Genomic DNA, 51,267 nt, shown 5'->3' on the forward strand with positions numbered 1-51,267 from the left:
AATCCTGAAAAAACAGTAAAAATAAAGATCCAACTTGTCCACCTAATTTCCAACAGTGAAACAGACTACTAGAATTTCTGAAAATAAAGATCCAACTGCTAAAACCAAATCCAATCAAATAAGGATCCAACTGCCAAAACCAAACCAAATCAAATCAAATCAAACTTAATCAAATAAGGCAGCTTCATTTCCAAATCAAACTTAATCAAATAAGGCAGCTTCATTTCCAAATCAAACTTAATCAAATAAGGCAGCTTCATTTCCAAAACCAAACCAAATCAATTCAAAACCAAACCAAATCAAATTAGAAGCTTAATTTCCAAATCAAAACCAAACTAACAGACCAACTGCCAAAACCAAATCATTACTTAATTTCCAAAACCAAAACCAAACCAAAAATCAGAGACTTAATTTCCAAAACAGACCAAAACCAAAACCAAACCAAAAATCAGAGACTTAATTTCCAACTTACATAACCAATTCTTCTGGTTCTGTTTTACTAAAATAGACTTAATTTCCAACTGGTGCTATTTTACTTAATTAACTAGCTTAATTGTTTAATGGACTAGCTTAGACTACATAAGTAGCTTAATTAACTAGCTTAAACTATATTTCAGTCGAAAGATGAACTTGTATAATGAAAGCTTTGTAAATTACCTGTTGGGGTGGCTGGGGATGCACGAAGTTTTGTTGCGGTTGTTGTTGCTGCGGATGCACTATAAGTTGTTGCTCGTCAACCTTCTTGCTCTTCTGTGGCTTCCTGGGTGCTGCTGGCTTCCTGGGTGCTGCTGCAGGCTTCCTGGGTGCCGCAGGCTTCCTTGGCGCCGCTGTCTTCCTCGGTGCCGCTGCCTTCCTCGGTGCAGCCTTTGGTTGAGCTGGAGGAGGACATGGAGGACAAGGAGGGGGACATGGAGGAGGAGGACATGGAGGAGGACATGGAGGACATGGAGGACAAGGAGAAGAAGGACCAACATCATTGGTTGAGCCAGGAGTTGGAGTCTCTCTGTTCATTAGTTGTTCTTGGGTAATTGGCCGCTTCAGACGCTCGGTACATGACCTATACCGGTAACTAGTAGTCCTATGGGCCGGTCTTGGAGGTATTGGAGGATCTAACAAAGGAAAAACCTCATTGCCATTTTCTTGGACCCCATCTAGGCCCACATCTATGCTTTCAAGGCTAGGACTGCCACCAAAGCCACCTGTTAAACCAGCTGCAATTGCATCCATTGCATCTATTCTATCATTGAAGCTTCCTGATAAACCCCGAGCAAAGCTTCCAGATAAACCTCCAACGCTTCCCGATACACCACCACCACCAGCACAACTTCCTTCATGTTCATTCGTTTGTGGGGAATCAAACACCATCGTACGTCGTACCCCAATAGGTTGTAACTGGCCTACGGATGAGGGGGTCAATTCCGTACCACCTTTCTCCAAACACACAGATGACGGGGTACCAACTACAACATCCTCATTTTTCCTTTGCCTGTCAAGCATTGCAATCTTCTCATCCAAACGCATTGCCAACAAGTGAGATATTTCAACAACAACATCCATCGACTCTTTGTAGGTAGCTGCCCTTGAAAGTAAAGGCTCAAACAACACCATTAGCTTATCGTACCTGTCAATATTAAACATTATATGTGAACAACAGATACACAGTGAGAACATGTACACATTATGAGGTATGTCAGCTTTAATAAAATAATAATTGTTTTAATAAAATAATAATTCTTACCTACACACAACTTCTGTCTTCAATGGGTCGTGGTACATCACCCTGACCTTCGTATGCTTCCTTTCAACATCTTTCCGCCAACGACGAAGTATATACTTGCCAGGAATTTCAGTCTGGTTATTCAAGTCATAAACCAATATCATATGCCTACACATTATACCGTGACATTCAAAGTGCTTACAATCACAAGATGCTTCCTTGGTAACGTAATTATACGTTGCAACAAACTTCGTCTTATGCTTCGTAACAATCTCCTTCCTTGCGTGTTTAGGCTTTATCCAAACCCTATCCTCAAGCTCGTACTCTTCAACAGACTCATCCAACATTTTCTTGCTCAAACACCGCACGTACAGTACCCTACTACACTCTCTTTGGACCTCATGAAATTTGGCGTCCGTGTATAATTTCTGGAAAAGTTCCTCAGCTGGGAAACAGGTGACAATTTGCCTTATATTTCTCGCAGTGCTCGTATCGGCCATACTTTCTTCATTTGCCCTTGCCTCCATTGCTTCACAATAAGCCTCAACAAACTCATACAAATGAGTATGCTTGTGTACAAATTGATCAAAAAAGCAATTTATACTTTCAACTCGTTGGGTCGTCTTCATGCCAGCCCAAAATAAATGCTTCACATACGCAGGAACCCACATGTTCCTTTCCGCATACAACCCTGATAAGATGAATTTCACCAACAACTCAGGTAACTGATCAGTTGCACAGATCAGGATCACTGATCAGGTAGACTGATCAAAGCACTGATCAGGAACATGTGGCAGGGGCACTGATCAGGTACACTGATCAGGTGCACTGACCAGGTGCACTGATCAGGTGCACTGACCAGGTGCACTGATCAGGTGCACTGATCAGGTGCACTGATCAAAGAACACTGATCAGGTACACTGATCAGGTACACTGATCAGGTACACTGATCAGGTGCACTGATCAGGTGCACTGATCAAAGAACACTGATCAAAGAACACTGATCAGGTGCACTGATCAGGTACACTGATCAAAGAACACTGATCAGGTGCACTGATCAGGTACACTGATTAGGTACACTGATCAGGTGCACTGATCAGGTGCACTGATCAGGTGCACTGATTAGGGGTGTGCAAAGATCAGTGGTGGTGTGTGCACAGATCAGTGGTGGTGTGCACGCATCAGTTTAGATTATTTTTTTCAAATTAAATATATAATTCACAGAGACGGAGAATGTACCTTCAAGCCAATCATCACCAACCTGGTACCTCTCCATCACTGTTGCCCAATTTAATTCAAACTCATCACATGTTAGACTATCATATATTGCGCGCTCCAAGTCTACCTTTAAATCGGGGTACTCTACATGCGTTCCAAGCTTCCTACTAAACTTCTGAAGAATGTGCCATATGCACCACCTATGACATGTATTGCTCATGGTTGTTCTCAAAGCCCTCCTCATCGCGGGATCTTGATCAGTCAATATCCCAATTGGGGCTTTACCAGCCATACATTCTAACCAATTGCCGAAAATCCACTCAAAAGTGTCACTATTTTCATGCGAAACAAGCGCACATCCAAGTAATATGCTCTGACCATGATGATTCACACCAACAAAGTTCGCAAACGGCATTTTATATTTATTGGTCAAGTACGTACTATCAAAGCAGACAACATCACCAAACTCCTCATAAGCAGCTCTACTACGAGCATCAACCCATAAAACATCCTGCAACATCCCTTTTGCATCTTGCCGGTACACGTGAAAAAATTCAGAATTATCCGCTTTCATCTTCTTAAAATAGTCAAACATTGCCCTCGCATCACCACCACTTGTCCTTGCCTTCCTCACCTTCGCAACCACTTCATTAAGATCCTTCCGTAGGAAAGGCATTCTACCTCTACCATTCCGTTGCACCGCCATTAAGTTATAAGTTTGAGCTACAGACATACCAGATTGCGAACATACATTCGCTTGTCTCAACACATGAGGGTTTTCCCTTAAAAACTTCTTCCGGTTATAAGGAATAATCCTAGACTTACTAGGGGTGGGGTGATGATTTTCATGAACCATTACTGCTCTACGTATCACCCACTCTCCTAACTTATTTACACTTGCAAATACATGTACGGGACATTGACATTTCTTAGACTTGCGTACCCCACTCCCAATTACTTCATGGAGTGAATCGGATGCCTTGCGCCTTCTTTCCGGCACACCATAGAACTCACAAGTCCACAAACAATTACGCTTCTCTTTCCCGATTCCTTTCTCTTTATCAGAACCAACCACAGATTTCACCGTACCACAACGACGAGCAATACCAAAACCCTTTTGTTTGGCATACCCCCTAAACTGTTCTTCAATCTCCTCCCAACAAGGAAACACCATACCAACCTTCAATTCAAGAACTTCCTCCTCTTCCCCGTAGGCAGTTACTACCATTCTCTTTTTTGGGGTTGTGAAACAATCCTCACCCTCCTACAATTACATTAAAGCCAACCCCCATCACAATTACCAATCTCAACCAACCAATTCCAAACCAGAACACACACCAATATAATGCTCAAAAAAATCATCCTTTATAATCTTTTTGGAAATCTTTTTGGAAATCTTACATTATTATTAATTACCATCAAATTTATAATCTTACATCATTAATTAGCATCATTTCCAAGTTCATTCTGTATTAATTTTAATGATTAATTAATGCATTCAATCATTCATTTTAATGATTAATTCAACAATCAACAAATTCAGTAAATCAATAAATTCATACCAACAAACCAATAGATTAATACCAATCAACACATTAACCAATCGCAATAAATTTCAAATAACGAAAAACAATCAGATTGCTACAAAATAACCAATCCCTAACACATGATTGCTACAAAATCCATAAAACATCAAATATTGGAGTGCCATTTGATGTGCCATTGAATGCCATTTCCAGAAACATATGAGTGCCATTTCCATGAAAAATCAATTGGATAATTTATAGAACAGATCTAGATTCATACCTCTTCGTCGGAGGAGGATTGTGGTTCATACCTCCATATGAAGTCTTCTTCTTCCTCTTCTACTTCAACCTCGCGACTACCTTCACCAATTTCGTCACCAATTTCGTCACCAATTTCGTCACCAATGCCCACCATTTTTTGCGAAATTGAGAGCAACCCCCAAATAATATCACAAACGTGGTGTTCGAAACAAATGGTGTTCGAATATGGAAGAAAAAGAGGAGAAGAAGAAGAAGAAAAAAATGGGTTTGATTTTATTTTTTTGTATGAATTACAGTGGTGTTCGAAAATGGAGTTCTTCCAATTGGTGATGTTCGAAATGGTGAGTCTAGCAATTGGAACCCAACACTCAGTAAGAAAGAAGACTCAGCTAGGGGTTTAATGATTGCCAACTCATCAATGCCACGTCACCATCCCGTTTTACAATTTCACTATTCCGTTATCCATTTCCCCCCAAAATTATTTCACAATTACATTTATCTTTTTTTTTTGGGTTGGCATGTATTTGCCAATACATGCATGGCATGTTTTTGGACTTCCTCGAGTATTTTGACTCGTTAAGTGACTAATTCCAATAAACTTACACCTCTTTTACAACTCACCATTTATTGATGCTTTATTCAAACAGATATTATTCCACTTTGTTATGTACTCTCTCTGTATTTTAATATGAACAATTTCTCTAGAAATAACTAAAACCTTAATTAATTCTCAATTTGCATTAGATTGAAAATTATTTCCCGTAATACTGTCCACGTGCGTATAAGAGCTTCGTTTTTTTTAAAAAGAATTCAGCATTAAACCGCTAAACACGGTTAGTTGTTTGACCAAAAGAACCACTAACTTCAGTAGTTGTTTAGAATATAAAACAACTACTAACATTAGTGGTTCTTTGTGTTAAACCTCATCCTGCATGAGATGCGAGAACGACGAGACCAATATAAGATATGTATTACAAAATACATTTCAGCCCACAAAACGACAAAATAGGGAAAAGACAAGCACAAAAAAACAAACGCTATTTTTCAAAAACAAACGTCATTTTAAGAAAAACGACATTTAAAAAAAACAAACTCCATTTTTCACATAAAAAAACAATTTGATTGTTGTGTTTTGTCATTTAGTGCTTTGTCCTTTAGTGTTTGTCTTTAGCCTATTTTGTCATTTTATTGGCTAAGATGTATTTTGTAATACATATATGATATTGAAATTTACTTCCTCTCCTGCCTATCAACCAATTAACTTATTCTCCAATATATCACGTCTGCATAGGAAAAAAACAATACATGCAATTTTGTTATAGTGATGTCAAACTCTATTCGAAAACAAAGTGATAGACAAATAAAAAGCCAAGAAACAAACAGGCCAATATAGTGCATTAGAACATAGCACTCTCATACAGCTAGGGAATAATATGTTTATGATTGTAAATCTTCATTATCAAAGCTTATCCCTACCATTTAAAAAGCCAAAAGATGGAAAATAACATTTTCATTAACACCCACAACACCCCTCAAAACCTTCATAGAAAAAATAGCATTCCTCTTAAAAATAGTGCACGGAGTAAAAATACCCTTATTTATGGTATGACTCAATTACTCCTATGATTCCACCTGGGATATTAGTGACAACTCACCCTTCCCTTCTACAACAACACAACTCACCTTCTCCTTCCTACGACCGTCAATAATGGTGGGGACTTCTTCCTCCACCCTTCTCCTTCACGACGACTTCCTCCATCCTTCTCCACCTTTATATTTCACCCTCGTGGTACATTTTTATCTCTCATCTCAATCAATTAATTCACAAGGGATTCTCCAACCACCGTCAACACCACCACTACCTCCACCAAACACATTCTCCCTCTTCCCTAATTTCCTCCCTCCTTATCCTCTTCCTCCTTCCCCGGCTATAACATCCATCACCGTCGCCACAACTGCAAGACCTAGGGTTTTCAAAAGGGAAATTAAGCCAAGCAGTGAGCCACTTCGCTAGAGATTTCATCGATCTCTCCTTCTTCACTTCTTCTTATGAGACGACTTCGTCATTTCGAGCTCGAATTGCAGGAGTTTCTTAGACGTCGGGATAACGGCCAACGACGGACGACGCATGTGGGAGGAGACGGATCTTCCATTTGGGTAAGTAAATCTGGGTGCGAATTGTATGTTGTGATCGAAATCTCGTATATGGTGATTGGAATCTGGTATGTCAATTGTAGTTGCATACTTGCACCTTCAATTTTAATGACTTATGGGTTTAGGGTTTAGATTGGGGTTGTTCTTGTGTGATCGAATTTCAACTTACTTTCACTTATGATTTAGTATGTACGTAGTATGTGGTGATTGAAATATGATATGTCAATTGCACCTGCAATTTTAATGATTTCTGGGTTTAGGGTTTAGATTGGGGTTGTTCTTGTTTAGCCTTTACTTTCAAATTTTCAATCTAAAATGATCTCTAGGTTTAGGGTTTAGTTTGGGGTTGCTTTTGTTTGTCATCTAATTGATATGTATTTTTTGAAGGATTTATTTTTAGTTAAAGTAGATTTTTATAATGATTGAGTTTATAATTTATTGCTAGAAAAATCTTGGAGATGGAGTTGGAATTTTGATGGAGTTGACCACTAGGCCTTACTAGAAATTTGAGGGGGTTGTTCTTTTGACACTGCTTGATGAGCAGTGTTAAACATTGCTTCTCCTTGTCGATAGACGAAAGACGTAACACCCTAATAATTCCTTGGCTTTATAAAACCATTTTCCAACTTAAAATAAAGGAATTACTAAACTATTACCGCCACCATGATAACGGTTAAGGCTAGTACCAGAATTACGCAGCGGAATTAACTAACTTTCAAACAATAGTTAATAGTTAATGGCCTCCATACAAGTTGGAACCATAAAGACCAAACACCAAATACTTTAAATTAAAATCCATTAACTAACGTTGAAATCATTATAGTTTAGACTAAATAAAATATATGTACGTAGTTTAAAAACAATGAAAGAGAAAACAACTCGCTCAACCAATCCCCATGCTAGATAACTTCTCTTGCAACCAATCCCCATCCAATTGCAAATGATGGATCATCATAGGGTCATTACGGCAAAGGCCATGACATGACCAAAACACAAAGCACGGAATCAACGAAAGCCGAGTACAAACAAGCTAGAATGAAATCCTACATCTATCATGCTTCATTCCAACGATAAATTAGATCACATGCGAAAGGCAACTAAGTAAACAATTAATCATAAAGACAAGACTCGACTCTCGACACGACTCTTGACTCATAGATTAATTAGAATAAACTTCGAACGGGCCCAAAAGAAATATCCATTACGGAAGGATGTTGGGAGCCAAACAAACACCAAAATAATAATAATAAAAGTAACCCAATTGCCGGACCATACCGAAGGAATTCCAGCGCATAAAAGAAATGAAACAACGTCTTGTATCATTAGTAGGAGTACAATTTTTCCGGCAAGACTCCCCCCATTGTTCATACTCAAGGTATATACGTTCCAAGAGTTTTGAAGCTTGTTCAGGTTGCACTTTTCGTTTATTAATATTTTATTCACATGGTGAATTCAAGACACGAACAACCAAACAATACTTCTTTTAAAATTCATTAGAACTTGTGATAAACATTCAAGACTCAAGTGATATTACTCCCGTTGTTCCTTCTCAATATACTATTGAGATTCCACGACATGCCTGTTAATATGCGGGTTGTGCACTAGGCACGAATAATCCTTAATTCAATTCACTTAGACTTCCCAAACATACCTTACACATGCGGTAGCTTACACGAGGGCACCCTTCATATGTGGTGAAATAAATAGTGCAATGAGGCATGAATAATTGGCTCAAATATGCTAGACAATACGTACAATAGCATAAAAATAATCCCTTGCATGCGAAATTATAACCCATACATGCATAAAATACTTAAACAACATGCTTGATATTAAATTCAACGATAATAAATAATCCAAACATGCTTGTTCACCCAAAATCCACAATTCCAATAATAATCCAAACATGTTCGTTCGCAACATCAAACATGAATCCATAATAATCCAAACATGTCGTACGTTCACAACATCAAACATGAATCCATAATAATCCAAGTAGTATGAATCACAATAATAAAAATAACATGAATCCTCATGAAAACGGTGGTCACCCTCGACATGTACGTACCTTGTATATCTAAGTACGGGGGACACTTTGTGATGCAAGCCTCTAAACTAGAAAGAACCTCCTATCATTAAAATAATGAAATTCAATTATTATCCATGTTTATTAAATTTCCAGAAACTTTGTTTAGTTTTAAAACACTTGAATTAATTAGAAATTAATCGTTCGTTAATAAAATAATAGTCTCAATTGAACAACTAAAGCCCTAACATGAAATTAATTTATTTTCATATTAAAAACCATTAAAAATTGACACTTTAGGTCTTTAAAATAATCTGAAAATTATGATTGATTATCATAATTAAAATTGTCATCTAATTATGCTAATCAAATAGTCAAAAGGCTTAGATCAAAACCCTAACCCTAATTCATCATTTAAACCAATTTAAGCCTTAAAAATCAAAGCTTTAAGAAATAATGTAAATCTGAAAAATTATAATACTCCAAATAAAAATGTTCCTCATCAATCTAAACACATAAATCGTCAATTTTGGTGTTTATAACCAATCCCAGCAATAATAATCAATTATAGTCCAATAATAAAAATAAAAAACCGTAATTTAAAAACATAATTTGAGATAGAATAGGTTAGGAATAAGAGAATTATACCGAACCGGCCTATAGCACGGTACAATCACGAATGAAGGTGATCGGGCGCAAAAGAAACAAAAAAGGGGCGTGGGTTGGTGCGCGGCACATCGACAATGTTGTTGTTGCTTGCGTGCTTGTGTGCGGGCAGGGGCACGAGCCAAGGGGAAGCATCGCGTAGGAACCGGCGAGGGAGAGGGGCACGCAGCAGCGCTGTGCGAGAGAGAGAGAGGGGGGGGCGACGAGCAGCATGGGCAGCTGGGCTCTGGGCGTCGAGGCAAGCAACGAGCACACGGGGCAGGGCTGCGGTGCTCATGAGGCTTGGCCGAAAGGAAGCAAAGAGAGAGAGGGGTGTGCCGCGTGGAGTAAGAAAGGAGAGAGAGAATTATTTGAGGGTTTAATGAAGTGGGGATTTAATGAACATAAGGGGGTATTTATAGGTTTTTATAATCCCAGTGGGCTAGGATTAGGGAATTGAGTATTGGGCTTGCATTAAAAGGTTGGGCTCGAATGTAAGACTTTAATGAGTTCCCTTGATTGGGCTTAGGATAATTAACAAATTGGACTATAAAAATAATTCAAACCTTTTTAAAATACGAGACGCAAATAAATTTCACGACTTGATTTTTAAATTTGTTTCGTAATTAATTAAATTAATAAATATTCTAATTAATTAAAATACATTTAAATAACATTTAAATGCGATTTAAATTCTAAAAATTACGGAGTATAAAAATGATTTATAAATATAATAAATTTTATTTATAATTACGGAAAAGTACGAGGTATTACAGTCTACCCTCCTTAAAAGAAGTTTAGTCCCAAAACTTGGGCACGGTAACCAAAACTTGAAACTCAAAACTTGAGATTTTATTTCTTTTTCTTGCAAAAATTTAAGTTGTTGTACTCTTTAGATGATTACACATGATAACATGAAGTGCAAATTCTATATAAAACACTAAATTAAGCATAAAATAAGGGAAAATAAGGTGAAAAGTGCGAAATTCTACCGCACTCTACCCCCCTTAATAGACAGGAGTTACGACCTCGTAACTAAACTAACCTCTGGAAAAAGCTCGGGATATTTCTTTCTCATTTCGTCCTTGGCTTTCCATGTAGCTTCTTCTGATTCTTGATTAGACCATGTTGATTCCTGGTTTTGATGATGACAAGCTTACCTTCTACTAATGGTTCATTTTGAAGAATGTCAGGAACAGGTTGATACCTAGGAAAAACAAATGCATAACCGAAGCAAGCTAGGGAGCTATGAAGAAATCAAGTTCAAAGTGTGTGGCAAGATTAAATCAAGGATCAAGACAAGCAACTCCTATAAGTGTCGAAAGGTATAAGACCAGCGTAATTTAGTACAAGCTTAGTATGGGAACAGAGTATTTCGTAGAGTCCTAGTTATATCGTGAAACGAAATAAATCAGTTTTAATTTTACAAAAAGATAAACGTCAAAGTTTTAAACTGATTTTACAATTCTGTTTGAAGTTATACTCTTGAATTTGAGTTGACATATAACTCTCAAATACGAAAAGATTGATTTTACCAAAACGTGTTTGAAGTAGTATTTGCAAAAATCTATCTATTAAAAAGAGTCCTAAAATGTGTTGGATTTGAATCTAGGGTAAACACTTAGATTCTTATAAATACAACCTAAGTTCTTTGCGAAACTTTTTATCAGACTTATTTACATCAACCGGAAGCTTTCAAGTATCACCCTTAAAGTTTTAATCTTTAAAGAAGTCTGTTCCTGTTCCCATATAGAGCAGTATTGGTTACTTGGTCTTATATCGTCTGTTAGTAGTTAATTAATACCTATTCGTTTAATTAAAGTGTTGAGTTATTGTATGATAAGCCTGAGTCAGGCTTACTTGAGCAAGAGAGAAGATCTCACGAGAGATCTGTGAGTAGAAGCAGTTGAGGGACTGTTTCCATAAGGGAAGGAACAAAGAGGGTTGTTCCTAGTCATCTGCAATCAGAGGCGATTGGCAGATTGTGGCCCGAGTAGATTAGGCTTGTAAAGAAACTGAGTTGTTTTGCCTAATTAGTGAATGTGTTTAAGTCCCCAAAGGGGCCGTGGTTTTTTCCTCTCTATTGGGCCTAGAGAGTTTTCCACGCTAAATCTTGCTTGCATATTTTACTGTTTCTGTTCCTAGTAGTTTAATTTTTATAAATACGTAAAATATCAATTCACCCCCCCTCTTGAGGAACTCTGTAAAACTAACAATTGGTATCAGAGCCAGAACCCTTTAAACTGCAGGTAACGCTGACGGGAAAAACGATTCTGAAGCTATGAACACTACGGAGAAACTAGAAGAGGGATACTCAACACAACGACCTCCAATGTTTAGTGGAAAATACTATTCCTACTGGAGAAACAGGATGGAGATTTTCATTAAGGCTGAAAACTATCAAGTATGGAGAGTGATTGAAGTAGGAGACTTCCAAGTCACTAAGCTGAATACCTCTGGGGAAACTGTTCCCAAACCTGTTGCTGAATTTGACAAAGCCGACTATGAAAAGCTTGAACTCAATGCCATGGCTGTCAAAATCCTTCATTGTGGACTAGGTCCAAACGAACACAACATTAGTAATGGGCTGCAAGAACGCGAAGCAGATTTGGGATCTGCTGCAGGTTACTCATGAAGGAACAAACGAAGTTAAGAGATCAAAGATTGATCTTTTAATGCACCAATACGAGCTATTCACCATGAAGCCATCTGAAACGATTCAAGACATTATCACTCGCTTCACAAAAATTATCAATGAACTGAATTCTCTTGGCAAAATCATAACTCCTGAGGAACAAGTCAGGAAGGTCCTAAGAAGTCTACCACAAGATCCCTGGATGGCTAAAGTCACGGCCCTCCAGGAAACTAAAGACTTCACCAAGTTTAACCTGGAACAACTGGCTGGATCTCTCCTAACTCACGAACTGCAATTGAACGCACGACCTTCAGAGAATATAAAAAATAGGGCTCTTGCTCTAAAAACCGAAAATGGTGAAAACTCTGAAGAAGATGAAGAGACAGCTCTGTTTGCTAGGAGGTTCAGAAGAATGTTTAGGAACTACAAAGATGTGGAACACAGAAGTAAACCAAATCGAAAGTTCTCTAAAGCCGACACTGGATGCCATAAGTGTGGAAACTTGGAACATCGCATTAGGGAATGTCCCCTATGGGATCAAGAACGAGGAAAAGGAAAGGAAACAGCCAAAGACAGATTCAAAGACAACAGGAACTCCTTTTCCAAAACTGAGGTAAGAAAAGCCATGATTGCTGCATGGGGAGACACTTCTTCAGATGAGGAACAGGAACAGCCCAACGAAGAAATTGCTCACCTGTGTCTTGTAGCTGAACATGAAGAAGACGAATCAGACTCAGAATCTGACAAATTCCAGGTCGAAGTGAGGGGGAACAACACATGGTACCTAGATAGCGGTTGTTCCAAGCACATGACGGGAGACAGAAATAGATTTCTCTCACTTATGACCTACGAAGGTGGAAATGTGACTTTTGGCGATAATAAGAAAGGTAACATAATTGGCATTGGTAAGGTCGGTAAGTCAAAGTCTCACTCCATCGATAACGTGTTTCTAGTTGAAGGACTAGGGCACAGTTTATTAAGCATTTCTCAATTCTGTGACAAAGGAAAAACAAATGTCTAATCATCAATAGTAACACCGAGACAGTGATCTTAGAGGGACAGAGGAAAGGGAACACATATGTGGTTAACCTCAACTCGGTTTCTCACTCCATTCTAACCTGTCTCAGTGTTATTGAAGATGATCCTTTGTTATGGCACAAAAGGTTTGGTCATGCTAGTTTTTCTCTAATGAACAAATTAAATTCGAAAAATTTAGTCACAGGTCTTCCAAATACAAAGTTTGCAAAACCATCAGTCTGTGATGCCTATATCAAAGGAAAGCAAGTAAGAACGTCCTTTAAGTCAAAGGGAGTAATCAGTACAACAAGACCACTGGAGCTGATCCACATGGATCTGTGTGGACCAATGAGGACTCAAAGTAGAAGTGGAAAGAAGTACGTACTCGTAATTGTAGACGATTTCTCAAGATATACATGGGTGATCTTCCTAGCCAACAAGGAAGAAACGTTTGAAGAATTCTTGGCTTTCGCCACGAAGGTTCAACGACAAAGCAGTCATAAACTGGTCCACATCAGATCAGATCATGGTACAGAATTCCAAAATAAAAGATTTGATGATCTATGTAAAGGTTCAGGAATAGATCACAACTTCTCTGCTCCCAGAACACCTCAACAAAACGGTGTTGTAGAAAGAAAGAACCGAACTCTAGAAGTCATGACAAGGACTATGTTGATTGCTAGTGGACTTCCAAAAAGTTTCTGGGCCGAAGCTCTAAATACAGCATGCTATGTGCTCAATCGAGTGTTAATTAGAGCAATCAAAAACAAAACTCCATATGAACTGTACAAAGGAAGAAAACCCTCTATAACTCATCTCAGAATCTTTGGATGCAAGTGTTTCGTTCACAACAATGGAAAGGATCAACTGGGAAAATTTGATGCACGAAGTGATGAAGCAATATTCCTAGGATATGCCTCAAACAACAAAGCTTATAGAGTATTCAACAAAAGGACCATGTGCATGGAAGAAAGCATACATATTATATTTGATGAAACTGACTCCCAAAACTCTGTTGCAGGTACAACTTCTGATGGAAACTTCGAACTAGGACTTACTAGAGAAACAGAAGACGAAGAGATAAGGAAAAATTCTCAATTAGAAGAACGAACTCAAATTGAAGAAACATCTGAAGATAACATAGTTGAAGAGGAACCAGTACAGGCCGAAGATCGTGCAGAGACAAATGAACAAGTCGAACAGCCTGTTGAAGAAACAACTACACCTTTCCAACCCAGACCTTGGAAACATCAAAGCTCACATCCACTTGACCAAATAATCAGTGATCTCGGAGGTGGAACTACGACCAGATCCCAACTCAAAAACTTTTGTACTTTCTATGCTTATTTATCCATGATTGAACCTAAAAATTACAAAGAAGCACTAACTGATTCTGATTGGATCATTGCCATGCAGGAGGAACTTAATGAATTCGAAAAAAATAAAGTATGGCATCTTGAGCCTATACCATTGAACAATCGAGTAATAGGTCTCAAGTGGGTATTTTGAAATAAACAAGACGAACATGCTACGATTACCAGGAACAAGGCCAGATTAGTTGTGAAGGGATACAATCAACAAGAAGGAATAGACTTTGAAGAGACTTTTGCTCCAGTTGCCAGAATGGAAGCAATACGCATACTAATAGCATTTGCATCATATATGGGATTCAAACTCTATCAAATGGATGTAAAATGTGCCTTCCTAATCGGTATTCTCAAGGAAGAAGTCTATGTGGAACAACCGCCAGGCTTTGAGGATCCAGAATATCCTGCACATGTCTACAAACTAGATAAGGCACTATATGGACTGAAACAAGCACCAAGAGCCTGGTATGAACGTCTCTCACACTTTTTACTAGACAATAAGTTCAATCGAGGTAAGGTTGATAGAACTCTGTTCCTTAAGTCAAGAAATACAGACATACTAATTGTTCAAATCTACGTTGATGATATTATATTTGGTGCCACTAACGAAGATCTTTGCAAGGAATTCTCTGACTTAATGCAGCAAGAATTTCAAATGAGCATGATGGGAGAACTCAACTTCTTCCTAGGTCTCCAAATCAAGCAAACGGAACAAGGGATCATGATACATCAACAGAAATACATAAAATACCTCATCAAGAAATATGGAATGGAATCCGCTAAAAGCAACCACACTCCAATGGGAACAACCACGAGACTGGATGAGGATCAAGAAGGTAAAAGTGTAGACCAAACAAGGTACAGAGGTATGATAGGCTCCTTACTTTATCTTACAGCAAGCAGACCAGACATTGCATTCAGTGTAGGTGCCTGTGCCCGCTTCCAATCTAATCCAAAAGAATCTCATCTCACAGATGTCAAAAGAATTCTAAGATATCTAAAAGGAACATACGATTTATGCCTATGGTACCCTAACTATGATCACTTTGACCTCAAAGGATATACAGATGCTGACTATGCAGGTGATCTAGTAAACAGAAAGAGCACATCAGGAATGGTTCAATTCCTAGGAGCATGTGCAGTTTCCTAGGCTTCAAAGAAACAAAACACAGTAGCATTATCCACAACAGAAGCTGAATACGTAGCTGCTGCTTCATGCTGTTCCCAAATGCTATGGATCAAACAACAACTTAGAGATTTTGGTATGAAATTAAAATGTGTTCCTATCCTATGTGACAACACAAGTGCCATCTGCATATCAAAAGACCCAGTGCACCACTCAAGGGTCAAACACATTCACATTCGACATCACTTTTTAAAAGACTATGTGGAAAATGAACTAGTCAAACTCGAATTCTGTCCCACAGAAGATCAAGTAGCTGACATCTTGACCAAACCACTTAACAGGGACAGACACGACAAGCTCAGGTTAGAACTCGGTATGATACGAATACAATGATACCTGTTGTCCTTAACAATTTTCTAACCTCAATGGAAAATATCAAAAAAAAAAAATATATTACTAATTTTTTTTTCGTTTTTATTATGCACCATATTTTCTGAATGGACTAACAATCAGGTTCAGATTGCAAAATCCAGCTGTGCATTACCACAGCCACGTCTGCCCATTATTAAGGTAATCGCACTTTTTCCCAATACTTGCATTCAATTCGAGGTCTAAGTGGGAATACTAAAAATGAATGGAAAGCATTTAATTTGATTCATCGAATCTTACAAAACTCGGTACATGCATTACTATTCCATTTTCTACACTCAAACACGCTTCCCACACTCTGATTCCCCATACAAAACCCTTCAAATTCCAATCATTCCGTCTATAAAAACTCACGGAACATCCCTTACTTCTCGTCAAATCCCCAAATTTAAATTTTGAAATCCCATCTTAACTCTCCTAGTAAATCGCAACACCCACCCCTATAAAATCATGACACTCTACAAACTTCAATTCCCAAACCCTACCGATTCCTCTTCTCCTTCCACACCGATTATCACCGTCATACCGCTTCAAACAATGCCTCCCAAACAACCAACTCCCAAACCATCCGCTGTGAAATCCACTGCAAAGGTCACCACCAAAAGGAAGCTGGTGATGAAAAAGGAAGTTGCCGCATTAACTCAGGGGGAACCTCACCTTCCGATGGAGAAGAAGGTAAAACTTGAACCCACAAAATTCTTCTATTTTCCCCCCGATCGTATGCTCCTTGGTCTCAGTATTGATTTTGCGTGGTGTCGAGAAGTCGGGTTTGTAGAGTTGATGGAGACGATAGAATCTCAGGGATGGACTCATCTTTTTGAGGTCTGTTCAAAAGCTAGTATATATCCAGAAGCAATGGGGGAATTTTGCTCTAATTTCGTAAATAAAAAGGGGGTTTGTCATTCTGAAGTTAATGGGAAACAATTCAGCTTTGATGCTGAGAAGTTGGGCTCCTGGTTCAAGGTCCTAGTCTTGGGTGAGGAGGTCTATCACAAGGGTAAGGGTCAAATTGAGCTTGGGGGTGCGACTATGAAGGAGGTTTATTCCTATTTTGGGGGACAAGGGAAACACCCCAAAGCTCTCAATCAGTCTGTCCTGACTCCGTTTCAAAAAGTCCTTTTCAATGTGGTTCGACGGGGTCTTGTTCCGCGTCATGACAAGCGAGCTTTGGCTAGCAGGTTAGATCTCATCTACATCTTTCTCCTAGAATCCCAACGCCAAATTAACTTTCCTGTTGTTTTTATTTCCCATCTCTCTCACTCCATCTCCCAAAATAACATGATCGGGTATGGTTCTCTTCTTACTTTCATCATGCGAAAGGTAGGGGTGGACCTTACTCGTTACATTGCTGAACCGCATACTCCAGCCCACATTCTTAACAAAGCTTGCTTAAATGGGATCAGTCTAAGTGTGGTGGATGTGGTGGTCTGTGTTGGGAAGTCGAGTGTTGAAGAAGCCACCCCACAGGAAGATGAGGGAGAGGAGGATGTAGATGATGAGGAGGAGTTTTCAGATGAAGCAGGTGAGGCGGCCTTTCCCTGTCAGGAAGAGGAGGGCCATTCAGAGGAGGTGTCACACTCTGCATGCCCAAAAGAAAAAAGCTCTATGCCAGCCATTTCACCTATCCACAAGCCACATCTCTCCCCTGTGTCTACTCAGCCCATTCGTCGCAGCAGCCGTCTTGCCAGTTCATCTAAGGAAATGCCTCCAGTATACAGGGTTGAAGACTCTGAATCAGACAAGGAAGGAGAAACCCAGTCTGCTGCACCCTCACCAGATGATTCTGTCAAGCTCCTGATCGCCAAAGTGGATCAATTGCAGCTGGACAATGCAGTTCTGTTGTCTGCTGTTTCATCTTTGCAGGAGTTGATCAACAAGGTGAGCCAAGATCAGGCTGAGTTCTTCAATGATATGACAGAGCGCCTGAATGACATGATCGTAGAGGAGGTGACACATGCTGAGGATGCTGCTCCTGGATCTCCCCAAACCTAACCCTGCTAAACAAATTTGCTTACCCTACCCCATATAAGCTGTTGTCTCTCAAACAATTTTTCTTTTTGCTGGCTCTTTGAACAATTTTTTTTGTTGTTTTTGGTTGGTTTTTGGATGCTCCAAGTTTATGACTAATGCTCATTAGTGCGCTTTTCCTACGTTCTGATAGTTGCCCCACTCTGACTTGTAGAATTTTTGCTTGTATTGTGCTATATGCTGCGTTTTCCTTGTTCTGCTTGCAGGGGTGCGGTCAAACTCGTTGACCGACTTGAGCTGCATGATGACTATCTGCTTGCTAGGGTAACATAGTTCACATATCCTCCTTCTTCTCTTTTGAATCAACGTTTTCCCCTGCTCCCTTTTTGATAATTCCAAAGGGGGAAGATATTGAGAGGACAACTTGTGTTCAAAAATATTTGTTTTTGTACTTGGGTTTGCCACATAAGCGACACATCTGTTCCTGGTTAAGTTTTTAGCTCTGGATTGTCAGGTTACATATCTCATTCCTTAGTTATTTACTCCTATCAAGTTGTAAGGTTGTCATCATCAAAAAGGGGGAAATTGTTGATTCCTGGTTTTGATGATGACAAGCTTACCTTCTACTAATGGTTCGTTTTGAAGAATGTCAGGAACAGGTTGATACCTAGGAAAAACAAATGCATAACCGAAGCAAGCTAGGGAGCTATGAAGAAATCAAGTTCAAAGTGTGTGGCAAGATTAAATCAAGGATCAAGACAAGCAAATCCTATAAGTGTCGAAAGGTATAAGACCAGCGTAATTTAGTACAAGCTTAGTATGGGAACAGAGTATTTCGTAGAGTCCTAGTTATATCGTGAAACGAAATAAATCAGTTTTAATTTTACAAAAAGATAAACGTCAAAGTTTTAAACTGATTTTACAATTCTGTTTGAAGTTATACTCTTGAATTTGAGTTGACATATAACTCTCAAATACGAAAAGATCGATTTTACCAAAACGCGTTTGAAGTAGTATTTGCGAAAATCTATCTATTAAAAAGAGTCCTAAAATGTGTTGGATTTGAATCTAGGGTAAACACTTAGATTCTTATAAATACAACCTAAGTTCTTTGCGAAACTTTTTATCAGACTTATTTACATCAACCGGAAGCTTTCAGGTATCACCCTTAAAGTCTTAATCTTTAAAGAAGTCTGTTCCTGTTCCCATATAGAGCAGTATTTGTTACTTGGTCTTATATCGTCTGTTAGTAGTTAATTAATACCTATTCGTTTAATTAAAGTGTTGAGTTATTGTATGATAAGCCTGAGTCAGGCTTACTTGAGCAAGAGAGAAGATCTCACGAGAGATCTGTGAGTAGAAGCAGTTGAGGGACTGTTTCCATAAGGGAAGGAACAAAGAGGGTTGTTCCTAGTCATCTGCAATCAGAGGCGATTGGCAGATTGTGGCCCGAGTAGATTAGGCTTGTAAAGAAACTGAGTTGTTTTGCCTAATTAGTGAATGTGTTTAAGTCCCCAAAGGGGTCGTGGTTTTTTCCTCTCTATTGGGCCTAGAGAGTTTTCCACGCTAAATCTTGCTTGCATATTTTACTGTTTCTGTTCCTAGTGGTTTAATTTTTATAAATACGTAAAATATCAATTCACCCCCCCTCTTGAGGAACTCTGTAAAACTAACAGACCATAACACTTTCACAATCTTAACATCCTTAGTTCGTGTACTACGCACTTTACTATCCATGATTTTGACTGATCTTTCCTCGAAAGATAAACTCTGGTCTAATTTTGTGGTTTCTGGTTACAACACATGCGACTTATCCGGAATATCTATTCTCAATTGAGATATATGAAACACATTGTGCACTCTATGCAAGTCCATGGGTAAGGCTAGTCTATAAGCTACCTTTCCTACCCATTCTAGGATCTCATAGGACCTATGTACTTTGGGATCAACTTTCCTTTCTTGCCAAATCATCACACCTCTCATTGGTGAAACTTTGAGCAATACTTTGTCACCTATTTGGTATTCTTCATCCCTTCGTTTCAAGTCTGCATAACTCTTTTGGCGGTCTTGCGCTGCTTGAATTTTGGATTGAATAGTTCTAACTTGATTCATAGTGTCCTCTATCATCTGAGGTCCTGACACAACTGTTTCACTAATGTCATTCCAACATAGTGGGCTTCTACATTTTCGTCCATACAAGGCCTCAAATGGTGTCATTCCTATACTGGCATGATAGCTATTATTGTATGAATACTCAATCAGGTCTAAAATATCTTCCCATCCTCCTTGGAAATCTATCACACATGCTCGAAGCATATCCTCAAGTGTCTGAATGGTCCTCTCAGTCTGTCCATCTGTGGTTGGATGGAACGCTATACTCATTTTCAATGTCGTGCCAAAGTTCTTTTCCACACTTTTCTAGAAGTTCGAAAGAAACCTTGAATCCCTCTGATAAATCCTTAGGAACTCCATGTAGTCTCACAACGTGTTTGATGTAAGCCTTAGCAAGTTGCTCCATCTTCCAGGTTTCCTTCATTGGTATAAACACTGCCGACTTGGCCAACCTATCTGATATTCAGATGGAACACTACAAGAGGGGGGGGGGATTGTAACATGGATCTTGCTAGCCAATTTTGCGGAATTATAAAGGAACTTAAAGCAAGTAAAGAAACAATGCAACATAGATTTTACGAGGAAACATTCTAGGACCAACAAGAAAGAAAACCTCAACCCACTAGGGATTTCAACTCAAACTCTTTTCACTATAGGGCAACAACTCAGTTACAATCCTATAAGAAACTCGAGCATTACTTGAGTTCCTCTACAAACTCAAGTTCCCAATAGTTGTTCCTCAAACAACTACGCTCTCACTGACTTCCCTAGAAGGCTCTCTTGACTCTTTGACATCACTCAAAGTCTACCCAATTACAATAGGAACTCACTCAAGTTCCTACCCCGTACACTTCAGGAACTCACTCAAGTTCCTGCCCAAAACTTAATACAAGAATTCACTCAAACCCTTGACCAATTCCCCTTTACAAGAGATCACTCAACCCTTGACCAACTCTCAAAGTATAGATGATTGATAATTGATTAGTATCCCTCTAATATATAATGCATGAAAGAACAATGAGGAACAAGGAACTTTTAAGGAACTTGGAACTAATAGACTGACTCAAGAACGTGGAAACCAAAACATATTTCTTTTAAAACAATTTTCCTCTTAAACCACATCTACTGGAATGACTGCAAGAGTCAGACTATTTGGAATGAATAAGGAAACAACCTTTTATAGTGTTTTAAAACCTAAACCACTTCTTCCAAATTTTCATCAACTAGCTGTTAGTGTTCCTAAAACTTAGGAACCCACTAAGACCAAGTTGACAGAGAAACGTGCGGAAGAAGGGAACATGTTTACTGGGGAAGTAACATGAATTAAAGTAGTTGCCTAGAAAAAGTCTGGGTATTTAGAAGGTGGCTAAATCAAATACTTCGAGAAAGAAAGATTTTGTAAAATAAGAATACAAGGTTTTGATTTCCAAAACTTCTTTTTAATTTAATTTAACACTTCTAATTAAAACATCAATCTTTTTCCAGTAAAATCATTTTCTAGTTTTAGCGTAATAAAAGGCTTATTCCAATTAATCCATTATTATGTTCCTTTGTGTTCCTTTCAATACCTTGTTCCCATGTATTTCAAATTAATACATACTTGCATGAATCCTAGAAAACAAACTCTTATCTTCAGGAATAAGAGCTCCGCATATTGGTTGTTCCTCAGAGAAATTCAAAAAGATTCAAATGTGAGAGGAGAGAGAAAGGGAGAGGACGAAGAGTTATCATGGATGCTGGTCCGATTTTGCGAGGCGAGAGAAATGACGCAAGGGCGATGGAGTTGAGAGAGAGTGTATGTGCGCTCAAACTCAGGGATTTCTAGGGTTTCGACTTTGGAATGAGGACGGGGTTTAAATTAGGGGTGGGCCGTGGGGGTATTGTCGTTTATTTCTAGGGGGACACGAAAAATGGATTTACTCATATACCCTCAGCTCTTCACTTATGTAATAGAGATAACATGGAAGTGGAGTAGTGCATTATCATTTATTGTAAGAAATTGATAATGAATGAATTATTTATTGTGGGAAAAAGATGATTTCAGTAATTGTGGGACCTCAGAAGGGATAAAATAATTAATATAATTGGGAGTGGAGACCATGATATACCAAAAATAAAAAGTCTAATTCATATTAACATACAACCATTTTTAGAAAGTGTAACTAATATTAAAATACGGAGTGATTAATTTTTTTTTTCTTGTCAGGATGGAATATGAGATTTTTATATCATTATGTATGCGCTTAAATGAAAATGAATGTGAAACACAAGAAGTGATGAAGGTTCAAAATATTTTTCTAAAGTTATTTTTTTTTTTGATAAATCCACTCCATTAGGAGCAGTTAAAGTGGTTATTTGAGATACTACCACATTAAATTAACGGTGTTACCCGACGGCGGCGACGACACAATAAATTTTTTATAATTATTTTTATTTAGATCATTTAATTCCTTTTGTAAGTTCACATCATTAACTTGTACCGATGTACTACTTATTTACGATATTTTTCCGACAAAAAGGGATTAAAACTCAAATTACACCATCTAATCACCTTTCTAAAATAATGGCTAAAATTATAGTTCTCCATTCCTATAATTCTGATATCAGAAATAATATGAGATCATAGATTTCCTAAACAATGAAGATCCCGTTAATGGAATTGGTCACACAAAAGCTACCCAATTCAATAACCAAAATCTTCACTTACTTTTTCTACTTCCCTGAAATAAGGAACTTCTTCTTCACTCTCTCTTTTCTTTTTCTTTTTCTTTTTCTTTTTAAAGCACGTTTTCAGTAACACTCACTCTCCTATTCCCCCCGTTTTCGGAAGAACCCGTTTCGAAACCCCGTGACGGCCGTAAAGTATCTTTGTTTTTTCTCTCTCCTCAACCTCCCGCTTCCTGTCACATTTTCTCTCTCTAAAATTTTGGGGCTTTTGTTTTGTTTTTCTCTCTCCTCAAAAACGCCATTAAACCCCGCGAAAAAATACCTCCATTGAAGGAGGAGAGTGAGAGAATGGGAGCTCTTGCTCTTACTACACCATGGATTCCCGAAGATGACCTTCTGCTAAAGAATGCAATCGAGGTACCCCTTTTCTATTTCCTTTTTTTGATAGTATAAAATGATGTTTCATTTAATATTTTGGTCGAATTTGAGTGCGTTTTTTTTCGCGAATTTGATTAATTATAAGTTTTGATTCTTTTAACTTTTTTTGTAATTGCTTGATTTAATGTGATTTTCTCTAAATTTTTATGAAGCTGTGAAATAGGAAAAGACAGTTCTCGAATATGTTGTTTTCGTTTAATTGGCTAATTCGAGTAACTAAGTGATTGTAGTTTGGAGATAATTTGAGTTTCGAACTTTTAATTTTTGGTAGTGATCATAGAGAATTGATTTTGGGTGAGAAATTAGGGATTCGGAGTTGTAATTAGGTTTTGGGTTAGGGTTTAGGGTTTAAGACCTGTGCGTAAGTAGTGATAGTGAATGAGGTGTTGCAGTTCGTTCGCGTGATTATGTGAATTGATGAGTTCTTTGCATTTTTCAGGCGGGTGCTTCCTTGGAATCACTAGCGAAAGGTGCAGTGCAATTTTCACGGAGGTTTGCATTTAAGGAATTGAAAGAGAGATGGCATGCCCTCCTCTACAATCCTAATATATCGACGAGAGCTGCTGAACAAATGGTAGAGTTAGAACGTTCTGCATCCAACCTTGCTTCGAAATCTAATAGAGCTGACAATTCAAAAGGAATTAAAAATGTTCATGGGAAGAGGAAGGTCGAAAGTGTTCGTAGATGTTATTATGCTATGAGAAAAAGAGTATGTAATGAGCCTAATAACCAGGGTGATATAACTTTTCTTGTTGGACCTGGTGATAATTGTTTTATGGATGGGGCTCAAGCCCCTGTCCCAGATGACCTGCTTGGAGATCCGATGGCTGGTCATTTCGGGCTTGGGGAATATGAATCTGTCGATTTTGATGATTTGCGCAATGAATTTCCCCAAGTCACGGGGAATGGTGCTCCATCTTGTGGTGTTGGTGAATTTCCCATTCAGCAACATAACACATTTGAAAATCATATGGAGAAAAACACTATGTTACCGGATAACTTGTGCTCTAGTTTTGAAGGAAATACAACCTTCAATACATCTATACCTGACCGTGGAACTCAATTTCATTTGCAATACACATCTCCACCCCCTGCAATTCCTGATTGGAATACAATGGAGGGTATGTCAGTGCCAGAAATGCCTAATAATATTAGCATTAGTGGGAAAAACATACATTCCGGAGATCCATTTGTTGATGGCAATGCTGTAGGAACATCTGAGTATGATGTTATGCACACAGATCCCAATTTGACCAATCAAATGCCAGGTGATGACTTGGAAAATCCAGCAGATTGCACCGATGGCATGTTTGCCGGGTTGACTTACGATTTCATAAGTGATGACGAGATGCCTATCTTTGATGGAGGGAAGGGTGGTATTGAGAATACGTATCTGGACATGTTTAGTGCACTCTTATTGGACTCCCCTAATGACGTTAATGAAGAAGACAGATTGCCCTATGTGCTTGAACCAAAAGACCCAAGTAATGCAGACGGTTATATTGATAATCCTAGTAGTTCTGGTGCATTTGAAAAGAATGATGCTGGTGGTTCTCACATGGGTGAGATTAATCTCCAAAACTGTCCAGACACTCAAATGCCTACATCCACTACATGTGTCAACTCTGACTATCCAGAATTTCGTGATGGTGTTATTTGCTGCACATTAAATACCGAGGATCCTGAAATTCCCTGTAACGATGATATTGTTTTTCCTAGTAACAATAGTAAGTCACGGCCAGCATCTGCCAATAGAAGAACTCAGAGTGAGGCTAATAAGCCACCATCACATGGTAAGGATAACACAGGCGCTCAATCCTGTGGAAAAGCTCTTAGCACAATGAAGAGAGAGCAGAAACGATTTGGAGAACCACATCCAGCTTCCCAGGCACGAGGTTCAGATGTGGGACTGATTCGTGCTGTTGATGAGATTGGGGTTAAATTTGAGACATCTAGGCTTGAAAAGCTTAGTGGCCACAGGACTTCAACTAGCAGCTATGGAGGACCATGTCAAAGTAGTCAGGCAGTTAAGAAGGAACCTTTAGAACTTCCTCTGGCTAGACAGCCTGCCTGCAGTGTTGCTGAGAGATCAGGCCAGATTGCAGATGTAGGCTGTCTACAAACTGCTGTTGCGAAAACTAGTCAGGAAGCGCAGAGATCATCGGCCCTTAGAAATCAGGAAGCACACATAGTGGGATCTGGGGATTGTACAGCTGCAGAACCTGGCATAGAGCCATTATTATCTGACCCTGAAGAGCAATTTTCTGAGAGCGACACTGATATTCCTTATTTTTCTGATGTTGAATCAATGGTACGATTGGAATTCTGTTAGCACTTTATGCTATTGCTGTAAAGTTACTTTTCCATGGCTTCCTCTGATCAATTGCTTCTTTTGTCAGATACTTGATATGGACTTGGACCCAGAAGATCAGGACTTTTTCTGTAGTAGAGAAGGTAAAATTAACTGCTGGAGTCTTTTGTTTCTGCCACTGGCTTCCCCGTTTTCCTTTTTTATATTTTGGAACTTATTTTTCCAATATTGGACGCTGGTTGCTAATCCATCCATCACAGTTGGCACTTAATTTTTTCTGTTGTATAGGTCATTTGTTTGTCAAGCAATATGTTGTTTATGATGAATATTTAAAGACTGTTGTTATAACGTGGTGGTCTATTAATCTGTGAGGACAATGTTAGAGACTTAGAGCATTTGCTTAGATACTTAGGGCATTCTCTTAAACCCTCTCCAGCACCTATATTTGATTTTTATTGTAAGAAGTCTGTAAAATCTGTATTTCGTGGACCTCCCTTAGCCTTACATGTCTTTAGGTTGCAATGGTATAGTGCATTCTCAACCATACCTAAGTTAGATGCATAATTTGATTAGGTTTCTACTGAGGGATTTGCAGTGGTATTATGGAAAATCTGTTGAGGCATCAGTTGGCTTTCTGACAACAATCATTATCCTGCATGTGAAAATTGAATAAATGATCAACTGATCTGCAATGTATCCCTTCCCTCACCTGAAAGAAAAACCACATTTGGTACTGCTTGAAAATTTTGAGGGAAGTCCTTTTTCTTTACCACGCCATTGCCACTCTTCATATTGCATCTAGGTTGTTTTTTTTACCCTGACAAAAAAAATAGTTGATCTTTACTGATTCTTTCTATTTTCAGTTGCAAAATATCAGCACGAGGATGTGAAGAAGGCAATCATAAGGTTGGAGCAAAATGCACATTCATACATGCAGAGAGCCCTATCATCACATGGTGCATTTGCGATATTATATGGTCGGCATTCAAAGCATTACATCAAGAAACCTGAGGTACTTTTATGTTTGGTTGCTGGCTCTCATCCTTTTCTTTATCAAGTTTACTTTTGTCACGCTCTTATCTTGTTGAATTGCTTAGGTCTTGCTAGGGAGAGCAACGGATGATGTTATGGTTGACATTGACTTGGGTAGAGAAGGGCGTGCAAATAAGATATCAAGGCGGCAGGTGAGATATCTTGTAAACATTTGTTACATAAGACTATAAGAGACTCTATTATCCCTATAGAAATATGGCATATATTAAACGTTAGTTTTGTTCTTTTTTTTTAATTTTTTTTTATATGAGCTGGATTGCTTACTTTTCAATTTGTTGTTATAAATATTGCTATACCTGGGTTTGTTATATGGTTTCCCTGTCCCTGAGAGTAAAACCATCAATGTTGATCAGAGACAGTTCCGAGGACCAAAACGTTTGAACTGAACTTTATTATGGACCTGTGGTGTGGCGTGGAAAACAAAAACACATAAATGTTAACAGTTAAAAAAAAATTGCTTTCCGAAAATGATGGGATGGTTTATGAGAGAAAATTGTATCAATCTGCCTTCTTGGAGATCAAACTAACTTATCGCATGTCTATGAGAAAGTTGTTGGTGGAGTGAGTATCTAAGCCATGTATCTGTTGACCTATAGGTAATGAGTAAGTCACTAGGTAATCAGTTATCCAACCAGTGCATGAAGGAAACACATTTCACCAGGAATCCAGCAATCATTGATGTAATCAGGTAGACCACCAGAAAATGTTTGTTTGGGTTCTGTAACATTTCTCTAATTAGCTTCTGCAACGATCTCAACTGTTGGAGCCTTGATTTGAAATGTGTTGAATGGCTGTCACAGCACACAAGTTATGTTGAGTTATCTATTCTTCCACCGATGTTTTGCTGTTAGTGACTTAAAAATTGGGTACAAGAGAATTTTTTATCCTGGATTCATTATAATCTGAAAATTAACATCCAATCATATCAGTGAACAGTTCTACAGTAATGTCTATTTCATGTTAGCAGAGGATGATAAGACTTGGTAAAATGTGCACTAGTTCTCTCTCTCAGACTCCAGCTTGTATCTGTTGCAAACTCTATGAACTACATCTTTTTTTTTTGCTTTTTCATATAGATTACGTAGGTAAACCCCCTAAAGTTCAAGATATCATGTTGATTTTTAGCGATTGTGTTGATTTAAGCGTAGGTTGCTAATGTTTGCTCCTCTAAGTTTTAGGTTTTTTCCCTTCTTATTTTGAAGGTTCATCTGTTTTGGTGCGTGTGGGCCTGTGGGGTAGGGGGATTAGAAAAGAAGTCTATTACCAAACTTCGCATTTTACATGGAGGAATAAAAGGCCCTGTTTGGGAATCGTTTCACTTGGTTTGTTCAGCTTGTAGTGTTAGTTATTTGGATTTGTTATTTCATTCAGCTGGTAGAATCAGTTCCTTGGTAAACTCAGTTGTTAGCTGGAGTATATAATATGACCTACCTTTGGGAAAAAACAGTTAATTTAAATCAATTTATGAGTTATGTAAAAAGACAATAGTCAAAGTAAGATGTCTGAAAAGCCAACTTTTTAGTGAAAGCAAATGCTATTTACAAAATAAATTTGACTTGTATGGGCAGACTATAATTTTAAAAGCCAAAAAGCCAACCAAATTCTTGCTTAAATCCATTTTCTAAGAACGTGCAAAGCCAACCAAGGTCAAGTAATTCAAAAACCAAGCACACCTTTATCAACAAATTTAATATTTTTAAAAAGATACACTTTCTATCCCAATATGTTAGTTCCACTTAACTATTATGGGATATCCCAAATAGAAGGTTGAACTCTCCCTTTTAAGGTTTTAAAGTTGAAATTGCTCCCTCAATGACTGTTTGTTGGAAGTCTACATGCTTTTTATATGACCTAGTTTAAAAATTAAATAAATTGGGCTCTTTTAATCTCTGTCAAAACTGAAGTTAATCTCTCTCAAAAAAAAAAAAAAAACTGAAGTTGAATCGTATTTTTGAATGGAGTCATGGAGAGAGTAGTTTCCCCCAACACAAGCAAAGAGGGATAACCTGTTTCTGAAAGATTATTTCTCCTTCCAACCCTCCCACCAAATACCGTAGCTCCCTTTCTCCTACGTAGAAGTTTTTTCATGTATTGATCTTTGTGACTCTGAATTGGTGCTTGGTGGATTGGTAGATCCGTAGTACAAGTTATAATCTTCTTAACTGGGAGGTTGAATACACGTTTTGAAATGCATTAACTCTTTGGCAATTTCATGCCAAAAGGTTGCTGAATATTGGCAGGGTTGTATTTCCTGTCAGAGCCCTCTTGATATTTGCATAGCTTCCATCAAAATGGAAAATATTTAGAGGAAGCCTGAAAACTTTTCCCCTTAATCTTTCTTCAAATCCACTGTCTTTTGTCTTTCTTATTTACCATCCATCCGTACCTCACATGCTATGTTCCTCACTCTCTTTATTTCATCTTCCATACTTGGGTATGGACACGACCAAAAGTAGGGAAATTGTTTTATAGAATAGCTGAATGTGACACTTGGACATGTACACATGTCTGGCAGAAGGTAAAATATATAAAAAGATTCGTATGAAGTCGCTGAAGTTTTAATTTAATCTGTCGGTCTTGCAGAGGTTAATAGTTTATTTATTCAGATTTCGGTCCCTACCAATTTTCTATAGATCATTTTTTAAATAATGGCTGCTATACCTAGGAGTTTCACAATCAAACAGTTTCACAATATGGAACAAACGAAATTTCATGATGAAGGCCTGTGACCACCTGCTGAAATGCTAGTACAGAATATGATACTTTTGTTATACCTGGCCAATCCTCAAAACTTCCGTATTTGTGCTCACACTGGGAAATGTTGCTTATCTGATCAAGCATCGCTTCTTTCTCTTATGTCCTTTTATGTATTAATCTCTTTACCTTGAGTGCATTGTGATAGTGGGTTTTATTGTTTATGTCCCAGGCAATTATAAAGATGGACAAAGACGGATCTTTTAATCTAAAGAACACTGGAAAATGTTCACTCTATGTGAATAGCACGGAAGTCTTCCCAGGGCAAAGTCTTGGTCTGCACCCAAATTGCTTGATTGAGGTATTTAACTATACATTATTTAATTTGTGTGCTTTAATAGTTTCATTGTTCCTTGTATCTGTAATGTGACTAGTGTCCGGATATGAAGCAAATGTACGTCCATGCCTTTTACAATATAGTTTTTTTTAATTACCTTTCTCTTTCACTTTCTCTCTCCCTTCTTTTCTGGAGGGGTGTGTTTTATGTGAGAAAAGGGTATCAGATGGAGACTCTTTTGTGTTTGCACTATCAAGCCACTTGCAATTTTCTTGAACATGTGTGGCAAATTGGCAATTGCAATACGTCTTGTGTAAGCACTTGGTATCTGCTTATATGACTACGTCCGGTTCCTGATATGTTTTATTGTCATCTTAATTCAGACCTACCCTTTATTAGCACATTGCTGATTCAGATCAAACCTGCTACGTAAATGTTGATGTAATGCGATAGTCACTCAAGTCGACATGGACCCAACTTGATATGCATCCAATCCAACACCTATCAAACCTGTATGGTCATATGTGATTTGACCTGAAACATACAAACCTGAATTAAAATAGACCCAATTCTGATCACCCGTAACCGGTTTGAATGACCTGTAAGCTAGGTCTAGCTGTGTGTTTTCATCAAGTATATCTCTCTCCTTTTAGAGGATTAGTTAGAGCATTGGCTTATTACAATTGGCAATTAAACGAGCTATCGTATGTTCCAATAGTTGTGGTAGATGGGGTTTTAAATTGTCTCTTTAGTCCTTTATAGGGCATGTTTTTCTATAAAAGAAGGTTGTTAGTGTTATCCCCAAGGTGTGAATCAGTCTGTATATGATAATCCAGCTTCTTTTTTTTTTTTTTTTTTTTTTCTGGATGGGAATCAGACAGGCCCCAAGTATGCAAAGTACCACTTATCTTATGAGGCATAAAATAGATCATCCAATGCATTTAACAGTAGCACTTGGTGGTGATATTTTCTGCAAGTAATATTCTGGTTAGGGTTTTTTTAGTTATATCCGAGTAAAGTTTCCACTGACGTGTGTATATTTGGGGGTGAAGGGTATGAGATAACTTTTATCGTGTGAGTTGTGACTGTAAAGTTATAATTGAATTTTCCCACTGACTGATGTTTTTGGAAATAGTTGGCTTCCCTGATTTTCTTATTATTTTGGGCTCATTTTTTGTTCATTTCAACAGTGTGTTCATCAGTTACAGACTTACAGTGGCAGACTAGTAGTGTAGTACAATGTGGTTACACAAATACAAGCTGAACACTAATTTTGAATAATCTGCAGATAAGGGGAATGCCATTCATATTTGAGACAAACCAGGCCCGCGTTAAGAAATATTTGGATCATGCTGCCCAGAAAGTTGAGGACAAGAAGCTAAATATGTAGAGTTGGACGACCAGTGGAGGTGCTTGTTTTACTGCACTTTCTTGGTTCAATTTTTTTAGGTCTTAGGTCTTTGTATCTACCCTGCTGATTGCATAGGATAAGGTGATGTTTAGAAGTAGGCCTGTAAATTGAATGCTTAACTCAAAACTAGTTGGTTAATTATCAAGATTCGTTGTTTTCATTGAAAGCCTCCCTTTTTTCGCTTTTCAAAATGAAATAAAATATGTGAATCACAATCGTTTATCCTTGTTTGTATCTAAAAGTCCAGAAACATTTTGACCTCCTTGCACTTGAACACTATGGATATAGTATCGTTTCATTATGACGCGAAGCTCTTTCTTCAGGTATGACACGAAGCCCCACCCCTGATACTCTGATAGTCAGAGGAAGATATATCGCGCAAAATCGACTGAATAGGATAAAATATTTGGTTATTTTGACAGCTCTACTCTTATTTCAGCTGTTTGGAGCTCTAAAGAATGTTAAAAGTTCTTGGTTTTTCATTTTTCACAGATGAAAGATTAGTATTGCATACCAGATTGGCAGATTATCAGGGCAATTTTAAAACATTGGATTCAGCTGTCATGTTTAATGCTAAAGTGTAAAAAATAATATTCCAGAATTAGACAAGTCTAACCGTAAAAAGGGTCGAAAGACGAGCATAAGTTTTTTTTTTGGTGCAAATGAGCCACAAGGGCAATAATAAATTACAAACGGGGGAGGGAATTCGAACCTGAGACCTATCGTACACAGGCCATCAGTCTTAACCACTAGGCTAAGACATCATTGATAAAGACGACAATAAGCTGACCTCATGCTTTAGCACTCTAGTTTAGTTCCAAACTCGATCGCCTCGGTTTACTCCGAAATGTGATTTAAATAAAACGCTCTTTTTTCTTCTTCTCAGGTATAATGAGACAAACAAATATAATTAGCTAACTACTATTATTTACCTAACAATTAACAATACGACGAAGCTCGTAGAGAGAGAATTGAAAGCTCTTAGTCTTAACACTACAATTTAGGGTGTGTTAAAAGTTAATTAAATAAATAGGTTTTCTTTAATCAAATCCCCAAATGAGAATCAAAACCTTACAATTACTGACAAATGTAGTAAAAGAATTGAAACACTCTTCTTGGGCAAGTAAAACCCTTATAAATGTCATGCATCAAATTTTATTAAACAACATTCAAAGTTCTCAATCCCAATGGCATACCTGCACAGAGTCAGTTCATAACTTAACTTTATTAATCATAATTAATGGAAGCATAACGTCATTAACTATGGTTCATTTTCTACTGCCTACACTACTGCCAAGTACCGACACTACATTTTAATCTTTACGGTATTTAACCAAATCTGTGAAGTATCGTAGAACACCGAATGTGTTGATCACTTGATCTAACTGAAAGCGATGCGTGTTTCAAGTTTTAGAAAAACAACTATTTTAAAAGAATACATAAAAAAGTAAGGATATTCTAGCCAAACTACTCAAGAATTGACTTATATACGGAGTAATAGAGATATTTTTTTTTACTTAACTGTGTTTGGTCAGATTAGCTTAAAAAAAATTGTCTTCAGTCAGATTAATTTGTACGGCTCAACTACCTAATCTTCTTCTCTTTCACCACTTTTTTAAGTATTACTACTTTCCACTTCATCACTGAGACACCCCCCCAAAAAAAGAAAAAAAACCCCTAGAGAATTCAAAAAAATGAAACAAGTGCATTTCCTGATTAATGCAATATTGTGTGTGTTGTGTTTAGTAGTAGTTGTTGATTCAAGAACACATCCAAGAGATATAGAAGCATTGCAGGATCTAAAGAGATCAATTGATTCGAAATCGATAAGACCAGGATCATGTCTTATTTCCTGGGATTTTTCAGTTGATCCTTGTGATCATATTTTCAGTGCAAATTTCACATGTGGAATAAGGTGTGATTTCAGTCTCGCAGGGCTGAGTCGAGTCACTGAGATCTCCCTTGACGGTGCCGGTTACTCAGGTTCAGTCACTAACATAACATGGTTACTCCCTTACCTCCACACACTTGACCTTTCAGGCAACTCTCTATCAGGCTCACTGCCTGAATCCCTTTCCAACCTGATTCGCCTTCGCCGTTTAAGCCTCTCTAAGAACTCGTTTACACTCTCCATTCCCAACTCTCTTGGTTCCCTCCCTCACCTTGAAGAGCTCTATTTAGATGATAATCAACTCAGTGGTTCAATCCCTCTGAGTTTGAACAAGCTGAGTCATCTAAAAGACTTTGCAGTCCAACAGAATCAACTCTCTGGTGAATTTCCCTTTTTGGGTTCTTTAAACAATTTGTACAGTTTTGATGCAAGTAATAACAACTTTTCTTCTTTTGGTAGTAATCCATTATCTCTTCCAATTTCCCTTATTTCTTTCTCAATGAGGAATAACAGCTTAAAAGGGGAAATAATGCCTACACACTTTTTACACATGCAAAACCTTCAAGTCTTAGATCTTAGTTACAATGAGCTAGCTGGTGCAATTACAGGGGAAATCTTTCATCATCCATCACTTCAGCAGCTCAATCTGTCTCATAATCAGTTTTCTTCCGTCAAATCGCCCAGTAGTAGAGAACAAAGAGGGAATATTGTGGCTGTTGATCTTAGTTACAATCAGATTAATGGGTTATTGCCAAAATTCTTGGCTGAGTTACCTAATCTTTCAGCATTGTCATTGGAGCATAACAGGTTTACTGGGATGATACCCCCAGTGTATGCTCTCAAGGTTTCAACGGCATCGTTTCAGCGCCTTTTGCTTGGTGGGAACTACTTGTTCGGCCCGATACCTGACCCGTTAAAGCGGGTGGAGCCCGGTTCTGCAACAGTGAGTTTGGTGGATAATTGCTTGTATACTTGCCCTGTTAGTTTTTTCTTTTGTCAAGGTGGGGTGCAGAAATCACTCATTCAGTGCAAACGTTGGCATTTGATTCCTAAGGAGTTTAGTTTGGTAAATCAGTTAAAGGCATGATGATGATGCTACTATATGTATGATTATAGATTTATAGAACATGATCAAGGTAATACATTTAAAATAAAATATGTATGTTAAGGGTTTTATAAAGGTTTATGAAAATGGATTTTATAAAAAAGTTAAGTAGCAAAAAATGCATACTCCGTATAATAGTTTATCATGGAAAATTATTTTTCCATGATAAATCATTTTACATTGAAAATGTTTTACGCCTTATCAAACGAAGCCTAAGGATCTTTGCAATAGGTTACATGTCCGAATCCCTTTTCCCCAACGAAGATTATGGAGTCCTTTTATTTGTACTTTTGATAATAAAAAAGTAATTAAATTTTGTAAATTTTGTCGTGTCTGATTTAGGGCTCATGACAAACAATTTGTTGATTTGGTTTTCGCACAGCACCACCTTGAAATCTAGTACTCTTGTTCCTGGTGGAAAAGTACACGAGGTCTATAATTGTTATTACTGGATTTTAGTCCATGTGGTGCACAAATTCTATTAAATTGTTAAGTTAATATAGAACTCATATGATATGACAATCGAGTTGCTGGGAAGACATGACCGTAGAAATAGTCTATGATATAAATTGTACTAGGGAAAGCATTAACATGGGTTACTCTAATTAAGTAACAATATCCCACTCATATTAAGTAAGGAAGCAATAAAAGCTACTCTAATTAATTCACAAAATCCAAATATCATGGCTTGCTACTGTTTTCTTAAGAAGAAATTACACACTACTGCTATGCACAATTTGAAACAAAACATCAATCTCATTATTTGAAACATTCATCCGACGTTGGTGTTGTGGCACGAATCATTAATGGACAAGATGATGACTGAATTAAAACTAAATATTCATACTATTTGAAAAAGGAAGAAACACGAATTTGCTAAAGGGTTATACAACTTGTTTTGCACTCCACGCTAAACAAAATTTCTTTGTTTAGACTTTGGAATCTGGTGAGGTTATGACGCCTTGATTTATACAGGAAAGTAAAAAGAGGTCAAATAGTAATATGATTCTGTATATTATTTTCGTATAAAAATAAGAATTGTAGAATCATTATAATCCTTTCTTAATTTTTTTTTTATCATATTAAATAAAACAAAATAAATATTTTCTTAGGCGCTCTTTATGCTATTCAAAGCTCATCTTTTATACTCCATATAGATAGTTAGATAAATATAAAATTAGAGTGTGTGATTTTGGATGGAACACTCTTGTGTGTAGAGTCTAATTAGATATATTCTTTATTAGAGTTTATTAGTATTTAATTAATTAAAATATGTACATGACACCTACTTATTTATCTATGTGACACCATTTTTTGTATTTCTAAAATAGATTAGAAATCTTAATTTTCATTGGTCGAAATCTAATGATTTTAAAAGCATTTTTTAATTCTAAAATAAATTAGAAATATTTTTTCTCATTAGCCAAAACTAATGATTTCTTACATAAAAATATTTTGGATGGAGTACATTGTGTGTGTGTATATGGTGGCAACTAATTATTTATATATGTGGAACTCGACTCTTTTATTCAAAAATAATTTAGAAATCTTATATTTCATTGGCCGAAATCATTAGATTTTTTGCGCTGTGCTCTAATATTGGATTGAATTTTATTTTAGATTTATTTTTTAATTATTATAGTGTTTGGTTTTAAATGGAGTTTTATATATTAGTAATTAATTAATTAAAATATCCGCGTGGCACCTAATTATTTATCTACTTGGCACTCCACTTTTTAACTCCAAAATAAATTAGAAATCTTATTTTTCATTGGCCAAATAAAATTATAAGATTAAATAAAATCGATAAAGTAATATATTTCAAAAACATATTAATTTAAATAATTACGAATACAAATCAAATAATATCATTCATGATTTAACAAATTACAAAAAATATTTACGAATTTACAAAAAAATAGTTACGAATTCACAAAAAAATAAACGTTTATAATTTACAAACATTAATTTCCATCACCTATAGTTCGTTATAGTTTTTTCTCTACAGACAATGATCTTATTTCAATCACGTTTGAGAGTTAATGTTCTCCATGTTTGTTTATCGATAGCCGTTTAGAGCATTTCGATAAAGATTAGACAGATGCGATGATACATGTGTTCTATGTTGCACTCGTCGAAAACCTGAAGATCGTTCTACTATGAGTCAGGTAAATTAGTAAATTAGAAAATTTATTTACTTTACGTAAATTATTCTAATTTTTTTTTTTTTCTGATTCATGGGGAAATTGATTATGAAGTCTTATGAAAGTTACTTTAATTTGTAGGTGGCGGTGATTCTTTTCAATTAAAGTTGAAATCGAATTTTTTTTTTTTTTTTTTAATTCATGGGGAAATAGATTATGAAGTCTTATGAATATTACTTTTTTAGATGGTGATTCTTTTCAATTAAAGTTGAAACCGAATATGTTTATTATTTGTTTTTTTTCTCATAGTATGATTAATTTTTTATTATAATTTTTTCATTAATAATAATTACATTAGTGTACAACGGCCTATAAAAGGTGATAGTATTTCAAAATTACAACATCTGAATCATAAGTGGTGGTTGTAATTTGTGAATTCGTAAACGTCTTTGTAAAATTTATGGCACTTTCGATAACAATTTGAGTTTAGTCGGTTTTAATTTTTGTTTATCTGATTCAGTCGATTTGATTATTTTTTTAATTATATTATTAAGTTTTAGGTATCTTGATGTCTGCTACATGTTTTCAAGAAAGCTGGCAGTCAACGACATATTTTCTCGTTTGGAATTGTATTTTTAGAACTTGTGTCGGAACGTAAGCCAATCAACGTAGATACATGGGCAAGAAGTGTTTTCTCAACTTTGAAAATTCATTTTTAAGTAATTTACTCTAGAATTTTCTTTACAAATGGTGTACACTAAATATTGTAGACCGAAGTAAAAGTCGTTAACTCAAAGTACTTAAAAGTTACTCTTATACTTCATTTTAATTTAATTTTAAAAGTCATCAATTGTTTAGAGATAAAAATTTTCATTGTAAATAAAATTTATTGCTACAAAATCACTAATAATGTACAAAATTAATCATTTAACCCTTTAACATGTTTATCTATCAACTTTTTTTAAAATATAAAAGTTAATCAAAATATATAAAACTAATAAATATTAGGTAAAAGTTACAAAAGGTTGGGTAAAAGTTAGGAAAAATTTATTTTTTACCACATAAAATAATTGAAAATTTATTTTTTACCACCTAAAAAACTAAAACTTGTATTTTACTACCTAAAAAAAATTAAAATTTATTTTTTACCACTTGAAAAATGAGAAATAAGATGAAACTGTTATGGGTGGGGGCCTCAACAATGGTAATATTTCTGATATTTGCTTTTCTTCCACGATTTCATATATTAGTTTTAAAGCCCATGCGATGCACGAGTTTCATTTTATTTTTTATTTTATTAATTATTTTGTTCTTATGATATTAGGTGGTGTTTCGGGTAATGCACGGATTCTGTTTTATTTGTTTGACAATGCTTGAGTTCCGTTTTATTTTTTATGTTAACCCCCAAATCACTCAATAAACATAATATCAAAATTTAGGTAACAAAATAAGAATTCGAAGTGGGTAAGTGAAATATTCAACGAGTTGTAAATATCCAACCCTGAGCACATAGTCAGCATAATTTATGAACAGTTGAGTGTCAAAAGAAGAAAAAAAAGTTAAAGATCACAACCATACCAGCCACATCTAGAAAGAGAAAAGAACAACAAAGAAAAAAAAAAAGACAAAATTGATATGCAAAATTATTATACAATAACTCAAATAAACTTTACTAAATAACAAAAACATACATACTAGGAAGTTAGTAGTTTTTAAGAAACTGATCCAAGTGTTGCAAGTGTACAAAATCAAATCTTTGCGTTTGAGCTTATTTACATCCCCAATGGTATTTTGAGAAAATTGTATCATTATTTTGTCGTCGCTGACTATACCATTTGATCCTTATTATCTTACAATTTTAGAGATTACCATTATATTATATTTTATTATTTTCTATCATTAATAAATACATTACGTCAAAGCTTATTAATAAAATATGGCCTGGTGAAAGTCAGACAAAATTGAAATACTTATATTACCTCTATAAATGTACGCCTTTTTTGATGATCACCCGACTACTAATACTACTCTCAAATTAATGCATGTGAATTACGTTGAACAAATGAACATCGCGGAGTATTAATTTTGGATGACCTATTAAAGAAAAGGATAACTCATTAAAATGTACCTACACACGGTAAATTAAAAAACCCATTTCAAACGGAACATAAAATTTTAAGATCAAAACAAAAACAAAACTATAAATAAGCCCATAAGCATATACGTTGATTAGGGGACAATATATATAGTACAACGGAGTACTTTTTTTCGTTTCATAATGATATTCCAATTTATAATTTTGACACTATTTATACTTGTTCTAATTTATATTTTTTGCCAAATTGATTTAACCTATTTTGTATATTACGTAAATACGAAGATTAGTGGTTTTTTTAATTTTTGTTTTAGATTAGAGCCTTGATTTTGGATTAACTTTTATTTTAGATTTATTTTTTAATTATTAGAGTATTTGATTTTGGAAGGAGTTGTATATAGTAGTAATTAATTAATTAATTTAAATATCTACGTGACACACACGCTTTTTTTAATTCTAAAAATTAGAAATCTTATTTTTTATCATTAATCGAAACCATTAGATTTCTTACGTGGCGCTCTAATAACTCAGCATATATATATATATATATATATATATATATATATATATATATATATATATATATATATATATATATATATATATATATATATATATATATATATATATATATATATAGTTTTTAAAGAGATTTCGGAGCGTCACATAAGATTTCCACGTCATCCCATTTAATTAACTCAAAAATAGAAACTAGATAATATTTCAGATTTATTATATTAATTTGCAAGTAAAACAATAGTACATTACGGGGGATATAGTAGTCGCAAAAAGCCAAAAACATAAAAGTTAACTCAAAATGCTTAAAAGTTAAGCTTATATATATGTAAAAGTTATCTACTTTTCAGTGATAAATTTTTTTATTTTAGTAAAACTTATTTCTTCAAAATCACTAATAATATATAAAATTAATCATTTAACCGTTTTAAATATTTATCTATCAATTTTTTTTACTAATATAAAAGTTAATCAAAAATAGGATAAAGTTACAAAAAAAAAGGTTAAAGTTATCTTGGTGTACAATAAATTTATTGTACAACTTGTGCGCGCAAGACCTTTTGAAAAAACAAAGAGTAATATATGGGATAAGTATAAGATAAGATAGTTGTACGAAAAGAACTTTGTAACTATAAGGCATTTCAAAAAAAATTATTCAAAATCATTTTGACTTATATATAGTTATAATTATAAAATTGAAATTTGGTGTAATGCATTACGAAATTCAAACTATGGATATGGCGTAGATTTGGAAACTATGGTATAATGGTATGGCATATTGGTATGACATATTGATTATTCACTGATGTAGGAGTGTAACACTTTTATCTTATGTAGTTTAATTAGTCCAATCAATTATCTTTTACAAAGATAAAAGCGATGGAAATAAAGTTAGTTTAGAAAAATACGTAAGTACTATAATAGGATATTGACGTGGGAACTTCTGTTGATGCTGACATGTCACCCTTTCCACAGAGGTATCAAGTATGTGCTGGCACAATCTTCTTACAACCTGCGAAACAAAATATTCTCGTAGAAATATTTCCTCCAATGCCTTATTTGCTACAGAGAGAGTTTGTAGAGAGAAGGTAGAGCAGAATAATTAAGGTGGGTGAGAATGAATTTAATGTCCTTTCATCTTAGGATTTGGATTATTTATAAGGCTAGGGTTTTGGGATTTGTTCTCAAAACCTAGCTATCTGATTGGTTAATTCCTGAGATAAGGACATGTATCCTTACTAGGTATTTTGATAGAGGACTTAGTGGGCCTCTTTATGTTGGGCCTTCGGCTCCACATTGCTTATAGTTTTATTGTATGGGCTACACTATATTGGGAATACATGACTTTAAAGTCGACGGATTTTTCTCTTACTATAAATTTCATTGTTGTCAGTATTGACATGTACGTAGAACATGACTCTATCTTTGTTCTCGTCCGATTGATTAAGTTCCTCCCAAAGATATATAGACTATGGAGTGAATTATTTGGTGAATGAATATTTTTTAGAACAGCTTCCTTTGAGTCTCTGCACCTATCCTTTTTTTTATTCTCTCCTTTTGACACTCGAGCATAGAGGGTGTGTCACACGTCGCGTTACAATTAGCCCAGGGTGGACAAGTGTTTTATGCACATCAGATATAATTAAAATATAGGTCAACTTTCATGCTATTATTAACTATGTACATAGTAGATAATGATTGTGAGAAGAAAAAAAATACACAATTAGTTTTTATATAGGACTCTTTTTGTCACGAGTATATAAGATGATCAAATTCCACATCTACATCTCCAATCACAGGTATGTTGTGTTGTTATCGTTTTTCTTATGTGCTTTGTTCTTAATTATGATCATATGGGTTGTGTATAGAGTTTGATCATTTTTTTGTTGTTTCATTGTATTTCAATCAACCTCTTTAGTGCAATTTTTTGAGTATGCCATTTATAATTTCATTAACTAGTTTTTTGGGTCCGGGCTATGCCCGTGTTATCATATTAGAATTTTCATTTATTTTTATTTTCGCAATGATAACATGAAACATGTCATGTCATAGTGGTAAACGCTTTATTATTAAACCCAAGGTTAGGGGTTCAAACCTTATGCAAACCATATTTCACATTTTTTCATGTATGTGAAAATCACATAGAGTGAATGACTAATAAGCAGAGCGTTAAGTGTCATGTAAACTTCTTTTGAAATGCCTTTTAATATATAGTATAGATACTAGTATATATAGTACCCGTGCAATTACACGGTTTAATAAGTTTAAATATTAAGTTTGTACTAATTAGAAAAACTAAATGATCAAAAAGTAGTTAATTTTTCATAATATTCATATCATTAAAGATTAACAATAATATAGTTAGAAATTAAAAGTTTACCCTCTAATATTTACAAATCATTGCAACGAACATCGTCCCTCAAACTCCGTATCATAATTTATGATACCATTTAAATTTCGAGATTAATTATTAATCTCTTACTATTTCCTTTACAATATTATACGATTTATAAGTATTTTTAGGGTTAAAATCTTATTTGACAAATTTAAAACTTTTTAAATTTTAGAATTATATCAAAGTAGAAAATTAAAAAATTATTAATAATTGAGGAAAAAAGCGACTTATATTTTATGTTGGTTATTGTATTAAATAGTCGCGGATCTAGGAAATTGAATATGGAGGTACGAAATTAGAGTAAAAAAGAACATTACCGAACTTTTTTTTTTGTTTGCCAACTAAAACTTGAGTTTATTTTTAGGGGAACTAAAACTAAGTTATTAATTTATTTCAATATCGACTTTTTAACCTTATACTTTATTAGGGAAGAAATTTTGTAAAAATTCTAATTGATATTTATTTCAAGTAGTAATGGAACGAATTAATATGTCAAGTTAAGAGATCAGGTGTCTCATATAACCGAACTCTTAGTGTTTAAATTCTAAATACCAAGTGGGACTTAACGGAATGATAGGCCTCCCATGAATATAAAAGACCAATTGTCCCAAATCATTGGTCTCATAGTATTATTAGGAAATTCACAGTTGCAAAAAGCGTTGTGTTAGGTCTCTTAACTTTGCAGTTTTTTTTTTTTTTTTGAGAATGGGGTACATTGTACCCCCAATGTACCCGGATCCGTCCCTGGTATTAAATATGCTCGTTCTAGCTATAGACGAAAACAATAATATAGGAATGAAGCAAGTTGTATTTTACGCTTGCATCTCTCTTACTATGTACCCTTTTATAAGGAATGAAAATTATGTCAAGAAGACTGTTTATTTTTTCACAGATACCATAATAAAACACTAAGTCTAAAATAAGGACCATATGTAGGTTTACAAAGCCATTTTTCAATGGTTCCATCCTTCCAAGTATTACCATAGAGATACCATAAAATATATTCGCTCGTGAACCTATATTATGTCTTTTTAATATAAGAGCATCTCCCATGGTTGTAGCTAGGGACTAGCTTGAAATTTATAAAAGTTTCAAGCTAATAGCTAGACCATTGGAGTGAGAGTAATAAATTAGCTTGGTCAAGCAAATTAGCTTAAACAAGCTAATTTGCTTGACAACTAGCTCCCAAAAATTGTCAAATAATTATTGACAAGTGGGATAAGTGGGACCAATTTGAATAACAAGCTAGTTGCTAGCTATTAGAGCACAAATTAGCTAGACAATGTAATAGCTTGAAATCTTATGTGGCATAACAAGCTAATTGTCAAATTAGCCTACCATTAGAGATGCTCTAAGGACTTAATACAAACTTAAACAAACCTTTTTTTTTTGCTTCCTATTTTCCGTGTCTCATTTTGGGTGTTTACTCTCTTTAACATAATTTTTTACTTTTCATTTCTGTGTTTCACGTCATTTCCTTACGACGGTTCATATTAGCATTTTGGGACTAAGGCTTTGTTGTTGTAATGAACTGTAGATATATCATATCAAACCCCGTTCATTTCCTATGACGGAAGCACAATCAAAAACTTTATCTACTACACTGTCCACCTAGGTATACAAACTCGCTCAATGCAAGGACTCACCTTCCCGCTTCACTACCAATCTTACTTGCTCGAGTAACCATCTTAATAAGTATCTTTATTAATTATGTGTGTGCAAGTTTGTAACTTGAGTCTTATTAGCTCTTGAGTACCCTTAATTAGATGTTGCAACTCTCTAAAGTTAGGGAAAAGTGTTTTTATACTAATAAATTACGCAATACTTAGTTAAGGTTGCAACAATATTTTTAGCTCATATATTACCGGACTCAGTTATGAAGTATATTTGAATAAAAATATCAAAGGAGATTGTGCGTGATATTATATCAAGTTAAAACTACAATATTCCTTATATATCTTTTATCATCTACGAAGTATATTGTACGTATAAGGTAGGTTGCCTTGCCATCTTAAATTATTGAATTCTCCTATTGAATTGTTTTTTACATCAATTTTTAGTTAAGAGTACCCTCAAATTTTCATCCAACCTATTTTATTAGCTTCTTGTTAATTTTCCATTCCGAAACACACTCATGTACGTGTACCTCTTAAATTTTTTATTTTCCTTATTGTTCTATGTTAGTAATAGAAAATATTTGTTGCACCACATTTTTCAAGGCTAGTTAATTTTATTTATTTGATGAGATTGAATTGTTACCTAGTTATATATAACAATAAAAAAACAAAAAAAAAATTACATTAAACATTAGTAAAACTTTATACGGATATAATATTTGCAACACTTCATAAACTACTGTCAAGTTCAATCTTTTAAAAAATGTCAAATTTGTAATATTTTTAGTACTATATATGTAAGATCGACATTTTTATAAATATTAAGAGAAATAACATAGTTTTCGATCTTAATAATTAGTATTTTTTCCTATAAACTTTTTGAATATATTTTTCTTAAATTATGTTAATAATAATCTCCTAATGATATAACCTATCTCTATATAGAAGGAAACTTTCATATTTTGTAGCTTCACAATCAATATACGATATAGTCTCCGTACTATACTTGGGAAAAATAACAATAATAAAGGTAAATTCAAACGAAGAAATCACAAATAGTCTATGAGTATTAAAGTTTCAAAAAAAGTTACGGAGTATTATATTATACATACTAAAAAGATATCCAATCAATTCATTAAAAAAAAAATAGTATAGAATGTGATGGAATTAGGAATTAAATATTTTGTATAAGTACAGAGTAGTTTTGGTTATGATCGGTTTGTATCAAATATTCATTGAGTTCTAAATATAGAATGTGATGGAATTAGGAATTAAATATTTTAAATTTGAAAAATTTAGGACACTAATTCTATAAGCGACACGTGGATAGTGGAGGAGAGAGGAACTTCTCTTTTAGTATAGATATAGAATATAGATTCAATTGCTTCAAGTGATTAAATATGCAGATTTTTCAGACTTGTTGTTGAAGGAAAGACATTCGAGTATGTTTTGCATAACGAGTTGTCCAATATACTCCCTGCAGCAAACTTAGACCAAAAGGATTTAGCCTTGGCCCGAAAAGGTAAATACTACGGAGTATTGTGTTTTCCTCCCTCTTTTTTGCTAAACCACAATTCAAGTTAGTTTTTACATGGAGGTTCATTATTTCTCATGTTTCAGACTCATGTTGGCTCTGTTTCGAAATTATTTTGTGTACTGTACCTTAAATGATAAAGTGGAAAATTTTTAAGATTTACTGTATACCTAATAATTAGAACTACTAGGTATAGTACCCTAGGATTGTCTAAATTACGACCCGTCTCCCTTGAAAAAAAGGGCTCTCCCTCTCTACGCCGTTAGACAAACCCTACCGCTAGGATAATACGGTGATCTTGGTTCAAGTGCAATTTACAGCCGACGATGGATAACGAAATTGTCTCTCAATGTGCTAACCTACGGATTGACGATGAGGATGATGAGATAGTTGATTTAGGAGCGGTACATTCGAATGATGCGAAAGAGAAATTCGACCTGTTGTTGATCGGAAAATTACTAACGGAGAGATCTTTCAACGTGGAGACTTTCAAACGAACGATGACTAGTGTTTGGAACCCTGGGCATGGATTGATTATTAGGGTTCTCAGCCCTAATCTTTTTGCCTTCCAGTTCTTCCATTGGAAGGATAAAGATAGGGTTTTCCTTGGACGTCCGTGGTGTTTTGAGAATAATTTGATCCTTATGAAATAAGTTGAGGAGAACGAGCAGCCAGATAAAGTTGCCCTAACGACATCACCGTTTTGGGTTCATGTCAAAAATTTGCCGTTTAACTGTAGGTCAAATGCCGACGTTGAAGCGATTGTGGCTGGCATGGGGGAAATCATGGAGATTGAAAATGACCTGCTAGGGTTGGACCGCATCAGGCGAGTTCAAATCAATGTGGACGTATCAAAACCCCTACGCAGGATGAAAAGGATGCTGGATAAAGGCGGAAAAGAAGTAAAGGTGGAGTTTGCATATGAGAGGCTTCCCTTTCTGTGCTTTGCATGTGGCATCCTTGGCCACTCTGAAAGGGACTGTAGTAGGGTTTCAGAAGAGGAGAAGAGGAAGAAACTGAAGTGGGGTTTGTTCCTACGAGCATCCCCGATCAAGGGGAGAGCAAAGCTCGCCAGGGAGGTAGAAACGATTGCGGAAGGTAGGCAAGTTCTATTTATCACCAAGGAGAAAGGGGATGGTGGTGAGGAGTCGAGGAAGGGGGTGAAGAAGGCATTATTTGTTAATAAGGCTCAGGTAGCTGATCTTACTCCACTAGAGGTGATTGACGACAATGTCGCATCCCTAGGCCTCCATACGGGGGAGACTTCGCATGGCAAGAAGGATTCCTAGGGCAGCGGCATAATGGGGAAAACGGGGAGGTTCATGGCAGCATGGAGGCAAACAGTAATGAGGGGAGCAAGGGTGTGGAGGAAGCTAGGTAAGGAGAAGGTGATCCAGGAGACTGCGGGGGAACCCATTCCCACCATCATATTTGCGGTGGGGGTGGGGGATCAGAAGGCGATTAGTGTGGGTAAGTTTAGGCGTAGACATCCTAAAGCTAAAGGGGTCGAGGGAGAGGTGGTGAAGGGGAGCGTTGGTGAAGAGGTGGTGGCTTTGAAGAAGGCTAAGAGGGACAGGGGGGAGGACAGTGAGATGATGGATGTCGAGGTGTTGGGGAAGAAGGCAAATGTCGAGGAATCAGAAATTGGATTGCGATTGGCGGCGGTTGTCTCGAGGCAGCCCCGCCAAGCTCAATGAGTGCTTTAAGCCTCAACTGCAGAGGGTTGGGCAACCCCAATGCAGTTGATGGACTTCGGGATCTTATCCGGAGGGAGGCCCCGTCGATGGTGTTTTTGACCGAGACGAGATGAGTGGTGTAGAGTTTGGTAGAATTCGAGGTAAGCTTGGAGAGTTCGAATGTCTAGTGGTGGATTCTAGGGGGAGGTCGGGTGGTCTAGCGCTTCTATGGAGGAGGGACATCGAGGTGGAACTAAGGACAATGTCAAGTCATCACATAGACGTAGAGGTTAGGGGTGGCCTTGGTGATGACGTGTGGAGATTCACTGGTTTTTATGGGTGGCCGGAGGTGCAAAATCGCCACCTTTCGTGGAAACTCTTGTCTGAACTTGCATCGCATTCGGTACTCCCATGGGTTTGCATGGGTGATTTTAATGAAATTCTTTTCTCTTCGGAGAAAATCGGGGGCAATGATCGTGCGGAATGGCAGATGAGCAATTTTAGGAGTGCTGTGGACGCTTGTGGATTTAGAGACATCTCCTTCTCGGGGTATGAATTCACGTATGATAATGGCAGGGGTGATGAGGAAAATATCCAGTGCAGGCTGGATAGAGCGTTGGCTACTACTCCTTGGGTTGATTTGTTTCCCTCCTCTCACTTGGTGCACCTGGACAGAGAGTGGTCGGATCATGCTCCTATAAAGCTCACATTATGGAGGAGAGATTATAGAGTGGAGCTTGGGGACAAACCGTTTCGGTTCGAGCAGATATGGATGGCGGATGAGGCGTGTGAGGGAGTAGTAGAGAATGCTTGGATCAGAAGTCGGACTTTGGAATCGAAGTTGGGGATATGTGCGGAGGACCTCAAGTCCTGGAGGAGTGATAAAATTGGGTCGATCTTTCGGGATCTTAGACAAAAAAGGAAAAAACTAAAGGCTCTCAATAAGGGTAGTCTAACGCAGGCCCAATTGGAGCAACGCCGAAAGGTACTCCGAGATATAGCGGGATTGGTGAGTCACGAAGAAGTATACTGGAAACAAAGATCCCGCATCTTGTGGCTCAAGGAGGGTGACAAGAACTTGAAATTTTTCCACCAAAGGGCGTCAAGTCGAAGACGCAGAAATATGGTTCGTTGCATTAAGGATGATCAAGACGTGATGCATGTGGGAGATGAGGCAGTTAGTAAAGTTGTTGTTGCTTTCTTTAGGGGCTTTTTCACTACCTCAAATCCACCATTAATTGCACAAGCCCTGCAAGATTTCCAGGAGCGAGTTAGTAGTGAGATGAATGCCACGTTGCGGGCTGCTTACTCGGAGGAGGAAGTTAAGGCTGCCCTTGGCCAGATGCACCCTATAAAAGCCCCCGGGCCGGACGGTATGTGTCCTTTGTTTTTCCAATCGTATTGGCATATAGTAGGCCCTTCGGTAGTGGCGTCGGTGTTGGATGTTTTGAGAGGAAATGCTATGCCTAGGCACTTGAATAAAACCTTTATTGCTCTCATCCCAAAAAAGAGCAATGTGGACCGTATGACCGACTTCCGACCTATCTCCTTGTGTAATGTGGTGTATAAACTAGTGTCGAAGGTTTTGGCAAATCGTTTGAAGGTTTTTTTGGACAAGATCATTACGGTTAATCAAAGTGCTTTTATCCCGGGGCGCTTAATTACCGACAATATTCTTGTTGCTTTCGAGTTGTTTCACTTCATGAAAAACTCTCATCAGATGGAGGGGCATATGGCAGTAAAATTGGATATGGCGAAGGCTTACGATCGGGTTGAGTGAGATTTTTTGAAAGAGGTTCTGGTTTTGATCGAGGGTGGTCAGATTGTGTTATGACTTGTGTGTCTACCGTGACTTTTTCGGTTTTGATCAATGGTCGGCCGTCGGAAGAGTTTTCCCCGGGGCGTGGTCTACGCCAAGGGGACCCTATTTCCCCATACTTGTTTATATTGTGTGCAGAGGTGTTCTCCCATCTATTAAGAAAGGCAGAGGAAGCAAATTCGATCCGGGGTATTAGAATCGTCCCTAATGCCCCTGCAGTAACTCATCTTCTATTCGCGGACGATTGCATAATATTCTTTAAAGCTTCCACACAGGATGTTGGGGCGATCCAGGGTGCCCTCTCCCTATATGAGTTGTCTTCGGGTCAAAAGGTAAATTTCGAGAAGACAACAGTTTCTTTCAGTAAGGGGGTTTCAAATGGTAGGAAGACTGAGCTTGCAGGAGTATTAGGCGTGCGGTTAGTGGACGTCCATGATCGTTATTTAGGGCTGCCCACTACGGTTGGTCGATCGAAAAAGTCTATTACGAAGGGAGTTAAGGAAAAGTTATGGAAGAAGTTGCAAGGGTGGAAGGGGATGGTTCTTTCTAAGGCGGGTAGGGAGGTTATGATAAAGGCGGTGGCCCAATCTCTCCCTACCTACGCAATGAGTGTGTTTAAGTTTCCATCTTCGTTTTGTGAGGAGTTACGATCTCTGATTTCGCAGTTCTGGTGGGGTCAAAAAAATGGAGAAAGAAAGATTCACTGGTTGGCATGGAAAAAGCTGTGTAGGCCAAATGAGGAAGGTGGATTGGGGCTTAGGGATTTCAAAATGTGTAATTGGGCCTTGATCGGGAAGCAAGCCTGGAGACTATTTTCGAATGCTGACTCCTTTTAGGGAAGCTGCTGAAGGCAAAGTACTACCCAGGCTCATCATTCCTGGAAGCCGAGTTGGGCAAATCACCAAGTTATACATGGAGGGGGTTATGGGAAGCTCGGTGGGTGATACGGAGGGGCATGAGGTGGAGAGTTAGGAACGGAGAAAGTATACGGGTCTGGCATGATCCTTGGATACCGGGTACTCAGTCAAGGAAAGTGATCTCCCCAAGTGGGCTGGCAAGTAGGGAGATGGTGGTAGGATCACTTATCAATCCCATCTTGAAGACGTGGAATATAGAGGTAATCTCTCAACTGTTTCTTCCCTTTGAACAGGAAAGAATCTTAAGTATCCCTCTAAGCTCTAGGCTACCTGATGATTGTTTGTGTTGGGACTTGGAAAGAGATGGGGTGTACTCGGTCAGGTCTGCATACCGAGCTCTCATTGATGATAAGTGGAGAGGGGAAGAAGTGGCATCCTATGAAGGTAGAACAATATGGAACAAGGTGTGGAAACTGAAAGTGCTGCCACGAGTGAAAGTTTTATATGGAGGGTGTGCCATGATGCACTGCCTACTCGCCAGGAGTTAAGCCGTCGTATAGCCGAATTGGATGCAATGTGTGGAGTGTGCTGCAAAGAGGAGGAGACGTGCTTGCACGCTATTATGGAATGCCCTCTTGCGAAAGGAATTTGGGGGGAGTCGGGCTTGGAGCGTGTCTCTAGCTGGCGGTATTGCTCGATGAATGACTGGGTGCACAGATGCTTCAAAGAGCTGGTCGAGTGGGAAGTGGAGGATGCAGTGACCTTGGCTTGGGCTATATGGGGCGCAAGGAATAGGCTAGTAATTGAGAAGGTGATACCAGAACCTGACAGGACGATACAATATGCAATTAAGGTGAGCAATGAGGTGAGGGAAGCAGTGAGTAAGGAGAATGCAGGCCGGGGAACGCTAAGCGTGGCCCATCCCACGTCATGGCAGCCACCTGATATGGGTTGGATAAAGGTAAATGTGGATGCAGGAGTACTAGGGACGGCTGGCACGGGGGTAGGAGCAGTCATGCGGGACTATACAGGGTCTGTGGTGGCGTGTGCTGTGAGCCAGTTCATGGAAAAATGGGAGGCGTGTATTGCAGAGGCGCAAGCTGTGATATGGGGGCTAAAGGCGAGCAAGGAGCTAGGCATGGAGCAAGTTGTACTTGAAGGGGATTGTCTGATGGTGATTAATGCGCTGCGAGATCGTGCGAAGGGAAATAGCTACTTTCATCTACTGATTGAAGACATTTTAGCTTTATGTTCTAGTTTTCGTAATGTTGTGTGGTCTTTTGTTAAAAGAAGTGGAAACAAAGTAGCCCATAATCTAGCCCACTTCCAACCTTGGGAGTATGGTAAACGGATATGGGTTAATGAATTTTCGAGTGATGTTTTGAACGTTGCGGCCTCAGATTTATTAATTTAATCCCTGGTTACAGGGTTCCCTCAAAAAAAAAAAAAAACTACTAGGTATAAGCCTGTGTAATGCACGGGTTAGTTTATGTTGTGTTGTATTACTTCATGTTTCACCTAATAACCATTTCTTTTGTACTCAAAAAATTCATTGTTCCTGTCATATTTTATTGGAGCCGATGCATAATGTCAAGGAGTTTATATAGGAATCAAATTTGACATTGGATATGAAGTTCTGCTAACGTATATCTTATCTTATCACTTGATTAAATGATAAAAAACTATTTATCAAATTATATATTTCAAATATTTAATTTAATCTTATCTTTAATTTTCATGCCTATCAATTTAGTCAAATCATGTACTCCGTACTTTTTTTTTGAAAAGTATTATGTCATTTTTATTATAGTAATGCAATATTAATTCATTCATCACAAATGTATGGTCATGTAATCATATATGTTTTTATGTGGTGAAACTTATATATATAGTGTATAGTTCGTATTTTCTAATACTTTTTTGGTTGTTTGTTGTTGTTGTTGTTGTTGTTGTTGTTGTTGTACGGGATATAAATTCGATGCAGGGTTACTAAAGTCGAATTAACCTTTAAGCCAAAAATATACATTGTTTGGAGTATATACTAACCCGTGCATCGCACGGGCTTCATGTCTAATTATATAAATATGTTAGATTAGGTTATTATTATCATGACAAATTGAAATATGCGGAGTAATTCTCTGAAAAAAGTAAAACCGGAATTTAATTATAGTTTAGAAAAATTAAGCAAAAAAAAAAACAATCAACAAAGAGATTATAAAAATCATTTCAGTGATAAAAATAAGTTAAGAGTTCAACAAAAGGCAGAAAATAAGTTCAGTAAGTGTTAACTGTAACCGGTCCTTTGCCTTCATCGCCAAGTTCACCATTCAATATGATGCCTGGAACCACTTTCTAGACGTCGCAATAATACATTGTGCAAAGGCACCATTTTACAGTTCCACTTCATTTCTAACTGCCGTTATTTTCGTATCGTGTTTACGGACATCATGACTGTCCTTCACTGCTTCCCCTCCTCGCAATCGCCACCTTCCATGTCCAATGACAAC

The 51,267-nt window shown here is 36.9% G+C and overlaps 2 protein-coding genes across 3 annotated transcripts; both read left to right on the plus strand.

Moving 5' to 3' along the window:
- The first annotated feature begins 23,001 nt into the window (after positions 1-23,001).
- On the plus strand, positions 23,002-31,272 carry LOC110799932 (uncharacterized). Of its 2 annotated transcripts, XR_008928301.1 has the most exons (8): positions 23,002-23,285; positions 23,746-25,617; positions 25,706-25,760; positions 26,481-26,629; positions 26,715-26,801; positions 27,267-27,358; positions 29,597-29,725; positions 30,990-31,010. XR_008928301.1 is itself a non-coding variant. In XM_022005213.2 (7 exons), exons 1-7 carry the CDS (start codon positions 23,217-23,219, stop codon positions 31,089-31,091), a joined length of 2,463 nt encoding a protein of 820 aa, XP_021860905.1. In that variant the 5' UTR covers positions 23,002-23,216; the 3' UTR covers positions 31,092-31,272. The 2 variants fall into 2 exon arrangements, 1 of the variants encoding a protein (XP_021860905.1); XM_022005213.2 differs by lacking the exon at positions 27,267-27,358 and having other exon boundaries at positions 30,990-31,272.
- Positions 31,273-32,655: 1,383 nt separating this feature from the next.
- On the plus strand, positions 32,656-34,377 carry LOC110799938 (leucine-rich repeat receptor-like protein kinase PEPR2). The gene has a single exon (XM_022005219.2). It carries the CDS (start codon positions 32,807-32,809, stop codon positions 34,088-34,090), a length of 1,284 nt encoding a protein of 427 aa, XP_021860911.1. The 5' UTR covers positions 32,656-32,806; the 3' UTR covers positions 34,091-34,377.
- Positions 34,378-51,267: the final 16,890 nt, after the last annotated feature.

Source organism: Spinacia oleracea, chromosome 2 (assembly GCF_020520425.1).
Source record: "Spinacia oleracea cultivar Varoflay chromosome 2, BTI_SOV_V1, whole genome shotgun sequence".
Taxonomy (NCBI): Eukaryota; Viridiplantae; Streptophyta; class Magnoliopsida; order Caryophyllales; family Amaranthaceae; genus Spinacia; species Spinacia oleracea.

Coding starts and splice junctions, on each gene's coding strand:
- LOC110799938 (XM_022005219.2), top strand. CDS start 32,807: ATGAAACAAGTGCATTTCCTGATTAATGCAATATTGTGTGTGTTGTGT.
- LOC110799932 (XM_022005213.2), top strand. CDS start 23,217: ATGGGAGCTCTTGCTCTTACTACACCATGGATTCCCGAAGATGACCTT. Junction 23,286..23,745: donor TGCTAAAGAATGCAATCGAG/GTACCCCTTTTC, acceptor TGCATTTTTCAG/GCGGGTGCTTCCTTGGAATC. Junction 25,761..26,480: donor CTTTTTCTGTAGTAGAGAAG/GTAAAATTAACT, acceptor TTCTATTTTCAG/TTGCAAAATATCAGCACGAG.